Here is a 72,089-nt window from a genome sequence, read left to right as displayed (position 1 = left end):
GGCAGTGGTACTACAAGAGACTGCATCTTTTGCCAGACCAGGCTGAACCCAGGGCCATCACTCTCTGGTCTTCCTTAGATGCTTCCTTCCACGCTGTGGCTCTGGTGTTGGAGATGTGCCAGGAGGAGGAGTAGGACCTGGAGGAGTAGGACCTGGAGGAGGAGGACCTGGAGGAGGAGGAGGAGGACCATGTGTGAGGTCACAAATGTGGGTAGCAGATGTTATTTCGCCCCTCAACCCCTTATTGAGAGCTTCCAAAATTAGGAACTCACACAGTACTCGTTGGACCTCCTCTATCCGCATCATTTTGCAGGCAGTTATGCCAGCAAAGTCCTCCTTCACAGTGTGGGGGGGGGTCTCAGGGCCTTTGCAGCCTTCCAAAAGATACCTATGGCAGCCTCCTCCAGGTTAATCCTCTTCCTGGCACTTTGTATTTGCAGGTGTAGGGTAGGGACCTGGATATCAGGCAGCCTGCTTGGGCCGGCCACCTCCTGGCTGAGACTTCCCTGTGTATGAAAAAGGGACATGGTTTTAGTTTTTGCATCATCAATCACAATCATAAATTATTAGTACCCCAAACTAACATCTAGTTAAAATCATTGATTGGACAACCTGAAATATTTAGAAGAATGCTATACCTGGCTCAATCCGGGCTCCTCCACATGTTGCTGCCTGGAAGGCCCAGGTTGGGCATCAGAAGCCTCGGCTGGGGGGGAAGGAAGCATGGAAGGAAGAGTGGAGAGTGCTGGCCTGGGTTCAGTCTGACCTGCCAGAAAATGCAGCCTGTCATAGTACCACAGTACCATAGTACCACCATAGTAGCCTGGGGGCATAGATGTCATCTGCTGCTCCGGATCTCTGGGAATCCTGGACCTTCTTGCGTTCCCTTAGATAAGTGCTCCTCAGGTCACCAATTAGGATCTTCAAATAGGTGATGTCTGCCGTGGGGATCACCATCTTCTTAAATAGCAACAAACTATCCAGCGCTGCCTTCCTCTTTGTTTGATTCTTATATTCAGGGTGGTTTATCTGCCACAGACAAGGCAGCTCCCTGAACATATCAATGAATATGGCCATAAATTCATCCTCTCTAAAGATATCCATTTTCACTGCAAGACACAACACAAGACAAACCCTAATGTCAGCCTAAAGTCTACTAAACTTGTGCAAATACAGGCCTCAATCTAGAAGCAGTATAGGCCCAATGTAAATTCTTACCTTCGCTATCACGATCGGCGCCTCCGTTACTCCTTCCTCCGCTCATAGATCGTACGTACTACGCACGCGTGTTACGCTTTATAGACACTGCGCATGCGTGAAACTCCGCCCTCCCCTGACGTTCTTTCTAGTCTATTCCCCGCCCCTTCTCGTTCGGCGCAGTGGGGAAGAGCACATGGCGGAGACACAGCAGGTGTCAGATAATTACAGCAACGAGGAGGAGGAGGAGGAAAGCCCGGAGCCAGAAACGTCCCGATCCCGGAAGAGACGATTTAAGGCATCAAATATGTCCTTTGGGGAGATGTTGGAGATGGTGGACATCCTGAAGAAGGCCGACTATGATGGAAAGTATGGACCTTACCCCAACCCCAATGTCAGAAAGGCCAAGATCATGGCAAAAGTAGTCAAAAGTCTGCACCGGAATTTCAGGGTACGACGATCCAAGGATCAGCTCAGGAAGCGCTGGTCGGACCTGAAATTAAGAGAGCATGAGCAGTACAGAAAGATCCGGAGAGTGCTGCAAAAAAGTAAGTAGTTGTGCTGTGTTCCTATTCTTTTTATGTTTATTACGTTCGTGCTGCTACATGTGCTTTTCTTTACTGTTATACAGTTTAAAATGGCAACTTTCATGTTCATGGGCACATTATTCGTTCGTATCAAACATAGTTCGTTTGGCCATATGCAATTGCCATTATTTTTTGGGGCCTACTTGTGTGAAAAGAATTGGGTGGTGTAGATGTGTTTGTAACTAGAATGAAATGCCAACTAGATTCTGTGTAAGGAGAGGACACTCAGCAGCAGTTTACACATCTGGACGCTGGAGCACTAGTGTGGGACCCCAGAACACCCTTTTTATTAGGGGGCCCACACAGGTGCTCCAGTGTATACTATAGGGGTGTCTCCATCTGTGAAGCTTGTACAAGACAGGTAAAGTATTGAAGCTTGACAAAGGACAATAAAAATGCTACATCTTGGAACTCTGCCAAAACGGACTATTGTACCCCACTTTTAAGCAATGTTTTATATTTATAGTTCTGCTATCAAATATCTGTGTACTAAGTATACCTATTTATTTTTACATAGAGGATAAAAGACTTGGAGGACACCCCTCATCCGAGGAGACCAGAGACGCCCCACCTCTGGAAGAAGGGGAAATCCCCCAAAGCCAAGCAGAGCAGGAGGAGGAAGATGTGGTGGAAATTGTCACCACAACAGGTGAGTGTCTGCGACCACAGGCTCAGGAAAGAGATGGATGCCGGTATATTTATAATACCTGTTTTTTTTATTTGGTTTCTCTCTTTTTAGGTGATCGTGATGTTGTGGATCCAGATCCTTTCACCTCGGAAAGTGCCCAGATCCTGATTGGGGAGATTATGGGGTGTAATAGGGACTTGGAAAACATCAAGAAAAACATCAATGATGTTCTTCAAAAAAATAAGAACATCACTGATGTTTTAGGGAGAGTTTAAAAGCCCTCAAAATCCCTTTGTTTTTTGGTGTGCTACAATTTTTGACCATTTATTGACAAGTATTAGAAAAGCCAAATTTTAAAGAGGCACACAGTGTGTCAACATGTGCTATCTGCCATCACGGGAGATCAATGGACGTGTTTTGGGGGTGCAACCCCTTCCTCAATAATAAAGTAGCTGTGAGGAAGGGGTTGCACCCCCAAAACACGTCCCTTGATCCCCCGTGATGGCAGGTAGCACATGTTGACATTCGTAAATTTGTGTGCATCTTCAAAATTTGGCTTTTCCGGGTGTGACTTCACCCCATCTGAACGCTATATCAAACACAGTTTGTAAATACTCATGTCTGATATTGCCTTCAAGTTATACCAAATGTGAACTTTGTAAGTTCAAGATTTGTGTCTTTCTTGTTGCTTTTAAACATGCCTGTTTTATCTGAAATGTACATTTCTACTTTTTCTAATGTGACCCCAAAAATTGTTATACAACAAACATGTTGGTTTGTTTTAAAAACCTTTTCTAAATGCACATGTGATTGTGCTGGAATTAAAAAGATTGTTAATCAAGAATGTGTGGATTATTGTCTCAACGCTCCAACACTTTTGTGGTGCTCTAATTTGGTTGTTTTCTGTGACAATGGGTGTAATTTTCTAAGGGCAAATCCACTTTGCACTACAAGTGCAGTTTCAGTGCAGTTTCAAGTGCACTTGTAGTGCAAAGTGTCTTTGCCTTTAGTAAATAACACCCAACAGTGCTTTGTAATGTTACACAATCACGCCATTTTCAGGACTCACCACATTTGTGTCAGGGTCAGCTAAAACAAACACAAGCAGTAAATGTCACCAAAGCTTTTTTTTTTTAAAGTGGAGTTCCACCCAAAAGTGGAACTTCCACTCATCAGATTCCTCCCCCCCTCCAGTGACACAATTGGCACCTTTCAGGGGGGAGGGGGGTACAGATACCTGTATATTACAGGTATCTGTACCCACTTCCGGCATAGATAGCCGCAGAATGTGCGGTTATTTACGCCACTTCCTGCTGCCTCCCCGCTGCCTGCTGAGAAACACACGGGTCCCAGAGACAGCAGGGACCATCCGTATTGCGCTGCGCGACTCGTGCATGCCCAGTAGGGAACCGGGAAGTGAAGCCGCACGGCTTCACTTCCTGATTCCCTTACCGAAGATGGAGGCGGCAGCACCCGAGGACGGAGAGACGGTTCGGCCTCGGGTGCCGACATCGCGGGCGCCCTGGACAGGTAAGTGTCCATGTTTTAAAAGTCAGCAGCTGCAGTATTTGTAGCTGCTGACTTTTAAAAAAAAAATTTTCGGCGGAGCTCTGCTTTAGGTTTTTTATTTTAAAAATGTTTTAGACATTGTCTGGCATATTGATGGCCCCCCTACCCGCTAAGAATTCAAGGTATCTTAGCCGGACATCACGGGCACTCAGGGGGGGGCAAGCCAGGACGGCCACTTTCAAGCGCCGTCAGGGTTGGTTCATTTAGAATTCCGGCCTCAGGCCCAACTGAGCCAGCATAGTTGGCAGAATGTTTGCGTAAAAAGTTGTGTAGAACACAGCACGCCAGGATAATGTGATTCAGTTTGTACTCCGCCATGTGTATGGGTGTAAGAAGTAGGCGGAACCAGCTGGCCATGATTCCAAACGTGTTCTCCACCACTCTTCTGGCTCTGGCCAGCCGGTAATTAAAAACCCTCTGGTCCGGGGTGAGGGTCCTCATCGGGAATGGCCGCATAAGATGGTCCCCCAGCGCAAAGGCTTCATCCGTAACGAAGACAAATGGGAGTCCTTCCACATTGTCTTCTGGAGGTGGCAAGTCCAAGCTGCCATTCTGGAGACGCCTGTAAAACTCCGTCTGGACATCCGGCCATTCTTCCCCACGTCCACATACAGGAACTCGTAAGTAGCCGACACCACCGCCAACATCACAATACTATTGAACCCCTTGTAAATGTAATAGTACGACCCCGAGTTGGGTGGTGGGACGATGTGGACGTGTTTCCCATCAATTGCCCCTCCGCAGTTAGGAAAGTCCCACCGCTGGGCAAAGTGGGAGGCCACAGTCTGCCATTCCTGTGGCGTGGAAAGAAAACTGTGGAGTCAAAACAAAATCACAAATTAGTCATTTTGCACATAAACAGGGAAAGCAGATTAGACACAAACATTCTTGGCCAACATCAAGATAACATTTTTTGTAGGTATTTTTTTAAAGACCAAAGTATAAGGTACACCTATCATACCCCCCCCCCCCCCATGGGCCATTTATAACATTATGGGGGGGGGAGCTCTTGGACAAGTAACCCTCTTGACTTCATTGAGAGATGAATGCCTAAATAATGGGTAAGACTTTGGCCAGCCCCTCCTTAGTTACACTATTGGCAGCCCACTGGACAGGTAAGAAGTGTCATAATACAAAGATATAAATACACATTGTACACATTTTAGCACATTTGGACATTCTGCTATTACCTATCAAGATAATAATAGAATACAAAAACCTTAAACAGTACCATTTGAAAGTATTCAGGCAGGCCCTTGCACTACATGCTTTGGGGAATTTATCCATACATCTGACCACAAAAGAGGTGGGTATAGTGTGTATGGGTTTGGCAAAGTCAGCAGATAGATGATTGAGGATAGATAGAGAATTGTTATCAGCTGACGTAGCAGTTGGGGGGAGGGAGGGTTAAAAATGATTTGGGGACCCCCCAAAAAAAGCCCCTGGATTTAAAGCACAAATCACATTTAAAAACATTTTAGGGGGTGTTGGGGGTAAAGCACTACTATGGAGCTGATAAAATACATTGTTAGGTGACTACATGAGGTGAATATAGGGCCAGGAGAGCATGCTGGGGAGGTAAGTGAAAGCAAATATGTATGAAGGACAAAAAAAATAATTACATAAAAATCCAGCATGCATGAGGACAAAGGGGACGTTCACAGCATATTACAATCATGGTAATTAGGGAATGAGGAAAGAAATACAATACATTAGCAAACATTATATACAATAAAATGTGATATAAAAGGATAAAAATCTTACCTTCATATACTCCTTCTGCAGGACCTGGATGATGGCAGAACAGGTCTCTGGGATAATGATACCCAGAGCCTGGGGGGAGATGCCTGTCGAGAACTTGAGGTCCTGCAGGCTTCTCCCTGTCACCAAGTACCACAGGGTGGCGACCAACCTCTGCTCCGTAGTGATGGCTTTCCTCATGCAGGTATCCTGCCTGCTGATATAGGGGGTCAGCGAAGCCAACAAACGGTGAAACACGGGGCCCGTCATCCGGAGAAAGTTCCTGAAATCATCAGGATTATTCTCACGGATCTCACGGAGCAAAGGCATATGACAGAACTGGTCACGTTGAAGCAACCAATTCTTGGTCCATGAACTCCTCCCCACCCTGTTCATGGACTGGACTTGTATCAAGGTAAGGACCCCAACACCAAGCCCCCGCACAGCACGAACTCGATGAGGAGTACGCATACGAAACATGGCTAGAAAACGGTCCGCTGCTCAGAACGAAGTAACAGAACGCACTGAAGAACAGCAAGTCCTGTGAAGAGCGACCTGAAAAACAGTAACGAACGCACAAGAACACAATAACAAAGTCACGCGGAACTTGCTTGCATGCACTGAAGAGCAGATACAAACCCACAAGAACAAACTGAACAGCAGAAAACGATCTGAAAGCCACGAGTCTGAAAAAGCGCGAATCGTCTCTCACCAAACTTTTACTAACACGAGATTAGCAAAAGGAGCCCAAAGGGTGCCGCGCTTGGTTCTGAACTGGCCTTTTCTAGTCTCATCGTACGTGGTGTACGTCACCGCGTTCTTGGCGATTGGAAATTCCGACAACTCTGTGCGACCGCGTGTACGCAAAACAAGTTTGAGCCAACATCCGTCGGAAAAAATCCTAGGATTTTGTTATCGGAATGTCCGATCAATGTCCGACCGTGTGTACGGGGCATTAGTCCGTAGGGTTCAATATTGAGTTGGCCCACCCTTTGCAGCTATAACAGCTTCAACTCTTCTGGGAAGGCTGTCCACAAGGTTTAGGAGTGTGTCTTTGGGAATGTTTGACCATTCTTCCAGAAGCGCATTTGTGAGGTCAGGCACTGATGTTGGATGAGAAGGTCTGGCTCACAGTCTCCGCTCTAATTCATCACAAAGGTGTGCTATCGGTGTTGAGGTCAGGACTCTGTGCAGGCCAGTCATGTTCCTCCACCCCAAACTCACTCATCCATGTCTTTATAGATGGTGGGATTATGGTGTGGGGTTGTTTTTCAGGGGTTGAGCTTGGCCCCTTAGTTCCAGTGAAGGAAACTCTTAAGGCGTCAGCATACCAAGACATTTTGGACAATTTCATGCTCCCAACATTGTGGGAACAGTTTGCGGATGGCCCCTTCCTGTTCCAACATGACTGTGCACCAGTGCACAAAGCAAGGTCCATATAGACATGGATGAGTGAGTTAGGGGTGGAGGAACTTGACTGGCCTGCACAGAGTCCTGACATCAACCCGATAGAAGGCCTTATCATCCAACATCAGTGCCTGACCTCACAAATGCGCTTCTGGAAGAATGATCAAACATTCCCATAGACACACTCCTAAACCTCATGGACAGCCTTCCCAGAAGAGTTGAATCTGTTATAGCTGCACTGGATGGGCCAACTCAATATTGATAAGACTGGGATGCCATTAAAGTTCATGTGCATGTAAAGGCAGGCGTCCCAATACTTTTGGTAATATAATGTATGTCTACACACACACAGACACACACTCTTATAAATAAATAATTGAATTTAAAAAAAAAACATTTTAAAATGTATTAAAACATTGATGGTGTCAGTAGGGCAGTGGGCAGTAGGGATGAGCTTCGTGTTCGAGTCGAACCCATGTTCGACTCGAACATCGGCTGTTCGATCGTTCGCCGAATTGCGAACGTTATGGGCCGTTCGCGCTAAATTCGTGTGGCGCGTCACGGCCCATAATTCACTGCGGCATCGCAGTGCATTGCTGGCTGATGATTGGCCAAGCATGCACTATGACCCGCATGCTTGGCCAATCACAGCGCCGTCAGTAGAGAGAGCTGTAATTGGCCAAAGCCAGGGTGGCTTTGGCCAATTATGGCTCAGGGGATTTAGTACACACCCCACACTATATAAGGCCGCCTGCACGGCGGCCCTGTGTAGTGTGTGTTCCGGTGTGCTGAGAGATAGAGAGAGAGAGAGACAGTGTCATTTGATTTGAGTTAGATAGATTAGGCAGAACAGTCAGTCAGTTAGCTGCACTTACAGTGTATTGTGTATATATATGCATCCCAGGTGTTGCATATATATATATACACTGTATTCAGTTTAGCTAGATCCGTTCCTGTTATCTTCTATCTAGACTATTTACATTTAATGCAGTGCGTCCTGCTCACAGTGTTCAGCTAGATCCGTTCCTGCTATTTACATTTAGTGCAGTGCGTCCTGCTCACAGTGTTCAGCTAGATCCGTTCCTGTTATCTTCTAGACTATTTACATTTAGTGCAGTGCGTCCTGCTCACAGTGTTCAGCTAGATCCGTTCCTGCAATTTACATTTAGTGCAGTGCGTCCTGCTCACAGTGTTCAGCTAGATCCGTTCCTGCTATTTACATTTAGTGCAGTGCGTCCTGCTCACAGTGTTCAGCTAGATCCGTTCCTGCTATTTACATTTAGTGCAGTGCGTCCTGCTCACAGTGTTCAGCTAGATCCGTTCCTGCTATTTACATTTAGTGCAGTGCGTCCTGCTCACAGTGTTCAGCTAGATCCGTTCCTGTTAAATTCCTACTGACCGGCAGGCTTGTCTGGTTACAGTATATAAAGCTACCTGAAGAAAATTACAGGTGTTCTATTTGATCCTATTAGTACCACGGTCAGGCAGCTAGACTATTTACATTTAGTACAGTGCGTCCTGCTCACAGTGTTCAGCTAGATCCGTTCCTGTTATCTTCCTACTGACAGGCAGGCTTGTCTGGTTACAGTATATAAAGCTACCTGAAGAAAATTACAGGTGTTCTATTTGATCCTATTAGTACCACGGTCAGGCAGCTAGACTATTTACATTTAGTACAGTGCGTCCTGCTCACAGTGTACAGCTAGATCCGTTCCTGTTATCTTCCTACTGACAGGCAGGCTTGTCTGGTTACAGTATATAAAGCTACCTGAAGAAAATTACAGGTGTTCTATTTGATCCTATTAGTACCACGGTCAGGCAGCTAGACTATTTACATTTAGTACAGTGCGTCCTGCTCACAGTGTTCAGCTAGATCCGTTCCTGTTATCTTCCTACTGACAGGCAGGCTTGTCTGGTTACAGTATATAAAGCTACTTGAAGAAAATTACAGGTGTTCTATCCCAGCTTAGTGCAGCTACAGGCCATTAGTATGTCTGGAAGGCCAAGAAGGAGAGGCAGACAGTCACAAGCCAATAAGAGAGGGCAAGCAGGCTCTGTGTCTAGTGCTGGTCGTGGAGACGGTGCATCCTCATCAGCACGTGGCCATGGGACACGCTTGGCCTTTTTTTCGGCAGCTGGCCATGTTGAGCCGCAACATGCGGAAGACTTGGTCGAGTGGATGACCAAGCCGTCCTCATCCTCCTCATCCTCTCTCACCCATGCCCAGGGTGCTTTGTCTGGCAAAGCAGCGGCCTCTTCCCTCAGCTCAATGTCATCAGTGACTCCTTCCCTAGCTCCACCATGTCCTCATGAGGATTCCCTCGAACTGTTTGACCACAGTGTTGGGTACATGCTCCAGGAGGATGCCCAGCGTTTGGAAGGCTCTGATGACGATACTGAGCTCGATGAAGGCAGTAACATGAGCGCGGACAGAGGGGGTGCCCAAGAAGGACAGCAATCTGGCAGTCATGCTCCCCCTGCTGCAGCATACTGCCAGGTTTGCTCCAGTGATGAGGAGGGAGGGGATGATGAGGTCACTGACTCAACGTGGGTGCCTGATAGGAGAGAGGAGGAGGAGGAGGAGGAGGAGGAGGAGGAGGAGGAGGAGGCGGCAGCACATCACCAACGAGGCAGGATGCCCTCCAGGGGCCAGCCTAAGGGCAGCACATTGACTGCATCACACCCCAAAGCTCCACATGTGCAGGGCGCTGCAGTCTCTGCGCGTTATTCAAAAAGTTCTTTGGTGTGGGCCTTTTTTGAGACGAGTGCATCAGATCGCACCGCTGCTATTTGCAACATATGTCTCAAGCGTATCTCGCGTGGCCAAAATATCTCCCGCTTGGGTACCACATGCTTGACCAGACATATGTTGACCTGCCATGCAGTTCGTTGGCAAGCGTATCTAAAAGACCCACACCAAAGAACAAAGAGGATCTCTCCTTGCTCCTCATCAGCTGAGATTTCCAACCCCACTAGACCTTCAGTCCTCTCTGAGACCTGCAGTGAGAGGAATGAAGGTGTAGAATTAGGTGTGTCACAGCCAAGTACTTGTGGGCAATCTGCTTTTGGTACACCGACGTCAGATTGTACCAGGCAAATTTCCCTGCCCCAGCTGCTGCACCGCCGAAAGAAGTTTGCTCCCAGCCATCCACATGCCCAGCGGTTGAATGCTAGCTTGGCAAAATTGCTAGCACTTCAACTGCTGCCTTTTCAGTTGGTAGACTCTGCCCCCTTCCGTGAGTTTGTGGAATGTGCGGTTCCTCAGTGGCAGGTACCCAAACGCCACTTTTTCTCACGGAAGGCGATTCCGGCTCTCTACCGGCATGTGGAAGGCAATGTCCATGCCTCGCTGGACAGGGCGGTCAGCGGTAAGGTGCATATTACCGCTGACTCATGGTCCAGCAGGCATGGACAGGGACGTTACCTAAGTTTCACGGCGCATTGGGTGACTCTGCTGGCAGCTGGGAAGGATGCAGGACAAGGTGCAGTAGTGTTGGAGGTTGTTCCGCCACCACGCCTCCAAAATGCTGATTGTGACACACCTCTCTCCTCCACCCCCTCCTCTTCTTCTTCCTCCATGGCCTCTTCCTCGGAACCAGCGGTGCTCCGTAGGCGTTCAAGGGGCTACGCAAGTACGCAGGCCAAAAGATGCCATGCGGTGCTTGAGCTGGTGTGCTTGGGGGACAGGAGCCACACTGGGGCAGAGGTTCTGTCAGCTCTGCAGGGGCAGGTTCAGAGGTGGTTGACGCCACGCCAACTTAAGGCAGGAATGGTGGTTTGCGACAATGGCACCAACCTCCTCTCTGCCCTCCGACAGGGACAAATGACCCATGTGCCCTGTTTGGCTCACGTCCTTAACTTGGTGGTGCAGCGGTTCTTGGGCAGGTACCCGGGCTTACAGGATGTCCTGAGGCAGGCCAGGAAAGTCTGTGTGCATTTCCGCCGGTCATATAATGCCAGTGCTCGTCTGACGGACCTCCAAAAGGAGTTTAACCTGCCCAAGAACCGCCTAATCTGTGACATGCCCACCAGGTGGAACTCAACGTTGGCCATGCTGCAGCGGCTGCACACGCAGCAGAGGGCCATCAATGAGTACCTGTGCGACTATGGCACCAGGACAGGGTCAGGGGAGCTTGGTTTTTTTTCCCCACGCCAGTGGGCCATGATCAGGGATGCATGCACTGTCCTGTCACCATTCGAGGAGGCCACGAGGATGGTGAGCAGTGACAGTGCATGCATCAGTGACACTGTCCCCCTTGTCCACCTGTTGGAGCACACGCTGCGTGGAATAATGGACAGGGCACTTGAGGCAGAACAGAGGCAGGAAGAGGAGGACTTCCTTAGCTCTCAAGGCCCCCTTTATCCAGACAGTGTTCCTGCGTGCCCGCCGATCACACAGGAAGAGGACGAGGAGGAAGAGGAGGAGGAGGAAGATTGTGTCAGTATGGAGGTGGAGCCTGGCACTCAGCATCAGCAGCAGTCTTTAAGGGATCAGTCCCAAGAAACACATGGACTTGTACGTGGCTGGGAGGAGGTGGCTGCGGACCATGTCGTTCTTAGTGACCCAGAGGACTCCGGACCGAATGCCTCAGCAAACCTACGCTGCATGGCCTCCCTGATCCTGCAAAGCCTGCGTAAGGATCCTCGTATTCGTGGTATCAAGGAGAAGGACCAATACTGGCTGGCAACCCTCCTTGATCCACGTTACAAGGGTAAGGTTGCGGACCTTATCTTGCCATCGCAGAGGGAGCAGAGGATGAAACATCTTCGGGAGGCCTTGCAGAAAGGTCTGTGCAACGCGTTCCCAGAGACTGGGAGGTTACAAACTCCTGTTTCTGGACAACGTGTTGCTGAGGCTTCGGTCAGTCAAAGAAGGAGCGGTGGAGAAGGTGGCCGTCTGACCGATGCGTTCAGACAATTTTTTGGTCCGCAGCCCCAAGGTATGATCGGTTCCAGCAACCATCGCCAGCGTCTGTTTTACATGGTGCAGGAATACCTAGGGGCAAGATCAGACTTGGACACCTTTCCCACCGAAAATCCTCTGGGTTACTGGGTCTTGAGGATGGATCACTGGCCAGAGCTTGCACAGTATGCAATTGAGCTACTGGCCTGTCCTGCATCCAGCGTTCTTTCGGAACGCACATTCAGTGCTGCTGGAGGCGTGGTAACCGATCACAGGGTGCGTCTGTCCACCGACTCGGTCGATCGGCTGACCTTCATAAAAATGAATGAGTCTTGGATCACCACCAGCTACCAAGCACCTGATGCTGATGTAACCGAATAATTTTTTTTGAAATCTCAGATCCCTTCAAAGACTGCCTATGCTGATGCTGAGTGACTATCCCTGAGTAATTATCCTCTTCCTCCTCAATCATCACGCTGATAGCTTGTAAGAACATTTTTGGTTCTGGGCGCCACCACCAGTGCCTAAGGCACAATTTTTCAGCCCCTGTTTAACAGGGGCGTGTAATTACAATTTTTGATGTAATACTTTGCAGCAGGGCTCGTTCCTGCATTCCAACTAGAGTGTCTGTGAGGGGTTGCAGTGTTGTGGCACCAGCACCAGTGCCTAGGGCCCAATTTTTCTGCCCCTGTCTAACAGGGGCGTGTAATTACAATTTTTGATGCAATACTTTGCAGCAGGGCTCGTTCCTGCGTTCCAACTAGAGTGTCTGTGAGGGGTTGCAGTGTTGTGGCACCAGCACCAGTGCCTAAGGCCCAATTTTTCTGCCCCTGTCTAACAGGGGCGTGTAATTACAATTTTTGAAGCAATAATTTGCAGCAGGGCTCGTTCCTGCGTTCCAACTAGAGTGTCTGTGAGGGGTTGCAGTGTTGTGGCACCAGCACCAGTGCCTAAGGCCTAATTTTTCAGCTCCTGTTCAACAGGGGCATGTAATTACAATTCTTGATCTAATATTTCACAGCAGGGCCCTGTGAGGGCTTACAGTGTTGTGGCCACAGCAACACCTAAGGCCCAAATTTCTGCTGAGTATATAGGGCAGGACCCTACTTTCAAACATCTAACTTACAAACGACTCCTACTTGCAAACGGAAGGAGACAACAGGAAGTGAGATGAAATCTACCCCTAGGAAGGGAAATTCTCTCCTGTAAGAGTTAATATGGGAAAACAATTTCTCCTTTCCACTGATGCTTTCCAATCCTTGTTCCACAAAAAAACCCAAATTTTCAAAAAACATTTTTCATTGGGACAAAAAAGTGAGGTGAAATCTTCTGAAGAGGAGGAAAGACAGCAAAACAAATGTCACAGGGGTGATAACCCTTCCCTATGTTTTCCAAAAAGCTTAGAAAAGATTTTTTGGCTGGAGCTAAACACGTTAAAAATGTTCAAAATTACAAACAGATTCTACTTAACAACAAACCTACAGTCCCTGTCTTGTTTGCACCGCCTGTATACTGCTGTTCAGAGTATATAGGGCCTGGTGGCCCCACACCTTTCCTTATTTTAATTTGGGTGCGGGGTTCCCCTTAATATCCATACAAGACCCAAAGGGCCTGGTAATGGACTGGGGGGTACCCATGCCGTTTGTCTCACTGATTTTCATCCATATTGCCATGACCCGACATGACATTAAACCCGCAAGCAGTTTTAAATGAGATTTTTTCCTTTAAAAATGACATTTGGTGCAGGGACTGTTCTAAACATGGGAAACACGCGTCACTTTACAGGCATACTATAGACACCCCCCAGGTACGATATTTAAAGGAATATTTCACTTTTTTTTTTTTACTTTAAGCATCATTAAAATCATTGCTCCCGAAAAAACGGCCGTTTTTAAAAGTTTTTTTTGCATTGATACATGTCCCCTGGGGTAGGACCCGGGTCCCCAAACCCTTTTTAGGACAATACCATGCAAATTAGCCTTTAAAATGAGCACTTTTGATTTCGAACGTTCGAGTCCCATAGACGTCAATGGGGTTCTAACGTTCGTGCGAACTTTCGGTCCGTTCGCGGGTTCTGGTGCGAACCGAACCGGGGGGTGTTCGGCTCATCCCTAGTGGGCAGTGTCAGCACAGCTGTGAATGTGTCAGTAGGGCAGAGGTTGGTGTCAGTAGTATAATGGATGGTGTCAGTCAGTAGGGCAGAAAACAGTGTCAATAGAGAAGAGGAAGGTGTCAGTAGGGCAGCAGATGCAGTTTATTTATTTTTATCTATTTTTTACAATTTAATTTTTTTAATTTGTTTTTACAACATTATTTTTTATTACTTTTTTATTTTTTTATTTTTTAGGAACCCAATTGAAGGGCTTTGGTGAAATATCAGGGGTCTACACAGACCCCTTATGTCTCACTTTTGAGACAGAGACAGGGACTGAGGACAGAGATTCTCCAGCTGCGCTGGACAGTGAATGAATGGAAGAGCTCTGTGCTGAGCAGCTTCCTGTTCATTCACAAACAGTTTACTATGCTTCAGTTATAAATGAACACAGTGGGTGATTGGTACTGATCACTCACTGTGTTCATTCAGAAAAGAAGGGGTCGGTAAATGACATTGGTGCCCAGGCAGCAGCGGGAATCTGGGCCACATGGGTGATTAGGTGTGTGCACGCCTATGATTAACTGCAGTTGTGGGGTGCTTACAGAGCAGCCCCTATTGAATTGATTGTGCTCGGTGGACGCTATGCCTGCCAAAAGCTACAGAGGGGTGTGATTCACGCTGTGGCATGTGTACACTCCCGCCCCCCGCTACCTCTGCAGCTAAAGGAGGAGCAGTTGGGGGCGATAATAACGCAGCTCAAATGCATGTTTTACCGCCCCTCAAGGGCTAGGGTGAATGAGCCCTTATGGCCCATACACACGATCCGAAAATCCGACAAAAAAATACCGCTTTTGACGCAATTGTACGGTAATCGGATCGTTAGTACAGAGCTTTCGAGAGCCGATCACGACAATTCATCCGATATTATTTGATTGGACAAGCACGAAAATTTTCCTAGTACGGTACCACATTGTACGATTTTCGTTTAGTCAGTACAGTTGTCGTCCGAAAATACAATACAAATTCATTACAATACATGACATCACTGATTTTTTTTTTTTGTCGTACGAGAATTTTCGTGACTTTAGTAACCTATTCAATCTGTACTTGCGACTATTAAGCGTAAAAAAGTCGTACGATATTTGGATCGTGTGTACGATAGTGCGAGTAATGTGAACAAGCTCTGACTGTTTGCTCCTCAGTTTAAAAATATCTACATTTAACCACTTGTGGACGGACCGCCTGCCGTCGTTATACGTCGGTACTTTGACGTTGAATACCGTTATTAAGGCAGCAGATAGCTGCCATAACCCTTGTATGTTTAAAAACAGGGGGCGGTCCTCTTTCAGACAAAAGTGGTCTCTGCGGCGGATTCGCCGCAAGATCACTTTTATCGGCGGCGGGAGAGGTAAACCGTGTCCTGGTCATCTCTGCCGTTTACCGGAGCCATTGGTAGCGGCGGAGACGATCCGATCCTTTTCCCTCGGACGCTGGAAGTCGAGTGAGGGAATGATGGCTCCCACTCCATACCATTGGATGATGGAATCGAAGTCAAACGTCGCTTCCTCCCAATGGTCTTAAAGGGGAATTTTTTTTTTTATTGAAAAAAAAAAATTTAATTTTTTTTTTTCTTTATTGCATTTAAGTGTAAATGTGAGATCTGAGATCTTTTTGACCCCAGATCTCACATTAAAGAGGTCCTGTCATGCTTTTTTTCTATTACAAGGGAGGTTTACATTAGAAATAAAAGTGATCCCAAATTTATTTATTTTTTTTAAAGGGACAGTGTAAAAATAAATAATAAAAAGTAAAATAAATACGATTTTTTTTTTTTTTTTAAACGTCCCAACCCACCGTGCTCACGCGCAGAATCAAACGCATGCGTAAGTCACGCCCGCATATGTAAGCGGTGTTAAAACCCCCACATGTGAGGTATCGCCGCGGTCATTAGATCCTCTGTACCTCTAAACCTGTGTTTCTCAACTCCAGTCCTCAAGGGGCCCCAACAGGTCATGTTTTCGGGCTTCTCCATTATTTTGCACAGGTGATTTGATCAGTTTCACTGCCTTAGTAATTACCCCAACCTTTTCATCTGAGGGAAATCCTGAAAACATGACCTGTTGGGGCGCCTTGAGGACTGGAGATGAGAAACACTGGTTTAGAAGTACAGAGGAGGTCTTTTGCTGGAATTATTGCTCTCGCTCTAACGAAACACTACTCTAAACAGGTAACCTGTAGACATTTTTTAACTTCACCTATGGAGATTTTTAAGTGTCACAGTTTGTCGCCATTCCACGAGCGGGCACATTATCTTTCACAATCTAAAAAAAAAAAAAAAGGGCTAACTTTACTGTTTTATTATTTTTAATTCAAAAAAGTGTATTTTTTCCCAAAAAATTGCATTTGTAAGACCTCTGCACAAATACAGTGTGACATAAAGTATTGCAACAACCGTCATTTTATTCTCTAGGGTGTCTGTAAAAAATATATAATTTTTGGGGTTTCTAAGTAATTTTCTAGCAAAAAAACAGATTTTAACTTGTAAACACCAAGTGTAAAAAATAGGCTTGGTCCCTAAGTGGTTAATACATACCTAACATAAGGAAGACACTAGCATATAAAAAGTGTGAAAGTATCACAAATTTAAAGGTTAACAAGGCAATAAAAACATAAAAAATGGACTTACTAAAAATACACCAAATGTAACCTTTCACCTTTGTTCTTCTATGTGTTATTACAAAGTTCCACCAAACTGAGAGTTTCACAAGAGATTTTTATATGATGATGCAACTGTTCTGATTTGCTTTCCTTTCATCATCAGATATAAAAATCTCACACAAAGCACTTTTTTAACACGTACTGTAGCTCTTACACCTCGCATTTTTGTTTTGGGGAATTACTACAGTACTTTAATATTTTACAGTGGTATATTTAAATTAATATAATCATTTTATAATCCAACACAGTAAACACACTATTGATTATCACACCTATATGAGCTTGTCAGACATTCCATTCCAAAAACCATAGGAATTAAAGTGGATGTAAAGGCTGAAGGTTTTATTTACCTTCATGCATTTAGTATGCAGGATTTGCACAGGGCAGCCTGGATCCTCCTCTTCTCGGGTCCCTCTTCAGCTCTCCTGGCCCCTCCCACCTGATGAGTGCCCCCACAGCAAACAGCTTGTTATGGGGCACCGGAGCTGAGCTGCAGCTCTGTGTATCCATTCAGACAGTTCTGGCTGATCTGATCAGCTATGAGTAAGCATTTTTGGATGTGAAACGCGTTAGCGATTTGATCCCCATTGTGTCCACTTCTGTTACCTGTCTGCGTTTTTGGATTTTATATACCCAATAAAGATGCTTTTTTGATGGAGTGCGGCAATCCAGGACTTTTCTATTTCCATTATCTTGTGCATAGCCAGCACCCAACTCTATTTAGTAGGATGGCAGCACCCTGAAAACATGGAGACTTATAGAGCAGCATTTCTTATCAGTTTCTCATCCCTCCAGGGATGGCTGGACTGCAGGAGTAGGCGGTCAGCGGCAGACAGCAGACTGAAGAGCTGATGGATGCAGGTGCAGTGGTCACTGGAACAGGAGCTGGACGTGCAGCAGCACATGGAGCAAGCAGTAGGCACAAAGAGGGTCAGACAGTCCGGGTCGGCAGGTAACAAGGCAGTTGAACACAGCAGGCAGAAGCAGGGTCAGTTAACAGGCAGAGGTCGGCAACAGATCACAGGCAGAGGTTGTAGCAGAGTCAGGCAAGCCGGGTCGGTTTGGAGAGAGCAGGGTAGTCAGACAGAGCCGGGTCAGTATAGCAGAACAATCAATCAGGTGCAGGTAACAGATCACAGAAGCTGAAGACAAAACAACAGCACGCCAGTGCAGCTTAGAGTGCTTTATGCGCTCAGTGGCACCAAACAACGTTAACGCGCACGCGCGTGCGCCCGCCACGCACACGCACGCGCCCGAGGGACACGCTGATGCACAACAGTAGATGGGCATTGTTGCACAGTTCAAGCAGGAGCATGCGTGCACGCATATGCCCCCGTCTGGTGCTGACAGGTCCCTGACACACACCTACCTCTCTCATAACACATCTCCACAGATTCCCCCACTGTGATTACAAGACACCCCCATCCTAATCACCCCCCTCCCCATACTCCCTGATCAAACCCCTCAGATCTCTTCACTCTGATCACTAACACACACTCGCACCAGATACCCCCCTCCCTCCACCATCACACACACTTGTCTTTACCAACCCCTCAGATCTCACCAGTCCCACAGTTCCTCCCAGTCCTGTGGCTCCTCCTCCAGATGATGCCAGTGGAGGAATCTGCAGCAATAAGGGTGGGTTAGCTGTTATTGGGGCAGGCATGACATGATCTCACCCGAATCATTGGCAGTGGTAGCAGCAGCAGAGCGGGGAGCCTCCTCCATCCCGAACTCCTCCTCCACCTGCCTGATTTCAATGTGCACAGCCAGCGCACACCTCCATGCTGCCTGGCAGCAGGTCCCCCGCCTCCTCCCTGCACACATGGGAATTCGCCCACAGCTCTGCCTCCCTCTGCCTCATTGGATCCACTCTGACAGCGGTACACACTCATCGCCCCGCCTGCCTTCTGCGCTCCGCCTCTTTCATGCTGACAGCAGCCTGCCTACTAAACAGCAGGCAAACTAAAGCTAGCTTCCATGCTGCGCCCTCTCTTCTATGGGGCGCAGGGTAGAAGTTTTAGTTTGCCTGCTGGAGGGACAGGTACTTTAAAAACCCAAACCCCCAGCGAGTGGCTGGGGATCTAGATTTTGCCGCCCCCTCCCCTACCCTGGTGCCCTAGGCAGCTGCCTGACCTGCCTATTACTGGCGCTGGCCCTGCCTGTGTGGTAAAAGGTTGAGATAGGATGGTCTACTAGGTGTGATTTTTGCTGCACAGGGAGAGAGAGCAGCAGTGACTGGTCTTTATTACAATAAAGTCTGCACAGAGGCAAAGTGATGGAGTTGTTTCTACATTATTAAATGAAAAAAGTACACAAAGGATACCAAGATTCCGATTTCGTGTATATAGACAAGATTTGTTTAGTCCAGAGTTTAGCTTTAACTTAAAAGTACCTGACATCATAATAAAACTTGAAAAAAATAGAACGTCCCTGGAATTTTTTTCTACTTTTCTTTTTATTTTCCAATATATTATTAATATTTGTGATGTTTCATAATCAGCCACACAACACAAACAGTGACGCTAAATTACCTTGAAAATATTAGGGGGTTTTTATAGAAAGCATGTGGAGAGTTGTTAAAATCCTGGAAAATTAGGTTTTGTTCTGCGGTTCATAGGTCACATTGTAAATGGATGTTTACAGCCAGAGAAACTGAAACAGAAACCAAGGACACAGATAACAGACTGAATTGGGGAAATTGTGGCTCACCTGTTTACTGAGCCCCGTTTACATCTTAAAATGTATCTTTTGCATTTTGCTGCCTCAAAAGCTACAGTAATGCCGCGTACACACGGTCGGACTTTACGGCACACTTTGCCCGGCGGACTTTTCAACGTACTTTACGACGGACTTTCTTAATGAACGGACTTGCCTACACACAATCCACCAAAGTCTGTTCAATTCGTACGCGATGACATACGACCGGACTAAAACAAGGAAGTTTATAGCCAGTAGCCAATAGCTGCCCTAGCGTGGCTTTTTGTCCATCGAACTAGCATACAGACGAGTGGACTTTTCGACCGGACTCGAGTTCGACGGATAGATTTAAAACATGTTTCAAGTCCGTCCAACTTTTGAGCAAACAAAGTCCGCTGGAGCCCACACGCGATCGAATTGTCCGACGAAATCCCGTCCGCCGGGCAAAGTCTGCCGTAAAGTCCACTCGTGTGTACGCGGCATAAATCTTTAAACCTCCTAGTACCCCAGGAACCCCTCCTATGTTATGGAGATGAGGAGAGGGGGAGGTGTCCTGCAGTTCTAACACACTTTCTGTCCTAAGGTGACAACGCTGCTCTTCTAAAAAAAAATTACAGCCGCCATATCCTAGGATTGATTATCTGCAGTATATTATATTTTTGTTTATGGGTTTAGATACACTTTAAGGATGCCTAACCTTGTTCTCTTTCTGATTTATACCCACTTGTAGTAACAGTGACTGTTTCATTCTCACTTGTACTGAAGAAACCATTACCCAAGGGTATGTATGCGTAGCCATTTTCTGCACTACCACGGTTAAGAGATAGAGATTTTGCGTTTATTCTGTTCCCCTTTTGCTGAGATACTGAAGTTATGCTGCACCACTCTCCTCTGGTCAGTAGAAGGAGACTAGGCCAAGCAAACCCATAGACTTCCATGTAGGGCACTGGGAATCTTGGGAGGTGTAGTCCAAAGCAACAGCCATGTAAAGGAACAACTGGGTTTCTGATGAATGGATTGGATAACTAGAATTGGCGCCCTATGAATGAGGGATATGCAAACGAAGCTGCCCCTTAAAGGTGAACAAGTCACAAAAAAGTTGGAAAAAATATATAAAAGGTGGCGCTAAGCATATACAAGTGAATATACAGTATATATCATGAACCAAAATCATGAACATATATCACTGCAAAAAAAACACATATATTGTTGAACATATAGCAAGCTAAAAAGTCCATTAGTTATAGTGTTCCTAACATCAAATAAAATGCTTTTAAATGAAGCTTCTAGTTCTTCCACCACAGGTGCTCAATGAAAAGGTGGCAACTCACCACAGGTGTTTGACCAATTTATTAAGGTAGGTCAAATTGCGCATTTGGAATAATGAGTGGGACGCGGAATGCACACTACTGCGTTGGGAACCAGCCAGATCCGCACACGCTGTTTTCCCTAGTGCCAGGCAGGCACTTTTACATGTGAATGTAACCTACTACTTTGTCATTGCTTTTAAATTTCATTAAATATACTGCACTGTGAGACTTTCTCTCTCGTCTCCCGTGGAGTCAATTTTTATGCCCTAGCTTCATCCGGAGGGTCCATTGGAGCGGAGTAGTGTTGGCAGTGGGAATCAATTTGTTATTCCAAATGCTCAATTTGACCTACCTTAAAAAGTGGTCAAACACCTGTGGTGAGTTGCCACCTTTCCATTGAGCACCTATGGTGGAAGAACTAGAAGCTTCATTTAAAAGCATTTTTTTTGTTGTTGGGAACACTATCACTAATGGACTTTTTAGCTTGCTATATGTTCAACAATATATGTGTTTTTTTTGCAGTGATATATGTTCATGATTTTGGTTCATGATATATACTGTATATTCACTTGCATATGCTTAGCGCCATTTTTTCCAACTGGGTTTCTGAACTACAGATTCATGTATCCTTCTGGGCACAGGAGGAGCCAAGGGGGTTCTCAAAGTGGACTTGCACCAAAGTTTTTAAAGGGCCCCAATGGTAGCCGGCTGAAATACCATATTAGAGACTGACCTTCCTGTTACTATTGCTACACCCCATTAGGTCCATTTTAATGGACCACTATATCTATATAATAATATTTAAAATTAAGATTTGACATCATATGAAAGAACAGCTAATATATAGAAGATGACCAGTAGATGTTTTGCATCTTTGTAGGGCGAGATAATCTTGATATCAAACAATATGTTTATAAACTAAAATGTGAACGTATAGCATTTTTTGTTTGCACTTTTTAACTCATTCATAGATAAGAATATCATATAAAAAGTAAGAAATTATTGAGATTTCAGTTAAAGGACATCTACTCTGGGGAACAATTAGATTGCCATTACTTGCCTATTCGTCTGAAATAACGCTCACTTACTGTATCGTATCAAGGAACCACGTTGTCACCCCGAGGCAGGCAGAGTTTTAGGACTACATAATACCCTCCCTCTCTTGGTGTTCTGTAACCCGCACAGATAGCTGTCAGAAATACTAAATTATAAAAGTCGGCAGAAGCACAGAGCACAGAAAGTTATCAGCTTACATGATTTTTGTCAGGATCAACAGGAATTTTTTTCACTTCTTTAGCAGATAAAACATAACACCCTTAGCTGTATATTTACCAGACTAAAAGGGAGCAAATAAGAGAAGTTCGTTGCTAGTAATGTAGCACTCTCCTCTAGTTAGGCTGGTAGAATAAATTTAGTTTTTTCGCTTCACTGCAGTCAGTGGGGCAGCAATCTATTTTTTTTTTTTTTTTGTCTGGTCAGGGTTTCCTAGGTGGGTGTTTGATTTCTCCCTCCTGCTTCTGTGAGAATCTTCCAGAATATAGGGCAGTGAGAGTCAAATGTCCAATATGAATATTTATCATGCCCCAGCCAATCCCTGGAAGGAGCCATCCAGAAGCTGACTGGAGAGGTGATAAATATTTGGGAGGCCTTTTCAGAGTGTTCTTTCCTCTTCAGGGAGGGTTCCAGTTCTGCTAGGGCTGCTGCCCCTGGGAGATAGCTATACTGAGACACAAATTGCAGTCTAGGCCTCAGCTGGAGCTGGGGGGCCCAGAGAAGATTGCTAATGGATTTTGCTGCAGAGCACTGTTCCGAGGTCCTGGTTTTGATCAGGATCTTTAATACCCCTCACTGAGGATCTAGCTGTGAAGGATGGGTGGCAGACAGCTCCTGTGGCATTGTGAGTAAGACCTGGTTGGGACCTTAACTACTTACGGACCGCTGCACGCCAATATGCTTCCTAACTTTGAAGAGGAATGTCGTTGTTATGGCAGCAGCTAGCTGCCATAACCCGGTATCCTCTTCTTTGGCCGGCGGTCCGCTTTCAGATAAAAGTGGCCTCTGCGGCAGATTCGCCGCAAGATCACTTTTATCGGTGGTGGGAGAGGGGCCTCCCGCCATGCTCCGATGCCCTCTGCCGCTTACTGGAGCTGTCGGCAGCGGCGGAGGCGATCGGCTATTGCTCCTTCCTTGGCATGGAGACGAGTGAGGGAAAGATGGCCCCCACCTGTCTCCATACCATTGCGGAGCGGAAGCGACATCAAAACATCACTTCCGCCCATAGCTCTTAAAGGGCCATTTTTTTAAAATTATTTTTTTTAAATGACATTTTTTTATTTTTTTATTTTGAGTCTTTTTGACCCCAGTTCTCATATTTAGGAGGTCCTGTCATGCTTTTTTTCTATTACAAGGGATGTTTACATTCCTTGTAATAGGAGTAAAAGTGACAGAATTTGTTTTTTAAAATAACAGTGTAAAAGAAATAAATAAAAGGTAAAAAAAAAATAAGAAAAAAGCCGAGCTCGCGTGCAGAATCGAACACATACGTGAGTAGCGCCCGCATATGAAAACGGTGTTCAAACCACACATGTGAGTTATCGCCACGATTGGTAGAGCGAGAGCAATAATTCTAGCCCTAGACTTTCTCTGTAACTCAAAACATGCAAACTGTAGAATTTTTTAAATGTCGCCTATGGAGATTTTTAAGGGTAAAAGTTTGTCGCCATTCCACGAGTGGGTGAATTTGAAAGCGTGACATGTTGGGTATCAATTTACTCGGCGTAACATTATCTTTCACAATATAAAAAAAAATTTTGCTAACTTTACTGCTGTCTTATTTTTTCATTCAAAAAAGTGTATTTTTTCCAGTGCGCTTGTAAGACCGCTGCGCAACTACGGTGTGACAGAAAGTATTGCAACAACCGCCATTTTATTCTCTAGGGTGTTAGAAAATAAAATTATAATGTTTGCGGGTTCTAAGTAATTTTCTAGCAAATAAAACTGTTTTAAACTTGTCAACAATAAATCTCACAAAGAGGCTCGGTTCATAAGTGGTTAATGTGTGCCTGCAGCTATAAAACATTTCTGCTGAGAAGTTTATCCTCCAAGTGATTGCAATTATTGTTTTGGAGTATCCTGAAACCCCTGAACCCCTCTTCTGTATCAAAGTTATTCCGCAATAAATTAAAAAAAGACATCTCCTAGACTGAGCCTGTGTTGTCAGTGTGTATGGAACTGTGCTTGTGACTGGCAGCCTCTGTACTTGCAAGGGTGACCTTGGTCTCAGTGGCCCCTCTGGGGGGTGAGTGCTACATGGGTTACATACACTTTAAAGTCATCCTGTTGCTATAGGGTCAATACTATGTAAAAAATTATGCTGTATACAATTCCAGCAGCCGTTTGTAAAAACTCTGGCTGGTTGCTGATCTAGGGCCCTGCGGGTATTGGACTCTTCAGTTGTGTGTCCCATCATTTCTACCCGCTGCATACTGGGATTCCTCCTCCTGGTTCTGTAGTGACATAGTAGCTTGTGGGAGGAACCACAGCATGCAGTGAGAGTAGCAGGTATTCTGGTATCTGTGGAGACTGGGGATCAGCAATGCAGAATCGTTTTTTACACATGGGCCATAGAAAAGGTAAGCATATAGCATCTTACAGACTGCCTTTATTTTAGTATCGACTATGCAGTGGCAGGTTCACTTTAAAGTGGAAATTCCACTTTAAGGACTCCTAACCCCCTGACATGCTACATTTGGCATGTCCTTTTTTTTGGGGGGGGGGGTACCTAGTTTTGACAGGTACCCAGCTCCCACTTCCGCTCGTGCTGCCTAGGCAACTCCTCCTCTCTCCCTCCCTCCCTCCCTGCAATCTTCTGGGACAGGTCACGGGTCCTGGAAGATTGCGCGGCCATTCAGGATGCACGGCGCGACTCGCCCACACTTGCAATGCCGGCGCCACGGAGAGGAGAGGGAGAGAAGTGAGGCTTTGGGCGGCTGCATCGCTGGACCGTGGGACAGATGAGTGTGTGTTTATTAAAAATAAATGAAAATAAGTGCGCTTACAATCAAAAATTCATGTGTTACTTATAAGTGAATATAAATAATGAATAATTAATAAGGTTAAATATCCTTAAATAAAATAAATAAATGGAATGAAAAACTGAGTAGATCAATGGTGAATGAATCAAGAGCTCAATGTGTAATCAAACATGTGAATGGAAAAACATGATCAGGAATCAAAACATATTATAAGTGAAGTCCATTTCAAAGAAAAAAGTTCAGTAGAAGTGCATCAGTCCCATGAAGGCAGGATTACAAATCCACAATTCACCAAAGACAGCCCATATGAGTGGAAGAAGAAGAAGATGTAAGGATGTATCCCATGGAAACAATGAATCCGGAGGACACTAAGGATGGACCCTTACCCGAAGTGGTGGACCTCCCTGTTAGCGAGGTCTTGTGCGCGTGCAGATACAGCCCTCTGCGGGGACAGTTGAATGGTGGCGTCCGACTCGGCTGATGAATGGAGCGTTCCCAAACAAGACTAGTCCAACCCGTCTGCCTGGAGGGGGACACCCACTCGACCCGAAGGTGGTAGGGGAAAAAAAGCAGAAGAGGGCTCCAATGGTGTAGTAAATTAAAAATAAATGACGTCTTCAAAGAGGCCCCTTTGAAGACGTCATTTATGATGAAACATGTAGGGCGTGGCTACGCACTGTACGCCATCACGCCGTTCGCCCCATGTTTTGCACGGGTGTTCGCTTCTTTATATGCCGGCTTTTTATAACGTTTTTAACATTGTAATACGGAGTTTGGTTCTCTGGCCTTGTTTTACCAATGAATATATTTTTAATTTACTACACCATTGGAGCCCTCTTCTGCTTTTTTTCACCTATCACCTTCGGGTCGAGTGGGTGTCCCCCTCCAGGCAGACGGGTTGGACTGGTCTCGTTTGGGAACGCTCCATTCATCAGCTGAGTCGGACGCCACCATTCAACTGTCCCCGCAGAGGGCTGTATCTGCACGCGCACAAGACCTCGCTAACAGGGAGGTCCACCACTTCGGGTAAGGGTCCATCCTTAGTGTCCTCCGGATTCATTGTTTCCATGGGATACATCCTTACATCTTCTCCTTCTTCCACTCATATGGGCTGTCTTTGGTGAATTGTGGATTTGTAATCCTGCCTTCATGGGACTGATGCACTTCTACTGAACTTTTTTCTTTGAAATGGACTTCACTTATAATCATAATATGTTTTGATTCCTGATCATGTTTTTCCATTCACATGTTTGATTACACATTGAGCAATTGATTCATTCACCATTGATCTACTCAGTTTTTCATTGCATCTATTTATTTTATTTAAGGATATTTAACCTTATTAATTATTCATTATTTATATTCACTTATAAGTAACACGTGAATTTTTTATTGTAAGCGCACTTATTTTCATTTATTTATTGCAGTTTATTACACAGATATTGGTGTTTTTTAGTGCAGCTGCAGTCTTGTAATCCTTTTTGCTCTGTAGCGCAGGTTTTTCTTTTCTTTTTATTTTTGTTTATTAAAAGTCAGCAGCTACACTTTTAGCTGCTGACTTTTAATAAACAGAAAAATGAGTGGAACTCTGCTTTAAAATTGATGTGAACCCTAAGGCTCAGTTCACACTAGGGGCGGCACGACTCACGACATCCACGGCGACTTGCAAAACGACTTCTGTATAGAAGTCTATGCAAGTCGCCCCAAGTCGCCCCCAAAGTAGTACAGGAACCTTTTTCTAAGTCGGAGCGACTTGCGTCGCTCCAATTAGAACGGTTCCATTGTACGGGACGCTACTTGTCAGGCGACTAGGTCGCCTGACAAGTCATCCTAGTGTGAACCGAGCCTAACTGAGCTACATTTGGTGTTCAAAAGTACATAAACAATTGCCATTTCCTTTGTTATACAAGAATTGTTCCTTTAAAAGAATGGGCTGCCTCAGCACAATGTAATGCACATTAATGCACATTAATGCATGTTAACACACGGCAGAGATGTAAATGGGCAAACACTTGTCTTTTGATTGGGAGATAAAGTACAGTCACCATGAATTTAATAAATATCAGTCAGAGCTATTTAAAGTAGAACTATAGGCAAACATTTTTTTTTTTGTCTTGTAGGATTTTTTTCATTTTGGATAGAGCAAGGGAGGGTCATAACCCCTGTCAGATTTTTTTTTTTTACCATCTGTGTCCCATTACAGAGATTTCCCTTCACGTCTTGTCCCATAGCCAAACAGGAAGTGAGAGGAAATCCCTGAAAAATAAGGGAATTTCTTGGGGACCCCCAGGTCACCAGAATTAGTGCCCCCATTCGAAAGGTTTCCCCTCCATTACTTTTCTGGGGACAACCCAAAATGTGGGATTTTCTTTTACTTTCACTTTCAATGATAATAATGGTAAAGGATATATAGAGGGTGAATCTCCCTAATGGGGGCACAGACAGTAATAAAACCTGACAGGTGTTCCAATCCATCTCCACTCTATCCAAAACAAAAAAAAAATGCCTTAATCTGTGGGAAATAAACACACTCAGGTCAGAAAGCTTCTTTATTAAAAGTATAATAAATCAAAGAAGGAACTCTGTGCTAGTACAGACATGTCCTCAAAGGCAGACTTATGCAACAGCTCTGCAATCTTTGTTATCTCAACCAAACAATCAGATAATGAATTATACAAAGCAATGTAACACATATTTGTCATTTATGCTTTTATTGATTTGTGACGTTGATTTTTTTTACAGGTTGATTTTTTACAGATTCTTTTTTCTATTTTTATTTTTTAATTACTATCTTTATTATACTATATTTTAAAAAAATATCAGTCACACTAATGCCCTGTACACACGGTCAGACATTGATCGTACATTCCGACAACAAAATCCATCAGATTTTTTCCGACGGATGTTGGCTCAAACTTGTCTTGCATACACACGGTCGCACAAGGTTGTCGGAAAATCCGATTGTTCTGAACGCGGTGACGTAAAACACGTACATCGAGACTATAAACGGGGCAGTAGCCAATAGCTTTCGTCTCTTAATTTATACTGAGCATGCGTGGCACTTTGTGCGTCGGATTTGTCTACACACGATCGGAATTTAAAGGATAGGATTTTGTTGTCGGAAAATTTTATATCCTGCTCTCAAACTTTGTGTGTCGGAAATTCCGATGGAAAAAGTCAGATGGAGCCCACACACGATCGGAATTTCCGACAACAAGCTCCGATCACACATATGCCGTCGGAAAGTCCGACCTTGTGTACAGGGCATACATGTTACTGATTCCGGCGCTCAAAAAGATAGACAAAATTGATGCATTATAGCTGCTATTATATAGAGTAAAAGTGATAAAAATATGCAAAAATAAAAATAATCCCAGCATTAACAGCGCTTCCAGAATATCTAAGCGTATTCAGTGAAATTAAGGGCATTCAATGAACAATAAAATTGCACACAGACATTGGTCAGTGAGTGGAATTAAAGTCCAAAGAAAAGTCCTCATAATGTGTGTAGTGTTCCGTATCCCATCAGAACCATGGAAGAAGTCACTCAGTTCCTGAATACCGTCACCGATACACCACATACACATAAAATCCCCTTTGGTAATGCACTCACCACAAGTAAGGGACAAATAAGCCTGATATCTCCACACAATACTGGATGAACTCCTGTCCTTGGATCATAAAAGTTCCTTCATGGAACGGCTCAAAAGTGCATCATGCAAAAAACAAAGGGATACTCTGCATAGCGGAATACTGTAAATTTATTAGGAAATATCCCCTACAAACAATATATGCTTACAGGATAAACAAACAAAAACAGCGTATAATCATTAGCTCATGCAACACAGCGTATGCCCTCTCACACTTCCTGGGATGGCTGGCCACGATGAGACTCGGGATGACACACCGTGATTGACAAGAGAGCCACGTGGTCACGTCCTAACGCGTTTCGTCATGTCTTCTTTGGAGGGTGTGGCCACACGGCACGGCTCGCCTGTTAAATACTCAAGGAGGGTGGATAGTTAATCCTACACGTAATGAGGCACAATCAACATCACAAACATCACCACGGCTGGCAATGCCCAATAACAGGCTGCAGCATACACAATGTCATATATATGCAATAGCGTGTGAACTGAATGTAACATAATCACACCTCGTACCTCATATATCACCCACACTCAACAAAATTTTGGAGCGTATTCACAGCTGTACCTAACCTTATAAAAACAATTTACAAGCAATATAGTAAAAACTGTGAAAATGGTTGATGCCAACACGTCCTTACATGTGTAAAAAGCCATCACCCAGTGCATGGGAACAACAACATCCACGTACCGATGCAGTGACAACACCTGCATCGGCAGGGGGTGGCACCAATATTGTCACATAGTATACATTCTATAGTAAATCATCATGTATACATTAATGAAATAAAATATTAACATTACATATAAAATTATGACACAAAAATGCAGTCTCATAGATAACGGGACTGCAAATGAACCGCCAAAAGGGTATCATAACGGTAAAACCCTATACTAGAATACATAATTAAAATGAACTGCATATTAACCCAGATATTCAATCATTAAAAGCATAAAAACTATAAACTGATAATCAAAAAATGTATAAACTGATAATTCAAATATGTAAAGCAGGTCCTAAAACAGAGGGACTAGTAGTCGCTAATAAAGCAATTTAAGTCCAAACCAATGTTCATTCAGTTCAGACTGAGTGTATTGGTTAAAAAAAATCCATTGGGTTTCTCGTTTGGACAACTCGCGAACAAGGTTGGGGTGTATCTTTTCTATCCCCGGAAACTTCAGTCCAGCTGGATTTCTGCCATGTTTTTTGTCTAAAATGTAGTGAAACACTGTGATCCTTATAACCGATTAAAATGTTATATATATGCTCAGAGACCCTTTTGCCCAGTGTTCTTTTGGTCATGCCAATAGGGCGCCACAAGGGCACTCTAGAGCATACATATGAGTGGATAGACAGGAAATAAATTCCTTAACTTCAAACTTCATACCGTTGGCCGTAGATCTGAATGTACTTAGACCTCTGATATGGGTGTTAACTTGCTGGCACGCCTTACACTTCCTACAGGCATAAAAGCCAGCTCGGTCCCAAAACATTTGAGGTCTGGTGGGAGGATCCAAAACCTTTTTGACCACTCTGTCATCAAAAGAGGTGTCCTTCTATATATAAAGGGAGGAACCTCTGGAAGGACTTTACTCAAAGTCTTATCCATTCTCAAAATACTCCAGTGTCTCTTAAAAATTGATTCATTATCTCTAAATTGTTCATGGAAGTTACTAATAAAGCCCCATTCATGTTTATTATCTTTGAGCTTTGTCTTAAACTCCAGACAAGAATCCTGTGTGACAGCACCCACTTCATGGATAACCTTGTCCAGATGTTGAGGGTTGTATCCTTTTTCCACAAAAACGATTCCTTATCTGCTGTGCTTGTACAGCATAATCTACATCCAAAGAGCAATTCCTGCGAATCCGCATGAACTGACCCTTTGGAATGTTACGTAGCCATAGTAGATGGTGTCCACTGTTGATAGGAATATAACTATTGCAGTCAGTAGGTTTGAAATATGCTTTGGTGAGCAATAGGTTTTGACTTTTCATAATAGTTACATCAAAATAATTCATTTGTTTGTTACTCCAACTAAACTCCAATTTAATGTTGTTGGTATTAGTGTTCAACTATTCTGAAAACTCAATCAGTGAGGCCTCTGATCACTGCCAAATAAGGAACGGGTCGTCAATGTAGCGTTGGTAAAAAAAATAAGTTCTTTCCTCTTTCTGTCACTGCATCGGTACGGAGATGTTGTTGTGCCAATCCACTGGGTGACGGCTTTTTACACATGCATAGACGTGTTGGCATCAGCCTTTTTCCCAGTTTTTACTATATTGCTTGTAAATTGTTTTTATAAGGTTAGGTACAGCTGTGAATACGCTCCAACATTTTGTTGAGTGTGGGCGATATATGAGGTACGAGGTGTGATTATGTTACATTCAGTTCACACGCTGTTGCATATATATGACATTGTGTATGCTGCAGCTAGTTATCGGGCTTTGACAGCTGCTGTGATGTTTGTGATGTTGATTGTGCCTCATTACATGTAGGGTTAAATACCCACCCTCCTTGAGTATTTAACAGGTGAGCCGTGCCATGTGGTCACGCCCTCCGACGAAGACGTGATGACGAAACGCATTAGGGTGTGACCACGCGGCTCTCTTGTTAATCAGGGTGTGTGTCATCCTGGGTCTCATTGCAGCCAGCCAACCCAGGAAGCGTGAGAGGACATACGCTGTTTAGCACAGGCTAATGATTATACGCTGTTTTTGTTCTTTTATCCTGTAAGCATATATTGTTTGTAGGGGATATTTCCTAATAAAATTACAGTATTATGCTATGCAGGGTATCCCTTTGTTTTTTGCATGATGCACTTTTGAACCGTTTCATGAAGGAACTTTTATGATCCAAGGACAGGAGTTCATCCAGTATTGTGTGGAGATATCAGGCTTATTTGACCCTTACTTGTGGTGAGTGCATTACCAAAGGGGATTTTATGTGTATGTGGTGTATCGGTGACGGTATTCAGGAACTGAGTGATTTCTCCTATGGTTCTGATGGGATACGGAACACTACACACATTATGAGGACTTTTCTTTGGACTTTAATTCCACTCACTGACCAATGTTTGTGTGCAATTTTATTGTTCATTGAATGCCATTATTTCACTGAATACACTTAGATATTCGGGAGGCGCTTTTAATGCTGGGATTATTTTTATCTTTGCATATTTTTATCATTATATTATATTTGCTTCTTTTTATATATCTTTTCTTCTTTATTGTTTGGTCTATCTTTATTTTCTATGTATTTTTTTCTGACTTAGATTTATATGTATTTAGTGTTTTTTTTATGCTTTCCTTTACTTTTCTGATACTATAATTTGGTAAAATGGATTATTCATTTCACTTTATTTTTATTTTTTTGTTTAATTATTATTTTCACATAGATAGCCTCAAGTTAATTTACAGTAGGTGTTTTTGGATCATTACATAATTTAGTTGTCATATTTTGGTAAAACCACATAGATCGCAGAACAACTGTACAGTGACACTTGAAAACTTATATGAGTATTAAAGCGGACCTTTCCCTCCTTTTACTATTGGTTATGGGGTGAGAGGGAACTGGTGCCATAGATCTATTGCTGCTGGCAGAGACTGAGAAATTAGGGACTGGGCATCTAAACAGCAGACTTACTAAATGCATGCAGACTTTACCAAGACTGTACTTATTAGACTGTGCACCACTGTAAAGACTGGGCCCTGACACTAGCCGGCTGAAGAACTAGAGCTAAGGGCTGCTCACTACTTCACAGTAAATGTGCCTGTTGTCCATAGCAAGAGGTACCTCTTTAGGGAGCCTTATACTACACCATAGTGATTCGTATATAGAGTGCACTCTGAAGTTGTTACACCATACTATTTACAGAGGAGTTATTGCAGGATTGATTCTGCTTGCTGTTACTAATTACCAAATGCAACAGCTCATTTCTTATTGTGTGGGTTACTTGGTTCACTTTAGTCTAGTTTTGTAGAGCTCTATTCTAAGTTGCTAAAACATTACAGTGTCTAGTGAGTGTTGATGAACTAATTCTCTATTTGCTAATTATGCATACACTGCCGTTTATTTCAACCTGTGACAATATTAAGAATTCAATTACCACTAACCAGTCTTGCATTTGTTTTCTGATACTGATACATAGTTGTGTGCAGGATATTTATATTTGTGCTCCAAATAGTATTGTAGTAACTATTTGCTTAACCAGGTGTGTCAGAGGGGCCGAGGTTGTTCATAGAGTCAAGACAAAGAGCCCAATCTACCAAGTGGCTCCTACGGGGGTAGTGCTACAAACACGAAATATTAGTTTGTTTTTTGACCACAATGGGTAAGTTTGCCACCCATGCACATGGCCCTCATGTCTGGTAAGTCCTATACTTAGTACAACAAGCTTTTAATGAGTTACCTGAGCTTGGTCCCAGGCCCTTTCAGCTTACATATATTGTTTTAAAGATTATGTACAAAGTGATCGATTTTCCAATATTGTGTTGTGCAACAGGGCACACGCACTGGAATTCCCTTCTGAATTACAGACTTTCTGTCTATATTAAAATTTTCTTCTACGAGGAACTTAAAAAATTCCTTATCTTAGACTGTAGGCTCATCATTTGTAATTTCTGAGGGTTGTTTACGATATCAATGCATTACTGACAGAAAGTCCAGGAAGTTACGACGAGCCAACCTTGGGGAAACATGACAAGACAAAGACTTAGAAAACCGGTAATATCACTATAGGAAATATTCAGCAAAAGTCATGAAAGGAATTTCCATTGAGAGACTTACCAGAGTATATACAGAAATATGTAGCAGAAAACACTTATTTATAAAACCATGATACAATGAGCTATTTAAAATACATACTAACTTTGCATGGTTAGAAAGGAAGAAGGAAATTATAGAAAGGACTAAACATAAACTATAAGCATAAAAAGGGATTTTCTTTCATCATTTACTACAGCTGAGCTGTGTATAATTTCCTATAGGTCCCTTTGTAGTAAGGATATGGATCTTGTGATCTTGTTTTGTTTTCTACATTTCTGCTAATTTACAAAAGACTCTCTTGCCCAACTTTTTTTTCCATGGGCAACTCAAAACTTACAAACATATTGCTGTAACAGCATAGAAAAACCCTACTACCATGCCATTGGATACCCCCTTAAAATGATAGTAAACTCTATTATACCACTTATACCTACAGGTAAGCCTATATACTTTTTAAGGACATTTAATTTTCTTTCATAGACTTTACAGACAGCCGTAAATAGCTTGAACTTTTTTACAATCTGTCCATAAAATTGTGAACAGTTGGCAACCTTGACTTAAGTGTTCACCATTAACACTTTATACTTCTAAGTAACATTGCACAGGTCCACTATGGTTCACTTAGGAGAACTACACATCTCAGCCTTCTCAACAAGTCTTCATCATGAGATTATTGTTCTGTGAATTGAAAATGTGGTATAGGAGTCATGGATAGGATGCAATGTAGAACTACACTTTAGTCCTATATTCCACTCTTTTTACTTCACACTATGAGCTGATGATGGTGATCAGTATCTCTCCATAACCTTGGCTCTTCCCACCTAACCCTTCCTGCCTGCAGTGGTGGCGGATTGGTAGCTAGTTGGAAGGTGGTATGATCTGGAAGCAACAGACAAGCCAAGTAAAAAATGCCCCTTAGCTTATGCAGCTTGCTGTCAGCAATCCTTACTGCCAAAGCCAACCTAGATCTTAACAGGTCTTGTTAATAATGCATATAGATGCAGCATTCACAGCAGTGCTGCTGAGAAGAATGCTAATGATGCCTACAATGGTTATGATGAACACCTGCTCCCTCCAAGCAGAGAGTTTTCTTCTCATATTGCCACTGGACTCTGGAGGGACCAGACTGTTTGGTTGGGGGCTGAGGGGGGTTGGTCAAAGTTGTAAAAGGACACAAATATCAGGAATCTTCCCTTAGCCAGCATGTAGGCAGTTGCAGTCTACTTTCTCCACTGCAGGTGGCGCTCGACCGCAGCAGCAGAGGGAGAGGAAGTCAAGAGGAACATGGTTCACCTATGGTTTCCTGGGTCACTGGGGGAGCTATCCGATGTGACTCTGGCAGCCATCTTGGGGCGGGCATTTAAGACCCTGGCCCCAAGGCTTAGCGCACGTTTCGCTTGTGGGCAGCATAGGGACAGGTCACCAGTCTGTCAGGGACAGTAATTAGGAGCAGGGAGAGGTTCCAGATGAGTGGGGGAAGTGTAGGGACTTGCTAGAAGCTTCCCCATTTGGGTATGGACCGCCCATGCCGCATTCCACCCCTCAAGACAGATGCTGTTGGTGCACCTTCTGCTGTACTCTTTACTGCAACATTCTGTGAGTGTGCCCCGTTGGGTTGTCTTCCCACCAGGTAGACAACTACCGGGTTCCCGTGCTTTGTTGAACTCTATCTTCAATACAGTTCTGTTTCTGCAACTGCACTATGTGTGTTTACTGTGGCAGCAGGTACATACGCCTCTTATTATTTATATACTAGTTGCAGATCTTCTCTTGTCTTTGCTTTAAAGTTATAACCCAATAAACAGAGAAGGAAAATGTGATGTGTACACTGATCAGCTATAACATCATGATCACTGACAGGTAAAATGAAAAACATTGATTATCTTATGACAATGGCACCTTGCAGTGGGTGGGGTATATTAGGCAGCAAATGAACATGTCAAGAGAGTGCTCCAAGAAAGGAAAACTGGTGACATGGTCATGGGCAGCCATTGCTCATTGATGCACGTGGGGATCAAAGGCTGACCCATGCAGTCCGATCCAATAGAAGAACCGTTGTAACTCAAATTGCTGAAAAAGTTAATGCTGATTCCTATAGAAAGGTGACACACAGTACCTCACAGTTTAACCACTTCAGCTCCGGAAGCTTCACCCCCTTTCTGACCAGGCCATTTTTTGTGACACGGCACTGCGTTGCTTTAATTGACAATTGCGCGGTTGTGCAACGCTGTATCCATATAAAATTTATGTCCTTTTTTTCCCACAAATAGAGCTTTCTTTTGGTGGTATTTGATCACCTCTGTGGTTTTTATTTATAGAAACAAAGAACGACCAACAATTTTGAAACAAAACAATAATTTTTACTTTCTGCTCTGAAACATTTCCAGTACAAAAATGTAAAAAAAAAATCTAATTTCTTCATCAATGTAGGCCAATATGTATTCTGCAAAATATTTTCGGTAAAAAAATCCCAATAAGCGTATATTGATTGGTTTGCGCAAAAGTTACAGCATCTACAAACCATGGGATATTTTTTATTTTATTTTTATTTTTTTTTACTAGTAAGTGATCAGTGACAGGGACTGTGATATTGCAGCGGACAAATTGGATACTTTTGACACTTTTTTGGAGACCAGTGATATTATTACAGTGATCAGTGCAAAAAATATGCACTGTCACTGTACTAATAACACTGGCAGGGAAGGGGTTAACGTAAGGGGCGATCAAAGGGTTAAATGTGTGCCTAGGGAGTGCTTGCTAACTGTGTGAGAGGTGCTTGTACTACTTGAAGAAATGGATCGGTGTTCCTGCTTCACAGAAACACAGGACCCATGTCTTCTGTACTCGCAGAATGACAGTCTGCCTTGTTTACATAGGCAGACTGCCATCCTGTCAGTGTACCGAACGATCGGCGGGCCCCGGCGGACATCGGGTCCATGGGACCCACTGATCAGTTCCCGCTGTGTAAAATCAAAGCGGGAGCGAGCCAGCGGCGGCGCGTGTTCGCGTCCAAAACCGTGGGAGTGCAAAATCACGTATATATACATGCTTCTGCACAGAGCGGCAGCCCTGTAACATTTAATCTGCTATGGGGCGGTCGTCAAACGGTTAAGTATGGGGCTGCTTAGCAGCAGACCAGTCAGGGTGCCAATGTTGGCTCATGCCTACAACCAAAAGCACCTACAATGGACATGTGAGCATCAAAACTGGACCATGTAGCAACGAAAGAAGGTGGCCTGGTCTGATGAATCACGTTTTTCTTTGACATCATGTGGATGGTCGGGTACCTGTGCTTTGCATATCTGGGTAAGAGATAGCAACAGGATACAGTATATGAAGATGGGAAGAAGGCAGCTGGCAGAGGCAGTGTAACGCTTTGTCTAGTGGAGTCCATGCCTCGATAGGTCAGGGCAGTGGTGTATTTAGGTTTTGTGCTGCCCTAGGTCTGACTAAACTCACGCACCCCTAATTTAAATATGACCCACCCCTTCCTGTCAAGACCACACCCCTTCCTGTTTAAGACCTGCCCTGCCATCTGCAACCCACACCCCTTCCTCAGTGCCCATATCAGTGCAGCCCCATCAGTGCAGCCTCATCAGGGGCCACTGTTGCAGCATATCAGTGCCCATCAGTGCCGCCTTATCAGGGCAGCTTAAGAGTGGTGCCTCAATAGTGGGCATCAGTGCCCATCAGTGCAGCCTATCAGGGGCCACCATTTCAGCCTATCAGTGCCCATCAGAGCTGCCTTATCAGTGCAGCTTAAGAGTGCCACCTTATTAGTGGGCATGAGCGCAGCCTATCAGTGCCAACCAGTGCAGCCTATCATTGCCCATCAGTGCAGCCCTATCAGTGCAGGTTAAGAGTGCCGCCTCATCAGTTTCAAATATCACAGCTTATTAGTGTGTGTGTGTGTGTATATATATATATATACACATATATATATTTTATAGCACAGAGCACTTTGCAGTACATGAATTTTCACTGAGCCTAGGTTCACACTAGTGTGATCATAGACATTGCACCACATGCGCTGTCTGTGAGATGCGAGTTCAGCCATACAGTTGTATGGCTGAACTTGCATTAGATTCGCAGGAAAAAAAAGCACAGCGACTTTTGTTCCCCGCACTGAAATCGGATCGCATGGTTGTTCTCACCTATGCGATCCGATTCCTGTGCGAGTTCACACTGCGATCTGTGAACCGATCTAGGGGTGTCATTAACATTGTAATGACACCCGCAGCGGTTCGCAGAGGGCAGTGTGAACTGCCTGCGGGAGAGATGCAATGCGGGAATCGGCGCTGGAATCACGCTGGTTCCCGCATCGTACAAGTGTTAAACCCAGGCTTAATGTGTACTGTTTAATGAGTTTGCATTGCTTTCACCATAAAGCACTTTGCACATGTACAAATCAATACAAACTCATTAAACAGTCCACATTCAGTGAAAATTCATATACTGCAGAGTTTGCAGCATGGAACACTGCAGTTCATGAACTTTCACTTAATGTGGACTGTTTAATGAGTTTGTAACAGGGAATGCTGTTTTGCAATATGATTTGTCAATGACAGATCATATTGAAATACAGTGATCTGTGCTACAAATTTAACAGACTGACATGACTTAAGTAGGGTATTCATTGTACTTGCTGTCCTGGCCACCGCCTGGGGGTTCCCCTCGTCATCCTCTCTCTCTCCCCTATCGTCACTAACAGGCCCCACCCTTGGCTGGAGAGAAGATGCAATGGCCGCGCGGAGGAGGGTAGGCGGAGCCTCCACCAGTGGAATAACGTGTAGCCAGTCACCGGCCGCATTATGGGGGCACCTGGCGCTCCCCCCCCTCGGCCAAGTAAGCTCCCATACCAAGAACAAGTGCCGACCGTCGGGGACAATATAAGTGCACGAGGTGGCTGTGGGAGCCGGAACTCAGGAGGACGTATAGGGGGGCTATTTTTCGTGCCACCCCCGCAAAGTGCTGCCCTAGGCCTGGGCCTTGTCGGCCTAGGCCATAACACAGCACTGGGCCAGGGCTGTTTTGGCAGCAAAAGGGGGACCTACTCAATATTATGTGCATTGTCATAATGTTATAGCTGATCTGTGTATATGAGCAGGATATTACATGACTCTTGAAATAAATATACAGACTTTCTTGCACTGTTGATGATACAAACAGAACAAGGGAAATTTGGATGATAGATGTTAGGAATACAGATTACACATACAGGAATTTTTGATGGCATCATGTATGATTTCAGAGAAAACTTATTTTGCTTGTTTTTCTTGTATGTGACATCTGTCTGTCATTCAGCATTCATTTTACTAACAATATTTTACAAACTGTGCCATGAGTTATTATACAGCCTTGCATCTCAAGCATCTCTAATCCATTTTAACCAACATGAAAGTCATGAAGGAATGAAGACGGATGGCGGGAGGAACCATTAAGAACAGCGGGGGATTAAGTAGACTGGCACTCCCAGAAGTGTTGGTTTCTCAAAAGACTTTAGTGGTTGCTTCCTCTTCAGCGCAGCGTCATTCACTGGTGCTTCTTTTAGGCTGGGTTCACACTGGTACAAACAAATGCTCTGACTTTGGGAGCACATGTGGCATGACGTGTATAAATCAATGCTTCCCTATGAGAGTCGTCTTAATTGGTCCGACACAAGTCGGTCCGACTTTGAAAAAGGTTCCTGCACTACTTTGGTCTGACTTTTTTTTATTTGCTTTTATTGAAAATCATTGAAGTCGAATCAAAGTCGGATCATCGTCTTAACCGAACCCCACGCCAAAATGTAAAAAAAAACGGCATAGAGTTCCCCCTCCAAGACCATACCAGACCCTCAGTCTGGTATGGATTTTAAGGGGAACCCTCACACCAAAAGAAAAAAAATGGCGTGGGCTCCCCCAAAATTCATACCAAACCCTTACCGGAGCGCGCAGTCCGGCAGGTCAGGAAAGGGGGTGGGGACGAGTGAGTGCCCCCCTCCTGGACCATACCAGGCCACATGCCCCAAAGCACCCAACCCCCCATGTTGAGGACATGTGGCATGGTATGGTCCAGGAGGGGGGGTGCTCGCTCGTCACCACCCCCTTTCCTGACCTGCCGGGCTTCGTGCTCAGATAAGGGTCTGGTATGAATTTTGGGGGGGGACACCACACCGTTTTTTTTGCTTTGGGGGTACCCCTTAAAATCCATACCCGAATGGAGGGTCTGGTATGGTCTTGAAGGGGGAATCCTATGCCGTTTTTTTTTTAAATTTTGGCGTGGAGTTTCTTCTCAAGATTCATACCAGACCTGTCATTGTCGGGATCAAAGTTGGATCCCGTTCATTGAAATCGGACATCCAGTCGCAGGGCAAAGTCGGATCCACAGCCGTATGACTGTTGTGTCATACCAGTGTGAACTCGGCCTTACAGGTAAAAGCTTTTTCCTATTTATTTTTTGTGATAGGGTCATTCTAAAACATCACCCTTGATAAATGAAAGCTTCAAATAGTTGATTAACTTGAATGCAAAAATGAATAAATATTTCAACACCTAAAAAATATTTATAAATGTGAATTTAAAATTTTGAGAAAAGTTACCATGAGCTAAATTACAGAACACTATTAAAATAACATGAAGAAATAAATTTTTTGAGTAACCAATAATATGCATTAAAGTAATGTATTGTTATACATTTTATTGAAATTAATAAAATACATTTTTATTATAAAAAACAAAAACAAACGATATTGTCCCTGATACATTTTTATTAAGATTACATAAATCCATAAAAAAAACAACTATAAAGCCATAAATAAAATTGAGTAATCAAATCAGGCTACTGCTATAGTCAAAAGAACCCGTACCAAGTCCATGCAAGTATCACAAAACCAGTATCAGAAGAATCATTGTTGTTGTCACTGGGAGAAACTGTGTTCCATTGTTGGTGTCGTTGGAAGGAAGTGTGCCCCATGGTTGGTGTTATTGGGAGGGATTGTGTCCCTATGTCGGTTTCATTGGGGGGGAATTATGCCCCAATGTTGGTGTCAAGAGGATGAAATACTGTGTGGCCCCAAGGGCCGGATAAAAGCAAGCAAAGGGAGACCCAGATATAAACGATGGGGCACCGTTGCTCCCACAGACACCAATAATAGGGCACTATTCCTCCCACTGATACCAACGATGGAGCACTTTTCTTCCCACTGATTCCATTACTAGGACACTATTCCTCTTTCTATTGACCACAGGTGTCACTGTCTGTAATTGCTTTACTCCCACTGACGCTGGGCATTTTCTACTCCCCCTGGCCATAGTCTGCCCCCCCCTAAAATCCGAAGAACAGTAAACTGGCCCATTGTTTAGAAAATTTGGAGACCCCTGTTATATCATAAATTGTTTGCATATCATAACTATCAAATCCCCACCACTCATCATGGTTCCTCTTTCTTATGAAAATCCTTTGATTTTTTTTTTTTTTTTTTTTCTGTATGTAAGTGGTTTTAACCACTCTAATCAACAAAACAGCAAAAACAGCAAAAACAATTTTCCAATTTCTTTTTTCCTTTTTCTTTCTCCTTTCTTATTTCTCTTCTACACCTCTCCTCCCATTCCTTTACCCTTCTCAATGTCCTCTTGTATAATGAGTTTTTTAATGGTTTGGTTTAGTGTATCAGGCAGCCCCTGAAGGGCCCTCTTTCTTGTATATAAATGCTACTGATGATTGTTACGCATTTTCCCCTCTTTTCCTTCTGTACCCGTATATGCTTTGATTCTTTATATGCAAAACTAATAATAAAAAATACATTCAACCAAGAATTGTTTGTATACCTCTAATGGGACTTTGTCGGCAACCAAATTTATATACAAAAATAATTATGTAAAAATATTTTTTTATTGATAACATCAGATAAAAATAGCCAATAACAATGGCATTATCTTAAAAACACAGGTGTTACAAAATACCTTTTCAAAGAGAAACAGGGAGATCAGCAATATCAAACTTAAAATCAAACAGACAGTGGTACAACCAGTTGTATTTTGCAAACTGGGAGGACATCCCTACAGCCCGCTTTAACTGGAGGAGTCCAATGCGTTTTGAACATGCATTACATATTGTTCTTCATCAGGGAAGTACCACTTTTCAGGGTGGATAAAAATCGATGATTTTTTTTTTTTTTTTAAATCTACTTTTTTTTTTTAAAATAGTTTTTTAAAAAAAATGTAACCACTTCAGCCCTGGAAGGATTTGCCCCTTTAAAGACCAGGCCATTTTTTGCGATACGGCATTGCGTCGCTTTAACTGACAATTGCACAGTCATGCAACACTGTACCCAAACAAAGTTGACATCCTTTTTTTCCTACAAATAGAGCTTTCTTTTGGTGGTATTTGATCACCTCTGCGTTTTTTATTTTTTGCGCTATAAGCAAAAAAAGACAATTTTGAAAAAAAAAAATATTTTTTTTATTTTTTGCATACATATCCAAAAAAAAAATGTATTCATCAGTATAGGCCGATATATATTCTAGATATTTTTGGTAAAAAAAATCGCAATAGGCGTATATTGATTGGCTTGCGCAAAAGTTATCGCGTCTACAATCTATGGGATAGATTTAGGGACTTTTTTTATTTTTAATGTTTTTACTGGTAATGGCAGCGATCTGCAATTTTTAGCAGGACTGCGACATTGCGGGAGACAAATCTGACCCCGAATGACACTTTTTAGGGACCAATGACATTATTACATTGATTAGTGCTATAAAGATGCACTGATTAATGTAAAAATGACACTGGCAGGGAAGGGGTTAACACTAGGGGGCGATCAAGTGGTTAATTTTGTTACCTCAGCGTGTTCTAACTGTAGGGGGGATGGGCTTACTGGGACATGACAGAGATCACTGTTCCCAATCACTGGGAACAGAAGATCTCTGACATGTCATTTGGCAGAATGGGGGGGGGGGGGGCTTTTTAAGCCCCCTGTTACCTCATGGGCTCACAGTATCAGCATTTTAGGAACACTTAGTAGGGTTTTTTAATGAGGTTTAGTTTGACTGGCCGGTTACGGTCAGGTGACATAGAAGGTTCTGGAAGTAGATTAGAGAGGGGTAGAGAAGGAAGCGCCACCTGAGTGTAGTATTAACAAATGATGTTGAATGACACCAGGTAAAAACACACTTACAGGATAAAAACATATAAAAGGCTCATCTGTATAGGTATGTGGTCCTCAGTGTTCCCTCTGATCCCGTGGTGGTGACGCTGCAGGGATGCTGGGCTGCAGAAGGTGGATTACCAGCCGGGTGCTCCTTCTGTGGCCATCAGGAAGAGACTAGGGGCCGGCGTGGAGCGTGCATGACATCACAGGTCGTCCGTCTGCTTCTGGGTTCGGTATCCAGGGGAGGGATCATCCAGGGAGGAGGGCTAGCAGGGAGGTTGAGAGAAGGCTACGCGCTCGGAGCCACTGCTCCTTCAATAGGCCTCTGAAGGAGCAGTGGCTCAGAGCGCGTAGCCTTCTCTCAACCTCCCTGCTAGCCCTCCTCCCTGGATGATCCCTCCCCTGGATACCGAACCCAGAAGCAGACGGACGACCTGTGACGTCATGCTCGCTCCACGCCGGCCCCTAGTCTCTTCCTGATGGCCACAGAAGGAGCTCCCGGCTGGTAATCCACCTTCTGCAGCCCAGCATCCCTGCAGCGTCACCACCACGGGACTGTCCATCCAGTCCTGAGACGTACACGGCTCTGCCATCCAACACAGCCCTGTCTGGCAGAGCAGGTGACCTGTTATATCTCTGCTTCAGTTAAGTAACACTTTACAGGTCTTGTCCCTCCCTCCAGACTGTGACCGGACATTGAAAGGAGAAGCAGCAGACCGATGATCTCATCTCTCTGCCCTCTTCTCTCTCCTCCCATCAGCACTCTCCTATGTTTGAGTACATGAACACAGCATGTTTCTTTGTGCTGTTTCTCCTTCTGCCCATCTGAGCTCTGCTTTACAAAGGACTGCAACAGGCTGATATCAAGGCCAAATTAAATTCCAAAGTAAAAAAAAAAAAAAAAAAACATAATAAAGTATTGTTAAATCGAGGGCTATATTTACATGTGTCTGAAAAGTTAGGAAAGATGTAGAGGTCAGTGAAAAAAAAACAGTGATGACTATCTGACCATTCATAGTCACATATTCTTTTTACTATATACACACAGTTTAAGATTTAAAATTAGTATAGGACTTCCTTCTTTTGAATACAGAAATAGCATGTCAGCATAAAATAACCTTTGTCTCCTTTAATTTAATGAAAAGATCGGTGTTTTCTCTGCCAGTAGGAACTAATGCTGGACAGCTCCACTTTAAATATATGTGATGATGTAAGTTCTTCCTCTTATGCTTTTCTATTATCATGTAAAATGAAGCAGTTGCTCAATCGCTCTTCTCCTATGATGCCACGCAGTGTGACAGTTCTTATGAAACATACAAAGTTATAATAAGCTGTGAAGCTGGATCATATAAAGGTAGATAGGGGCACTAATGTGCACTGATCATGTTAGTAGATGATGTAAGTTTCTGAGAAAAGACAGTGAAGTGAACTAGTGAGTCAATTACCAATAAGGGACTCTATGCTCAGCTATCCTCAGTGACCTCCTATGTGTGTGATGTCCCCATGGGGACACTCATCCAACCATCAACACTAACTACCATTCCTATACCATCACTCCCCCATTTTTTATTATCTCACACTCTATCCCTCTTCATCTCATCCCTTCCTTTTCTCTTTCACCATCCTATATGACCATTCTAATGCTCTGTACACACGACCGGTTTTCCCGTTGGAATAAACTCTGAAGGTTTTTCCGACGGAGTTCCGACGGAATTCCGCTCAAGCTGTCTTGTATACACACGGTCACACCAAATTCCGACCGTCCAGAACGCGGTGACATGCAACACTTTCGACGGGACTAGAAAACGGAAGTTCAATAGCCAGTAGCCAATAGCTTCCGTCGTCTTGTACTTGCTTCAGAGCATGCGTCGTTTTTGGTACGTCGGAACAGCATACAGACGAGCGGTTTTCGCGATAGGAATTGGTTCCGTCTGAAAAATTTAGAACATGTTCTCTTTCTAGGACGGAACATGTTCTCTTTCTAGGTCCGTCAAAATTTTCGACGTAAACAGTCCGATGGGGCATACACACGATCGGAATATACGATGAAAAGCTCTCATCGGACTTTTTCTGTCGGACATAATTCTTCCATAGATGTGAACCAGGATAGCAGGTTTTTTTTTTTGCAGATGCAAAAAACAAGAGAGGCAAAAAAAAAAGTCACCATTTCAATAAAAATACTTTTGTGTTAACCGCTTCCCGACCAGCCACCGTCATTATATTGCGGCAAGGTGGCTCGTTCCTGCGAATCGCCGTAGCTGTACGTCAGCTCAGGAACTCGCTTTTGTGGGCGCGCACGCGCTCTGATTGGTCAGCGGGGGGAGCCAATCAGTGGGTCAGATGTCCGCCGGCAACCCGCGATCGTTCCCCGCAGTGACAGAACAGGGATCTGCCCGTATAAACAAGGCAGATCTTTGTTCTGACAGGGGAGATCACACAGATCCTGTTGTTCTGCTATGCAGGAAGATGCAGTCACACAGTCCCTCATACAGTTAGAAAACACAAACAGGGAACACATTTAACCCCTTGATCGCCCCTGATGTTAACCCCTTCCCAGCCAGTGTCATTAGTACAATAAAAGTGCATATTTTTAGCACTGATCACTGTAATCATGTCATTGGTTCCCAAAAAAGTGTCAAAAATGTCAGTTAGGTGTCCGATCTGTCCGCCGCAATGTCGCAGTCCCACTAAAAAATCACTGATCGCTGCTATTACTAGTAAATTAAAAAAAATAATAAAAATGCCATAAATCTATCCCCTATTTTGTAGACGCGATAACTTTTGTGCAAACCAATCTATATACGCTTATTGCGATTTTTTTTAACCAACAATATGTAGAAGAAAACATATCGGCCTAAACTGATGAACAAATTGTTTTTTTACATTTTTTTTTTTTGGAAATGTTTTATAGCAGAAAGTAAAAAAAAATGTTTTTTTTTTCAAAATTGTCGCTTTTTTTGTTTATAGCGCAAAAAATAAAAACTCAGAGGTGATCAAATACCACCAAAAAAAAGCTCTATTTGTGGGACATTGAGGGGAAAACAACATCAATTTTGTTTGGGCACAGCATCGCATGACCGCGCAATTGTCAGTTAAATCGACGCAGTGCCATATCGCAAAAAATGGTCTGTAAGGGGGTAAATCCTTTCCGGGGCTGAAGTGGTTAAAGTGCATCTGAACTCAAAATGAAAAAAAAAAAAATCAAATGCTTTAAAATGTTTTATATATTAAAGCCAACCAGTCCTTAGAAGTGGTGACTGAATGAATTTCCTTTTAAAATGTATCTATACCCCAGAAAAGTAGAATATTGCAGGTTAGCAGTCCTTGGATGTGGTGGCTGAAATCATTAAAATCAAAAGATGTACTCAAGGCAGAATTAAACCCAAAACCAAAAACTGAATATACTGCAACTTATCAAACATTACATGTGATGGCTGCATTTGTTTTCTTTTATTTCCCCTCTGTCCCCTCACCTGGTTATGTAGCCAGTAACACACCTCCTGTATTTGCGCTCCCCCACTCTGGAGGAAGGAGCACAGGCGGCACCTTTATCAGTTTGGGGGATAGGGTAGTGTTAGATGAAGCCAAAGCCAAACTCCAGCTAATACTTTATAGGCAGTTACAGCAAACAGTTTCTTTCCTTTTGGGTTAAAGATTTTACAAAAATAAATAAAAACTGATCATTTCTAAGCACCCCTGCTACTGTTAAATGGTTTGTCTCTTTTCTGTAACTGATACATTCTGCTGTAGAAGCTGTTCTTTTTGAAAAACATCAGACTTGCTGATTGGATCACCAGGTGAAAATAGAAGAAAGACGAAAAATGTATACTCACCTTTTCGTAATTTTCATTTCCTGGTGTATCTTCATGGCGGCATCCAATGGGGTTGTGGCTCCGCCCCCATTGTATGCTGCCATGATGCACCAGGAAAAGAAAATTAATGCAGCCATCACATCTGAGAATTGATAAGCTTAAATATATACATGTTTGCTTTTGGGTTTAATACAGCTTGAAGCCCAGGTCATTAGAAGTGGCTGAATTGATTTTCTTTTTTTTTTAAATCTATTTATACCCAAAAACAAAATTGTATATATTGAAGCCCACTAGTCCTTAGATGTCGTGGCTGAATTCAAGCCGATTTTTAAAGCATATGTATACCCCAAAACAAAAATGTTTTATATATTGCTGCTAACCCATTCTTAGATGTGGTAGCTGCATTAGCTCTCATTTTTCAGACTAAAAACATTTTTTGGGAGCGCAGAAAAATAAAACTGTTGATCTTGCCAGAAAAGCAAACTAAGAATGTTATCTTTTCTGTGTAAATAAGTATTCCCATCCATTTAAAGCGGAGCGCCGCCGAAAAATTTTTTTTTAAAAGTCAGCAGCTACAAATACTGCAGCTGCTGACTTTTAAAACATGGACACTTACCTGTCCAGGGCGCCCGCGATGTCGGCACCCGAGGCCGAAGCGTCTCTCCATCCTCGGGTGCTGCCGCCTCCATCTTCGGTAAGGGAATCAGGAAGTGAAGCCGTGTGGCTTCACTTCCCGGTTCCCTACTGCGCATGCGCGAGTCGCGCCGCGCAATACGAATGCTCCCTGCTGCCTCTGGGACCCGTGTGTTTCCCAGCAGGCAGCGGGGAGGGAGCAGGAAGTGGCGTAAATAACCGCAGATTCTGCGGCTATCTACGCCGGAAGTGGGTACAGATACCTGTAATATACAGGTATCTGTACCCCCCTCCCCCCTGAAAGGTGCCAACTGTGTCACCGGAGGGGGGGAGGAACCTGATGAGTGGAAGTTCCACTTTTGGGTGGAACTCCACTTTAACATAATGCAGATAAACCACTTCAGCCCTGGAAGGATTTACCCCCTTCCTGACCAGAGCATTTTTTGCGATACGGCACTGCGTCGCTTTAACTGACAATTGCGCGGTCGTGTGACATTGTACCCAAACAAAATTGACATCCTTTTTTTTTGCGCTATAAACAAAAAAAAGAGCGACAATTTGGAAAAAAAAGCAATATTTTTTACTTTTTGCTATAATAAATATCCCCAAAAAATAATATATAAAAAACAAATTTCTTCCTCAGTTTAGGCCTATGTATATTCTTCTACATATTTTTGGTAAAAGAAATCGCAATAAGCGTATATTGATTGGTTTGCTCAAAAGTTATAACGTCTACAAAATAGGGGATAGATTTATGGCATTTTTATTATGAATTTTTAATTTTATTAGTAATGGCGACGATCTGCGATTTTTATCGTGACTGCGACATTGCGGCGGACACATCGGACACTTTTGACACTATTTTCGGACCATTGACATTTATACAGCGATCAGTGCTATAAAAATGCACTGATTACTGTGTAAACGCTGGCAGGGAAGGGGTTAAACACTAGGGGGTGATCAAGGGGTTAACTGTGTTCCCTCAATGTGTTCTAACTGTAGGGGGGATGGGCGCACTAGAACGTGACAGATCACTGGGAGCAGTAGATCCCTGTCATGTTGCTAGGCAGAACAGGGAAATGCCTTGTTTACATCTCCCCGTCCTGCCTCTCCGTTCGCAGGACCGCTCACGCGGCAGGCGCGCGTCCACTAGCCTGTGATTTAAAGGTACGCTCATTTGCGCAGCCGTGCCATTGTGCCGACGTATATCGTTGTGCGCTGGACGGCAAGCGGTTAACAAGGGCAAACATATTTGAAAACAAGGGCAAACATATTTGAAATCCAGACAGTCATATTTGAAGTATAGATACTACAGGGTCAGGAAGTATGTTATTTTCAGGATCATCAGGAGAAATGAATGGAATAAAGCCTGAAAATGGGAAACTAATGCAGCCACTTCATCTAAGGGCTGGTAAACTATAATATATTACATGTTTAATCTTGTGTTCAAAAAAACTTAAGAAAAAACTTATTTAAATAAGAACTTATTGAAATGAAAAAGAACACTTAAAAATAAAGTATATTTAAATCCCAATTTTTTTTTTTTTTTTTAGATTTTGAATGGTGAGGGGTGTAGAACCCCTGTCATATTTTTACTGCATTCTGTCCTCCAAGGAAGATACACCCTCTGTTTGTTCTGATTGCCATTATCACTTGGACTGAAAATAAAGAAAAATCCAAGATTTTGCATTGTCACTAAAATAGGGCTAGTAGGGAAATCTTCCAACGGGGGCACTTATTCCGGTGACACCTGTCTAAGAGTAAATTTCCTTTACTTTAGAGAGATTTCCTCCAGCTTCCTAATGTGTCTACAGAACAGAAAATAAAGGGCAAACCGTTTCTGACTCTATCCAAAATAAAGATAAAAAATTTGCTATACAAAAATTGCTTTGTAGCTGGTACACTGTTACACTACTGGTCCAATGTGAACACATTACTCAGAAGGCAGATATTGTGCTTGGTTTTACTTCCCACTGATAATGTTGGAACAATATGTATCGTTGCTTGTACTGCAGCTGATGGGAATTCCCCAACACATGACTTGTTGCATAATAAAGCATGAGTTTCATTTGTATTACTGACTGCATGCATGAGGTACTTGGTTTATTGCAGCATGACAGGTCATGTGACACACCTGACAACCTGAAGAAGAAAATAAGATTACAGCGCACACATAAAGTGGGGACGGAAAGTATTCAGACCCCCTTAAATTTTTCACTCTTTGTTATATTGCAGCCATTTGCTAAAATCATTTAAGTTCATTTTTTTCCTCATTAATGTACACACAGCACCCCATATTGACAGAAAAACACAGAATTGTTGACATTTTTGCAGATTTATTAAAAAAGAAAAACTGAAATATCTCATGGTCCTAAGTATTCAGACCCTTTGCTGTGACACTCATATATTTAACTCAGGTGCTGTCCATTTCTTCTGATCATCCTTGAGATGGTTCTACACCTTCATTTGAGTCCAGCTGTGTTTGATTATACTGATTGGACTTGATTAGGAAAGCCACACACCTGTCTATATAAGACCTTACAGCTCACAGTGCATGTCAGAGCAAATGAGAATCATCAGGTCAAAGGAACTGCCTATAGAGTTCAGAGACAGAATTGTGGCAAGGCACAGATCTGGCCAAGGTTACAAAAATTTCTGCTGCAGGTTCCTAAGAGCACAGCAGCCTCCATAATCCTTAAATGGAAGACGTTTGGGACGACCAGAACCCTTCCTAGAGCTGGCCGTCCGCCCAAACTGAGCTATCGAGGGAGAAGAGCCTTGGTAAGAGTGGTAAAGAAGAACCCAAAGATCACTGTGGCTGAGCTCCAGAGATGCAGTCGGGAGATGGGAGAAAGTTGTAGAAAGTCAACCATCACTGCAGCCCTCCACCAGTCGGGGCTTTATGGCAGAGTGGCCCGATGGAAGCCTCTCCTCAGTGCAAGATACATGAAAGCCCGCATGGAGTTTGCTAAAAAACACCTGAAGGACTCCAAGATGGTGAGAAATAAGATTCTTTGGTCTGATGAGACCAAGATAGAACTTTTTGGCCTTAATTCTAAGCGGTATGTGTGGAGAAAACCAGGCACTGCTCATCACCTGTTCAATACAGTCCCAACAGTGAAGCATGGTGGTGGCAGCATCATGCTGTGGGGGTGTTTTTCAGCTGCAGGGACAGGACGACTGGTTGCAATCGAGGGAAAGATGAATGCAGCCAAGTACAGGGATATCCTGAACGAAAACCTTCTGCAGAGTGCTGAGGACCTCAGACTGGGCCGAAGGTTTACCTTCCAACAAGACAATGACCCTAAGCACACAGCTAAAATAATGAAGGAGTGGCTTCACAACAACTCAGTGACTGTTCTTGAATGGCCCAGCCAGAGCCCTGACTTAAACCCAATTGAGCATCTCTGGAGAGACAAAAAATGTCTGTCCACCAACGTTTACCATCCAACCTGACAGAACTGGAGAGGATCTGCAAGGAGGAATGGCAGAGGATCCCCAAATCCAGGTGTGAAAGACTCATGGCTGTATTAGATCAAAAGGGGCTTCTACTAAATACTGAGCAAAGGGTCTGAATACTTAGGACCATGTGATATTTCAGTTTTTCTTTTTTAATAAATCTGCAAAAATGTCAACAATTCTGTGTTTTTCTGTCAATATGGGGTGCTGTGTGTACATTAATGAGGAAAAAAAATGAACTTAAATGATTTTAGCAAATGGCTGCAATATAACAAAGAGTGAAAAATTTAAGGGATTCTGAATACTTTCCATCCCCACTGTACAAAAATGACATTTAAATCATGCAAGGCTATTTAAAACACCTGAACATATTAAGCAACAAATTTTGTGATCTGGTCACACTATATATGGCCATACAGTACTTAAAGCGTTTCTTAATCCCCCCCCCCCCCCCCAAAAAAAATGGATCCTGCTCCTTTAACCACTTCAATACCAGGCACTTATGCACCTTCCCGCCCAGACCAATTTTCAGCTTTCAGCATTCTCACACTTTGAATGACTCAGTCATGCTACACTGTATCTAAACAAAATTTTTATCTTTTTTTTCTCACAAATAGAGCTTTCCTTTGGTGGTATTTAATCACCACTGTGTTTTTTTATTTTTTTTTGCGATAAAAGTGAAAAAACAGCGAACATTTTGAAAAAACACTTTTTTTTTCGTTTCTATTGTAAAATTTTGCAAATTAGTCATTTTTCTTCATAAATTTGGGCCAAAATGTATACTGCTACATATCTTTGGTAAAAATAAACCAAATTGGTGAATATTATTTAGTCTGTGTGAAAGTTATAGAGTCTACAAGCTATGGTGCCAATCACTGAAAATTGATCATATCTAATCACACCTGATGTATTGACAGCAGCTCATTTCTTGAGACACTAACAAGCCAGGAAAGTACAAATACCCCCCAAATTACCCCTTCTTGGAAAGTAGACAGTCCAGTTACTAAGAGGCATGGTGAGTTTTTTGAAGTTGTAATTTTTTCCCACAATTCTTGGGAATATGAAGAATTTTTTTTTTTTTTTTTACACTGGTCATATTAACAGGTTATCTCTCTCACACAGCATATGCATAATTGCAACTACACCCCAAAATACATTCTGCTACTCCTCCTGAGTATGGTGATACCACATGTGTGAGACTTGTACACAGCCTGGCCACATACAGAGGCCCAACATGGAAGTAGAACCTTCAGGCGTTCTATGAGCATAAATTGCACATCTCATTTCTCAACCACCTATTACACTTTTGAAGGCCCTGGAGCACCAGGACAATGGAATTGCCCACAAAATGACCCCATTTTGAAAAGCAAACACCCCAACGTATAATATATTAGGCATAATGAATCTTTTGAACGGTTCATTTTTTTCCAGAAGTTTTTGGAAAATGTGGGAAAAAAATGAAAATGCATTTTTTTACACAAAGTTGTCCATTTATAAGATATTTCTAACACATGGCATGTACATATCAAAAATGACACCCCAAAATACATTCTGCTACTCCTTCAGAGTATGGCGATACCACATGTGTGAGACTTTTACACAGCCTGGCCACATACAGAGGCCCAACATGGAAGTAGCACTTTCAGGCGTTCTATGAGCATAAATTGCACATCTAATTTCTCAACCACCTATTACACTTTTCAAGGCCCTGGAGCACCAGAACAATGGAATTGCCCACAAAATGACACCATTTCGGAAAGAAAAGACCCCAACATATAATCTATGAGGCATAACAGGTCTTTTTAATGGTTCATTTTTTTCCAGGAGTTTTTGGAAAATGTGGAAAAAAAATAAAAATGCATTTTTTTTACATAAAGTTGTCCATTTATAAGATATTTCTAACACATAGCATGTACATAGCAAAAATGACACTCCAAAATACATTCCACTCCTCCTCCTGAGTATGGCGATACCACATGTGTGAGACTTTTACACAGCCTGGCCACATACAGAGGCCTAACATGGAAGTAGGACCTTCAGGCGTTCTGCCAGCATAAATTGCACATCTCATTTCTTAACCACCGATTACACTTTTGAAGGCCCTGGAGCACCAGGACAATGCAATTGCCCACAAAATGACCCCATTTTGGAAAGCAAACTCCCAAACATATAATCTATGAGGCAGAACGAGTCTTTTGAATGGTTCATTTTTTTCTAGAAGTTTTTGGAAAATGTGGAAAAAATTGAAAATGCATTTTTTTTTACACAAAGTTGTCCATTTCTAAGATATTTCTAACACATAGCATGTACATAGCAAAGATTACGCCCCAAAATACATTCCGCTACTCCTCCTGAGTATGGCGATACCACATGTGTGAGACTTTTACACAGCCTGGCCACATAAAGAGGCCCAGCATCCAAGTAGCACCTCCAGGCATTCTAGCAGAAGAAATTACACATATAATTTTCTGACTAACGATCACATTTTTGAAGGCCCTTCATATTTCTAAACACATAGCAGGTACATACCAAAGAACAAAAGATTACCTGTGGTTTTAGAAGTGCAGTGATTTACTGAGGAGAGCATCGGTCCAGGCAGCAGCCAGGGATGAGGTCAGCGACAGCAAAAGCAATCATCCAGGCAGCAGGCAGGAATGCTGTCCATAGTTCGTACAGGCACAAATACTGTCAGCACAGCCAAAGCACAGCCAAAGCATTGGTCCAGGTAGCAAGCAGAGGTGTCCAGGCAGAAATACTGTCCAAAGTCAGTAGAGGCAGCAGGCAGATATATGGTCAACACAGCCAAAGTATTGGTCCAAGCAGCAGGAAGAAACATGGTCCATAATGTCCTGGGTCATTACAGGCAGCAATATGGTCAGCACAGCCAAAATATTGGTCCAGGCAGCAGGAAGGACCATCAAGCTTAGGGCCAGGGAGACGGGGTAGAGACTTCTCCCACCCAAATCTCTTTGAAGCCTCCGGCAACCAGACCCTGTTCTGAGAGCACAGAAAATGAAAAAACGTTTTTCTCTACTTAGAATGCTATTCTGAAGCCCCTCACATATGTGAGACCCTTGTGTACTAAATGTAGAAGGGCAAAAGATCAGTCCAAGTGGCAGGCAAAAACATTGTCGATTAACAGGCCAAGGTCGGTACATGTGGACATCAGAAACGTGGTTTAAAATAAATGGCAGGCAGAGGCATTGTCTGTAAACAGGCTGAGGTTGTTCCACGTGGAAGTCAGAAACATGGCTTAAATCGTCAGGCAAAGACATCATCGATAAACAGGCCAGAGTCAGTTAATTAACATGTAAGGTAGGAACATGGTAGCAGGCAAATGATCCACACAGGAATTTGAATTGGGAAAATGGCAGTCTGTTAATAATAAGGGGAACTAATATCTGATGGATGTGTGATAATTTTTGAAGCAATCTCTGATGCACAGGCCAGGTTGGGAGGGACATTGGGGACAATAATAGCTTGTATCTCTTCTTACTCCTCCTCTGCTGCATACAGGGCATTTCTTTTGGCGTCTTCTTCCAGATTTTGTGGGGGGAATGTTATAGGGAAAATGTTGCTCGTGAAGTCGACTCACACTATCAGAGCGAATGCTTCCTGGGGCGGGCCCTTGTTGGTAAGTTAGGGCAGTGAGGATTTCTTCAATATACTTGAGGTAGGCGATTTGTTGGTTTTGAATTTCTTTTGGTAGCAGACAAATTAATTAAACATGGCCATATGAAACAGGTGAAATGCAACTTTCTTATACCAATAACGGGACTTTCTGGTTGACAAATAGGGTTGTAGCATCTGATCGTTTAAATCCACCCCCCCCCATGTACATATTGTAGCCGTAGACACATTCAGGCTTTACAACAGGGCCGCGTCTTCTCTGGATCTCCACCACGGTGTCATTGTGGATGGTAGAGAAGATGTGGACAACTTTCTTGTCCCTCCACTTCATGGCCAACACCTCTTCATTTCTCATGAATGCCGATTCTCCGTTTTGCTATTTTTTTGTTAACAGATTTTGTGGCAAGCCCTTCCATTTTTTAAGTTACCGCAGGCCAGGGTTTGTTTACTGTAAAGGTGAGGAAAAAGAGGTAGGCTGGTATAATAGTTGTTGACATATAAGTGGTATCCTTTTTCAAACAGGGGGTATGCCAGCTCCCAGACAATTTTCCCACTGGTTCCAATATATGTGGGGCAATCACGGGGTTAGAGCTGGGAGTCTTTGCCTTCATAAATCCGGAATGTGAAGAGGTATCCAGTGGCTCAATCACTTAATTTATTTAATTTCAACCCATACCTGGCTCTCTTACTTGGGATATACTGCTTGAAGTGCAGTCGGCCAGCAAAATGTATAAGGGACTTGTCCACACAAATTTTTTGGTCTGGGATAAAAACTTCTGTAAATCGCTGGGAAAAGGAATTGATTAGGGGGCGTATCTTGTACAATTTTTCGTGGTTGGGATGATCTCATGGAGGGCACTGCGAATTATCATTGAAGTGTAGAAAACGCATAATCATGTTGTATCGTGTCCTGGACATGACAGCAGAATATATCGGCATGTGGTGGATGGGGTTGGTCGACCAATAGGCATGGAGTTTGTTCTTTTTTGTAAGCCCCATATTGAACGTAAGGCCCAAAAATAATTTAAACAAGTTAGACGTCGCCACTGGAACATGCAGGCGTAGGATGAATTGGGGTTGGCAGCAATAAATTTTGATGTATACAGGTTGGTTTGGTCCACCATATTCTGCAGCAAATCTTGTGGGAAAAATAAATATAAATAATCTAATTGGGAATTTTTTGTAGTGTTGGGCTGCAGACCTGGCTATGCAGTGAAAGGGGGGATGATAGCGGATACTGAGTTGGCAGGCAACCATAAGGGGTTTGCCAGGGCATCAGGAAGGTAGGACTGGGGCTAGATTCTTCGAGTTGGGCATGTAATTCCAGTACTTGTACTGGGCTCCTCTTCCTGGGGTCTGGCGCTGCTGGTGGTGGGCAGGTCTTCTGATCTTGATCTTGGTACTGATCTCCTTATTCTTTTGGGAGGGACAGTTTCCTCCACTGACTCGGACTCTGATCCACTATCCTCCACTGGCTCATATTGCGAACCAGAATCGGATGATGGAAGCTCCCCGCTGCTATCATCATCCGACATGGCAAGAATGGCATATGCCTCCTCAGGTGTGTAAACCCTTTGAGACTTTATGGCAGTACTTATTGGTGGGCCTGTGTAACGGTACTGCTGGTGGTAGTGGTGGTGGGCCTGTGTGGTGGTACCGATGGCAGTATTAGTGGTGGACCTGTGTGGTGGTATCGATGGCAGTATTAGTGGCAGGCCTGTGTGACGGTATGGGTGGCAGTACTGGTGGCGCCACAGGTGGTGGTACTGGTGGCGGTACCGATGGCGTTACTAGTAGCGGGCCTGATGGTGGTGCCGATGGCGGTACTGGTGGCAGGCCTGTGTGGCGGTACTGATGGCAGTATTACTGGTGGGCCTGTGTGGCGGTATGGGTGGCGGTACAGGTGGTGGTACTGGTGGTGGTACCGGTGGCACTACCGATTGCAGCACTAGTGGCGGGTCTGATGGCAGTACCGATGACGGTACTGGTGGCAGGCTTGATGACAGTACTGATGGCAGTGCTGGTGGCAGTACTGATGGTGGTACTGATGGCGGTACCGATGGCGATGGACCTGTGACAGATGGGCTGATTGACAGATGGGCTGTGTGACTGACAGATCCAGATGATGTTGTGACAGGTCCTCTTTATTGGGGGGGGGTGTTGTGCACAGTGCAGTACAGACAATGCACTACACTGATCTCACTTACTGATCCCTACTCTCTCCCCCCACAATCGGTGTGTGAGGAGAGAGCAGGGATCAGATACTAACTGCTCCTCAATGTTTACATTTGTGACCGGCTGTGATTGGACACATGCAGAATCTGTGTGATCGTACAGCAGACTTAGAGGGGAGAAAGAGCAATGTCAAGGATGAAGTGGCACCATTGCAAAGAGAACTACACCATGTGCAATCTCACACTGCAGGAATCACCGCTCGCATAGAAGATATGGAAAACAGACTCAGACGTAATAATGTGAGAGCAGTGGGCATTCCAGAGAAAGCGGAAGGAAAAAAATCTGGTTGCCTTCATAGAGAACTGGCTTACTAACACCTTTGACGAGTACTCCTTGTCAAAAATGTTTGCAGTTGAGAGGGCCAACAGGGTCCCTGCTAAACCGCCCAGACCAGGAGAACCTCCACGTCCATTTCTCTTTAAGTTACTGAACTTCAAAGATAGAGATGCTATATTGCACCAAGCCAGAACTAGGAGTAACCTTATGAAAATAGATAATGTCAGAATTTCCTTTTATCTGGACTTTTCTGCTGAGGTGATGTGAAAAAGCGCCTTAGGAAATATGCTGTTCACTATGCAATGTTCTACCCAGCAAAGCTTCGTATTGTGGCCAATGAGGAAACCCATTTTTTTGAAAACCCAATTGCTGCCTCTGCCTGGCTGGACAGAGAGGAACACACATTGAAAAGAGCAACTACCTCTGCAGTTGAAACCTTCACCGCAGAAGAAGTGATTTTGAGTGGATATTGGGTCTGCTGAATATTTGCTACAGATCGATCGACTCTCCTGCAAGGTGATAACACGAGCTAAGAGAAAAATAACGCTATATGGTGTCCTAAGTGGAATATAAAAGTTGTAAGCTCCTTCAAATCAAAGTTTGAGTTGTGACGTTGGGGCCCCCCCAAGCCCGTTTGTCCTGCGAGGATGTAATTTACCTCCATATGCATCACACGGTTGCAGAGATGTAGAGGAGGAATTCTGGTTATCTATTCCATTTTTTTTCATGCTACTTTTTGTTTTACCTAACCCTTGCCTGTTGCAGGGGGCACCATGTTGAGCTGCATACTTCTTCCCCTGAACCGCATCTTCACTGGAAACTCTTGCCTTATACATTTATATATGCAGAATGGCATATGTCACCAACCTCTGTGATTATATCTGATGCTGAGAGTCTTGAGAGGGTCTATAATTTTCTATTTTTTTGGGTTAAAAAAAAAGATGGTGCAGCTATAAGACCATACAAACAGAAAATCAGATTACAGCGCACACATACAAAAATGACATTTAAATCCTGCAAGGCTAATTAAAATACCTGAACATATTCAGCAAATAAGCATAAGCAAATATGGGGATTTGGCCTCACCATATGGCCATATAGTGCTTAAGCTCACTACTGCGTTAAAGTATCCACTTATCAGTGGGTCCTACACTATTCATAGAATGAAAGATCCTGCTTCTCATCCATGGGAGAAATACACTCCTCTATATGGAAGAACTAAAGTAACTGACAACCTGGCTTGTGTTATATCTTACAAAGACAGAAGAAATGACAGTTCAGGACAGCTTTTGATGTGACATAAATGTAGGTGTAGTGCTACCCCCGAAGAAGCTGCTTGGTAATTTGGGTTCTCTGTTCTGCACCACAGCTCCAAGAACACCCTCAGCCCTTCTAGTATATCTGGTTGAGTTAAAGTTCCTGCATGCACTAAAGCAGGGGTCTCCTAATTTTGTAAACAAGGGGCCAGTTTATTGTCCTTCATACTTTGGGGGGGAGGGGGGGCTGACTATGGTCAGTGGGAGTAAACAACACCACATTTGGTATTAGGGAGGAGCAGTGCCCCATCATTGGGAGGAATAGTGCCCCATCATTGGTCTTAGTGGGAGATATTGTGCTTCATTGTTGGTGTTGGTTGGCAGAATAGTGTCTCGTATCAGTGGGAGGAGTAAGGGGCCGGATAAAGGCAGGCAAAGGGTCGCGTTTGGCCCCAGAGCCGCAGTTTATAGAACACTGCACTATAGAAACACAAATTTGGATACCTTTTTTAAAAGAGAAGTATGGGTTTTTTTTTTTTTTTATTATTCATAATTACCTCGGTAGATGGAGCATCAGATGCTGCAGCTGTCCCCCACCGTCTCTGCACTGAGAAATGAGCTACCGAACACTGCCAATGGCTCAGTTCTCACAGATCCCCGAGAGGAAAGCGGCTGACTGTCTGTCAGCATCTCTCCTCTCTGATCCTCCATGCTCACTGGAGCACTGAGCTGTGGAGGGGCAGGGAGAGGCTGTCTCGCTGAGACCCTGAGACTGCCATCAATCAAGGCAGCTTGCGGATCCACACTTGGAAGTCGGGATGGCGCGCTGCCTCGACCGATGGCAGTGACCCCGGAGGGTATCCAGACAAGGGAATTACATAGAAAATACAGAAATACTTTGCATTTGAAATCTAGAAAGTAGTGAAGCTATATTGTCTGAGATGAACGCCTGGGGAGAAGCAGACATATTTATATTGTCCTTGACAGTAAACATTCTCTGTATTGCATTATTTGTTTTTTTTTTACTCGATTATTCCTCTTCAGGACTTACTTTGTTGGGATTAATGGCAATCAGTGCTTTATCATTGCATAATTGTTGATTTCTGACCTATGCCAATGTTGATCGATAAGATCGTTCATTGACATTTTTGTACACTGCTGGTCATATTTTGTTTATGTAACTGAAACTAAGACCCCTTTTACACTAGGGGCGCCCATGCATTAGTGGTAAAGCGATGCTTGTTTTAGTGGCGCTTTACCGCTGTTTAAGCAACTCTTTTTGGCCACTAGTGGGGCACTTAAAGAAAGAAGGGATTAAAAACAGCTGTGTTGCGGCACTTCCGAATCACTTTTCAGGAAGTTTATTGCAATGGGCAGGGGCATTTTGGGAGCGCTGTATACAGTGCTCCCAAACCGCCCCAAAGATGCTGCTTGCAGGACTTTTTCTAACGTCCCGCAAGCACACCAGCCTGCAGGCAGCAATAAGGCTAATAAATGGCTGTATGGTCAGTTCCTAAAGGGCTAAGTCTCTCTAGCAGCAGATAGTAAATTCCCACAGCAGCAGCTCACCATTCCCAGTATTATTAAAGCTCACCATCCAGTCACACACAATGATTAGCCCACTCTCTGCTCTGCACCCAGGCCACTCTGTCTGTCCTGTAAGTCATCTGTGTGTGTCAATATGTTTGGCAACATACAAATTTTTCAAGAAAATATCACTGAGGTCTGTTGCTTCACATGTTTCTAAACTCATCTTTCCTGATTCTGTATTCCAGGAATTCTAGAAATGATTACAGTTGACCTGTAACATGTATATTTTTAACACACATTCCTGGTTTCCAATATATGTATTTTATTTGGCACATTGTTTCAATAAATACTCTGTTTGGATCTTTTTAAGCTGATAAACGAACAATTATGCGATGGCCGGGGACAAGTAAGGTGGCAGCATTTCAACACACAAGGTATACCTTCTTTACAAGTGACCCTCTGTGACAATGTCACTTTAATATAGAGTTTGTGGGAAGGTTTTGATGTGCTGTATTATACCGTATTACACAATATATTGAAAAAAAACATTAGCAATAATTTACCTTTATAATTTTTATTTATGCAATTATAAAGTGAAAATACTAGTAAGATAATACGTGCGTTTTTGCCATTATTGCCTAACTGGGGTTTTGTAATCTGACAATATGTAGATATAATAAAATGAGGAAATGGCTGTAAATAAGTCACTGGCAGACTGCAGGTGCTCGAGTATTTTTTAAAAACTTTGCAAAGGAAAAACACGATGGGGACACAGAATTGTGCAGACCCTGTGACTATCATATGCATGTGCATTGCATTTTTTTTTTTTTTTTTAAACGTCACCATTTCTATAATCACAATTCATTGTGATTCATTTGAAATAATAATGGAAAATGTAACCTTTCGAGAATGTTCATAAAAATGTTAAAATAAAACATACCCTTTACTGGAAGATTTACACATTTATGGGAGCAAATGTTTTAGATATAAGAAACACACTCTTATACGTTTTTATACTAAAGGGTCTATCCATCCAAATTTCAGTTTTTGGTAAATTCAGATTCAGAATACTTTATTTATAATACTTTATTGATCCCAAAGGGAAATTATTGCAACACATGCCACACTCAACAAAGACAACAAAAGATCACAACAATGAACAGAACAAGACACAAAGATATAATAAAGTTTCCATACATTAAGATACAACATAGAATAAATAACACAGATTAAAAAATAACAGGGAATCAAACTACCAAAATGCAAATAATACACCACGTTCTCTAGCATTACCACAAATAATAATTAACAAAGTGCAAAGTCCTCTACTAGGAAATTCTAAAACTTCATGCTTCCCTCTGCTGACCAGCTTTATGAAGATGATGATTTCATTTTCCAGCAGGACTTGGCACCTGTCCACACTGCCAAAAGTACCAATACCTGGTCTAATGATCATGGTATCACTGTGCTTGATTGGCCAGCAAACTCGCCTGATCTAAACCCAGGGCTGGTGCAAGGATTTTTGACACCCTAGGCAAAACCTCATTTTGGCGCCCCCCCCCCCCCCCCCATTAGCTCTGCCCCTGACTCCACCTCTTTTCCCTGCCCATGTATATGCTGGAGGTGGTGGGGGGAGATTTTTGCAGCACCTCTCCACCTTTTTTTCAGCCGTGAAGCACAGGCCCACGCCTGCGCCTCTGGACCCTCCCTGAAGACAAATAGTGGCGGCACCAGCTCACTTCCTTGCGCCAGCTGTGGTACACAGGTATACGGACAGGCTAGGGTAGTATATGGACAAGCTAACTGTAACTGCCTGTCCGTACGAGCAGACAGATACACTGACAATGCCTAAAATAATAATAATAAATGCACATTTTTTTTTACCTTTTTGTAAAAAGATCTGCATTTATTATTTTTTTACAAAGGTGAACTTGAACCTCCACACCTCAAATCACCCCAATACCTGTATTTTCAGCACCTCAGATCACCTTCAGCACTCCCCTGAACGCCTGTTCCCCGCTGGACCCCCCCTCGCAACTCTGTGTATCTCTGTACCCTCCCGCACCTCTCTACACTTCCCGCACCTCTGTTTATCTCTGTACCCCCCCCCGCACCTCTGTACCCTCCCCGCACTTCTGTTTATCTCTGTACCCCCCCCGCACCTCTGTACCCTCCCCGCACTTCTGTTTATCTCTGTACCCCCCCCGCACCTCTGTACCCTCCCCGCACTTCTGTTTATCTCTGTACCCCCCCCCGCACCTCTTTTCCCCTCCCCGCACTTCTGTTTATCTCTGTACCCCCCCCCGCACCTCTGTACTCTCCCCGCACCTCTGTTTATCTCTGTACCCCCCCCGCACCTCTGTACCCTCCCCGCACTTTTGTTTATCTCTGTACCCCCCCCGCACCTCTGTACCCTCCCCGCACTTCTGTTTATCCCTGTACCCCCCCCCCGCACCTCTGTACCCTCCCCGCACTTTTGTTTATACCTGTACCCCCCCCGCACCTCAGTACCCTCCCCGCACTTCTGTTTATCTCTGTGCCCCCCCGCACCTCTGTACCCTCCCCGCAATTCTGTTTATCTCTTTACCCCCCCCCGCACCTCTGTACCCTCCCCGCAATTCTGTTTATCTCTGTACCCCCCCTGCACCTCTGTACCCTCCCCGCACTTCTGTTTATCTCTGTACCCCCCCCCCGCACCTCTGTACCCTCCCTGCACTTCTGTTTATCTCTGTACCCCCCCCGCACCTCTGTACCCTCCCCGCACTTCTGTTTATCTCTGTACCCCCCCCCCGCACCTCTGTACCCTCCCCGCACTTCTGTTTATCTCTGTACCCCCCCCGCACCTCTGTACCCTCCCTGCACTTCTGTTTATCTCTGTACCCCCCCGCACCTCTGTACCCTCCCCACACTTCTGTTTAGTTTATCCCTGTACCCCCCCCCCGCACCTCTGTACCCTCCCGCACTTCTGTTTATCTTTGTACTCTCCCCGCACTTCTGTTTATCTTTGTACCCTTACACCTCTGTTCCCCTCTGTACCCCCCCACCTCTTTTTCCCCCTGTAACCCCCTCCCCCACCTTTGTAACCCACTCCCCCACATATCTGTTCTCCTTTGCCCCCCCCAACATCAGTTCCTCTCTGCGCCCACCTCCCACATTTCTGTCCCCCTCTGTACATAATGCAATATAAACTTGACAGCAGAAAACGTTTTTTTGAATTCAGGTTACTGGGTGCAGCACTGAGTGTGCTGTTTTTCCACTACTTGTGCGAACGCCATGGTGGCCTCACTCCGAGCAGAGCGGAGCTGCTGCCTGTCCTCACAAACAATCCCGACAGTCCAGGAGGAGGAGGGCGGGGAAATCGTGCCAATTCTGAACTTACATGCAGCCAGGCTTCTGTCTCATCCACCCTGGCCGGTTCCATGTATCCTGCAGGCACTTCAGGGCCGGCCGGCACTGCTCCTTGGGTCTCTCCCCTCCTCTTCTCACTGCCGCTGCTAGGGCGGCACTGCAGGTTGGGAACATCACAGACTGTGACAACGTGCCCACGTGTGGTGGTACAGAGACAGGTCACACTCACTGGCAGTGGCACTGTGATCAGAGGCGCGCAGCGGCACAGGGGACGTTTCCTTCATAATGGATACAGTCCTCCGCCGCTGCTGCACCAGCGCCTCTGACACTGTATGGAGGGACTCAGGAGCAGAGCGGCTGCTTGTTAAGTTAGTTGCTGAGGGAGAGAGGGAGTAGGATCACCAGCCAGCGGGCGCCCTAGGCAACTGCCTAGTTTGCCTAGTGGTAGCACTGGCCCTGCCTAAACCCCATAGACAATCTGTGGGGTATTATCAAGAGGAAGATGAGAGACACCAGACCCAACAATGCAGACGAGCTGAAGGCCGCTATCAAAGTAACCTGGGCATCCATAACACCTCAGCAGTGCCACAGGCCACGTATGCCATGCCACAATAATACAATAATTCCTGTAAGAGGAGCCCCGAGCAAGTATTGAGTGCATACTATACTGTACATGGACATACTTTTTAGTAAGCCAACATTTCAGTATTAAAAATCCTTTTTTTTAATTGGTTTCATGTAATATTCAAATTTTCTGGGATACTGAATTTTGGGTTTTCACTGGCTGTAAGCCATAATCATCAAAATTAAAAGAAAGAAATGCTTGAAATATAGCACTCTGTGTCTCTCTCTCTCTCTCTCTCTCTATATATATAGAGATACACTATTTTGTCAAAAGTATTGGGATGTCTGCTTTTACATACACATGAACTTTAATGGCATCCCAGTCTTAGTCTGTAGGGTTCAATATTGAGTTGGCCCACCCTTTGCAGCTATAACAGCTTCAGCTCTTCTGGGAAGGCTGTCTATAGGAATGTTTGACCATTCTTCCAGAAGCGCATTTGTGAGATCAAGCACTGATGTTGGACGAGAAGGCCTGGCTCACAGTCTAAACTCTAATTCATCCCAAGGGTGTTCTATCAGGTTGAGGTCAGGACTCTTCCCTTCACTGGAACTAAGGTGCCAAGCCCAATCCCTGAAGAACAACCCTACACCATAATCTCCCCTCCACCAAATGTTTTGAACCAGATCAGAAACAAGGTCCATAAAGACAGTCCTGACCCAACACCTTTGGGATGAATCAGAGTGGAGACTTCGAACCAGGCCTTCTCATCCAATATCAGTGCCTGACTTCACAAATGGACTTCTGGAAGAATGGGAATTTTTGAACATAGACACACTCCTAAACTTTGTGGAGAGCCTTCCCAGAAGAGTTGAAGCTGTTATAGCAGCAAAGGGTGGGCCAACTCAATATTGAACCCTACAGAATAAGACTGGGATACCATTAAAATTCATGTAAAGGTAGGTGTCCCAAAACTTTTGACATGTGTATATAATTTTTTAATTAGGTCAGTACAGACAGTGCCGGGACAAGATCATCCAGTGCCCAGGGCAAAGATGCCAAACTGCGCCACCCCCCCTTCCCCACCATTCATGATGTGCAAGCTTAGGGGATCGTACGCCCAACAGTCTTTTGCTTGTCAAAATCACTGCCGCTGTCACTAATGCTGTCAGCCTTGTAACAGAAGAAAGGCACCCCTATCCCTACAGTAAACCATTGTGCCCGGGGCAGCCACTCCTTCCGCCCACCCCTTGTTCTGGCCCTGAGTACAGAACATAAGAGCTGGCAGGGAATATCACTGTGGGTATTTGATCCACCTAAAGCAGGGATCCTCAAACCACGGCCCTCCAGCTGTTGCAGAACTACACATCCCATGAGGCATTGTAAAACTCTGACATTCACAGACATGGCTAGGCATGATGGGAATTGTAGTTCTTGAACAACTGGAGGGCCATAGTTTGAAGACCCTTGACCTAAAGTGTTTAATATGTGCAGTGGCCGGGGACAAGTAAGGTGGCTACATTTCAACACACAAGGTATACCTTCACTACAAGTGACCCTCTGTGACAATGTCCCTTTAATATACAGATTGTGGGAAGGTTTTGGTGTCCTGGTTTATCCCATATTACACAATATATTGAAAAAAAAACATTAGTAATAATTTACCTTTAAAATGTTTATTTATGCAATTATAAAATAAAAATACTAGCGAGATAATAAGTGTGTTTTTTGCCATTATTGCCTAACTGGGGTTTTGTAATCTGACAATATGTAGATATAATAAAATGAGGAAATGGCTGTAAACAAGTCACTGGCAGACTGCAGGTGCTTGAGTGTTGTTTTTGAAAAACTTTGCAGAGGAAAAACAAGAAGGGGACACAGAAGTGTGCAGACCCTGTGACTATCATATGCTGCTGTGCTTGTGCATTGGAAACAATTTTTTTTTGTGGAAAATGTCACCATTTCTATGATGGAAATAAATATATTGTGATTCATTTTAAATATGAATGGAAAATATTTATATGTAACCTTTCAAGAATGTCTAAAAAAATATTAAAACACAAATACCCTTTACTGGGAGATTTACACATTTATGGGAGCAAAGGTTTTAGATATAAGGAACACGTTCTTATATTTTTTTTTATACTGTACTAAAGGTTCAGTCCGTCCAAATTTCTGTTTTTGGTAGATTCAGATTCAGAATACTTGAGCCCAAGGGGCAATTATTGCAACACATACCACACTCAACAAAGACAACAAAAGATCACAATGAACAGAACAAGACACAAAGGCATAACACAATTCCCAATAACAGCCATTAGCACTAAATAAAACAAATGAAAACTACACTCTAATAAACATGCATACATTAAAATACAACAGAGAATAAATAACACAGATTAAAAAATAACAGAAAACCAAACTACCAAAATGCAAATAATACACCACTTTCTCTAGCATTACCCCAAATAATAATTAACATAATACCAACACTACTAGAAAAACTACATAAAAATCATGATCATAAACCATATTTCTGGTGACATAAAGCATCGTCTGTAGAGAACTGCCAAGAAAAAATTCTCCTTACACTTATGTTTATATCCAGTAGTCTTCCGTCCTTCTGGCCTCCTCTCCCTGTGGGGGCTGCATACGGTCTTCAATGCTGTTATGACATGGTAACCCTCTCTGCAGTATTGTACCATAAGTCCAGACTGACATGACAGCCTGTGTCCACAGGTAGTGGGTTAAATAACGCTGGCCTTCATTCATCCCCAAAGGTTGCTGGACCTCTGAGTGGTATACCTATGGGGGACAGCACCGGAGAGGAGACAAGATATTATCAAGATAGGGCATGGAGAGCTTAGCATTGCCATGGTGGACAAAGCAAAAAAATATCATACAGGGAAAGAGCCCTTTTAATGTGACTCTATTGGCGACATCAGAAAAACACCATATCTTGTAAAAGATACTTGAGAGAATAGCCTTGGCTAAGATGACAGTCCTGCCTAGGCTGTTATACTATTTCAGAACTTTGCCTATCCAGGTCCCCGTTATTGAAATGCGGCAATTGCAATCAAAATGTTTCCAATTCATCTAGGGATCAAAGGGTCACAGGATAGCACGGGCTACAATGTACGTCCCCAGGGAAGTGGGAGGTTTGGGAGTACCAGCTTTTTGAAAATACTATGTAACGGTGCAGCTAGCACAAGTGTGCCAACTCCATAGTAAACACTATAGGCCAGACTGGGCAGCCCATGCCTGCTCCTCACTTGCAATGGACTTAATACTTTGGACTCCTCCAAAATATCACAAAGCAGTTTTGTGTCCTACGCTCTCCCACTCCTTACACTTCTGGCACATAAGTTGTAGGGGATGGCCCTTGTGCTCTACCCATACACCTGTGGCTCTTATCTTTGGGAACCCCTTATTCCCACCTGGAATGCAACCAGCAAGCTTTGGCTGGTGGTTGAATAATGCCGCGTACACACAACCGGACTTTCCGGCAGACTAGGTCCGACGGGATCAGTCCGTCGGACAATCCGATCGTATGTGGGCTAATCCATTCGTTTTTCAGGGGAAAAATCAGACAGACCTAGAAAAAGAACATGTTTCAAATCTATCCGACTGACTCAATTCCGATGGACTTAAATCAGGAAATACGTTTGTCTGTGTGCTGGTCCGATGGACCAAATACGACACAAGGGAAGCTATTGGCTACTGGCTATTAAACTTCCTTGTTTAATCCCGTTTACATCATCATGTTAAAAACGAACGGACTTACGAATAAACTTAGTCCGTTCGTTTGTGGGCAAGTCCGTTCGTTTTGAAAGTCCATCGGAATTCCGCAGATAGTCCGTCGGGAAGACCGTCGGACCTAGTTTGCAGGAAAGTCCGGTCGTGTGTACACGGCATTAGGGACTTTACCATATAGGGGACTATCTTGATCATAGAGGGATCCACTCACCATTCCACTTTATAGATAGCCTGGAGATGCCCCCCACAGGGAATTTTCACGTACAACAAATTCTCAATTTTCTTAAAACATTACAGAAAAACAGCTCCGACTTAGTAGTACGTATCATGTTTGAGAACAGGTGCATGCAGGGTGCCTCTCTTCGGGGTGGGGGGGGGGGGGAGTGGGGGCGTTTCCATGCTGTATAAACTATTTGCCAGCCCCTCGGGTAGTTTATCTACCCCTGAGGCAGAGGATTGGTGTAAATGGAGCACACGTATTCATAAAGGTATTCTTTTTTTAACAATAGATTTTTATTGAAGGGATTTTCTTAACAATACAGATTGACATTGTCACGATAATAATTGTGACTAACTTCTTTGCAATAGTCATAAAGGTATTCTAAACGTTGCTCTGATCAAGGCTGACTATAAAGTGCATGCCAGATGGTACTTGGTTCCAGAGCGTCTTTCGAAAATGTATCCAGGATTGTTGGCCACCTGCTTCAGAGGTTAATTTCTACACACATGGTGGACTTGTCCCAAAGCGCTGGATGAGGGATTAGGGTACATTCCTTTATCTTCTCACGATGGCTAATATTACTAAAAGGCAAGAATTTCCCTACTAAATAAACCAGTTGAAAATGCACCAAGACACACACAGACCCTAATATACTGTTTTTAGCAGCTAAAATCGCTATTACGACTGCTTGGAAAAGTCTAGACATAGCTTTAATGAAATGTAAACTCACATTGATCATGTTAAATGAAAAAATAGTGAGCGTCTTGCGAGACAAACAACCCCTCTTCGATAAAATATGGTCTCCCTGGCTCACCTATTTGCAGGTCCCAAACATACGGTGTGGACTCCAGGAACACTTAGTGGTAGATCTCCGGACAGACTCACCTTCTCTTTTTCTTCTTTCTTTACTCATTCTTTTCTGTCCTACTGTCACTGGTGGCCCGGTGAACGCCCCCCCCACCCTTGTTTTTTATCCTTTCTTACCTATGTTCAACAGATTGTCAGCAATGGGGAGTAGTATCCCCCTTAAATTACCATACATTTTGTGACAATGGAGAGATCATTTGAATTGTATAATATAAGCTAGCTGTCTTCATAGAGGTCACTCATTTTTGACATGTTATATTTCATAGTTTCGATGTATATCACAAGCGGACCTGACAAGCCGTCTCGGGGATGGCCTTTATTCATTCCTTAGGGGGCATTATGGGGATAAGTTAAAGTGATTGTAAGGTCTCTCGTTTTTTTTTTCCATAAAAATAACAAACATGTTATACTTACCTGCTCTGCGCAGTGGATTTGCACAGAACAGCCCGGATCCTCTTCTTCTCGGGTCCCTCTTCTGTAATCCTGGCCCCTCCCTCCTGTTCAGTGCCCCCACAGCAAGCAGCTTGCTATGGGGACACCTGAGCTGAGTCACAGCTCCCTGTGTCCATTCAGACACGGAAGCTCCGACCCGGCCCCACCCCCTCCTGATTGGCTAGCTGACTTTGACAGCAGCGACAGCCAATGGGGCCGCTGCTGTGTTTCAGCCAATCAGGAGGGAGAATCTCGGATGGCTAAAACACTCGTGGACATCGCTGGACAGAGATGGGTCTCAGGTAAGGGTTAGGAGGGCTGCTGCACACAGAAGGCTTTTTGCCTAGCTGCATAGAATGCATTAAGATAAAAAACCTTCTGCCTTTACAACCCCTTTAAAGCGGTGTTCCACCCGCAAAGTTTTTTTTTTAAAGTCAGCAACTACAAACACTGTAGTTGCTGACTTTTAATAAGGACACTTACCTGTCCAGGGAGCCCAGGATGTCGGCCCCCGAGGCCGATCCATCCATCGGATCGGATGTCGGCGCCGCCATTCCTTGCGGCTTCACTGCCCGTTTCCTACTGTGCGTGCGCGAGTCGCGCGGTGCTTTGTGAATGACCGGCTGTCTTCTGGGACACACACGTCCCAGAAGACATGGGGGGGGGCTCGCCGCAGAAGAGGATATGACGTTCTGTGCCACGGACTGAATGGATTGGAAGTACAGGCTTTACTTCATAAAAAGGTAAGTTAGAAGAAAACTTTTTTTTTTACCTAGCCAAAAAGGAGCGGTGGAGAGATGGTCTTTCATTTAAGACCACCTCTCAAAAGTGGGTGGAACTCTGCTTTAGGTAACTATTTTTCAAATAATGGTTCTTCCTCTTAGTGGGGGGTTATAGGGGAGTCCATGGTCAGTTCGACCTCTTTGCCATGGCTTTTCTACGTCCCCTCTTTTATCACTTTTATTCTTCTATTATATATTTGCAATTGTGCTCATAAGTTTACATACCCTGGCAGAATTTATGATTTCTTGGCCATTTTTCAGAGAATATGAATGATAACACAAAAACTTTTCTTTCATTAATGGTTAGTGTTTGGCTGATGCCATTTATTATCAATCAACTGTGTTTACTCTTTTTAAATCATAGAGACAACTGAAACTACCCAAATGACCCTGATTAAAAGTTTACATACCCGGTTCTTAATACCGTGTATTGCCCCCTTTAACGTCAATGACAGCTTGAAGTCTTTTATGGTATTTGTGGATGAGGCTCTTTATCTTCTCAGATGGTAAAGCTGCCCATTCCTCTAGGCAAAAGTTCCTGTAAATTCTTGGGCTGCCTTGCATGAACTGCACATTTGAGATCTCCCCAGAGTGGCTCAATGATATTGAGGTCAGGAGACCAAGTACAACCCATGCGCAGCTTCCTGGCCGATGAATGCAAATGTTCCTCCAGTACTTTTTGATAACAACCTGCATTCATCTTGCCAACAATTTTGACCACATTTTCTGTGCCTTTGTAGCTCACACATCCCCAAAACATCAGCGATTCACCTCCGTACCTTTCATCATAGGCCTTGTTGACTCCTTTCCAAATGTAGCGTTTATGGTTGTGGCCAAAAAGCTCAATTTTGGTCTAATCACTCAGAATGACTTTGTGCCAGAAGGTTTGAGGCTTGTGTCTGTGCTGTTTGGCATATTGTAAGTGGGATACTTTGTGGCATTTGCGTAGTAATGGCTGTCTTATGGCAACGCGACCAGGCAGCCCATCTTTCTTCAAGTGCCTCCTTATTGTGCATATTGAAACAGCCACACTACATGTTTATAGAGAGTACTGTATTTCACCTGAAGTTATTTGTGGGTTTTTCTTTGCATCCAGAACAATTTTCCTGGCAGTTGTGGCTGAAATTTTAGTTGGTCTACCTGACCGTGGTTTGGTTTCAACAGAACCCCTCATTTTCCACTTCTTGATTAGAGTTTGAACACTGCTGATTGGCATTCTCAATTCCTTGGATATTGTCACGTACCTGGTGGTGGAGCCCAGAATGCAAGGAGTAGCCTCTCATGTGCCTCTGGTTCGAGAGCCTCTGATAGAGAAGACAGAGACTCAAGAGCGCAGGGGGCCACAAGTGCTTGGCAAATGGCAGGTGTAGAGCTGATCCAGACCTCTGGTGCGGCAGCAGGAGGACTGACAGGAACACTGGATCCACCGATAGAGCAGAGAAGGACTGTAGCTAGCAGGAACCCAGGAACAAACAGGCAGCAGGGAGGTGTTCTGTAGTACAACTGGAGCACTGGAACAACTGGTAGCACTTAGCGAAGTCAGACAGGCCGGGTCAAACACAGGCAAGCAGAGCAGGTACCAAACGGAATTAGGAGAGTAATCAGGGCACGGACCGGATCGGCAACAGACAGGCAGGTAACAACCGAAGGATGAGGCAGGAGAATAGTCAGACAAGCTGAAGTCGGGGACTGGCAGCAAACAGGAGAAGTCAGGAACAAGCCGGGTAACAGGAATCAGGTAAGCAGGTAAACTGGATAGCTAAGGGTCACAGGGAACGCTGTAGACCGGACAGCAAGGAGGCATGCTGACAGGCTACTTTAAATAGGCCTAATGGCGACAAAAGCTGTCACACTGCACGTCTGCGCCCATCCGCGCGCACACGTGCACGCCCGAGTACCGATCGTACGTGCCCGTTCGTATCATCGTGTACCTGCGTACACCCGCTCGTATTAGCGCGCACCCGCAAGCGTCCGTTCGCGCCGACGCGCCTCCGCACGCCTCCTCTGGCTCTATTGACAGTAGTTCTATTAACCGATCTTCCGCCGACGGCTGAGCTGACAGGACGTCTTTCATGACAGATATCTTTTTATATCCCTTTCCTGTTTTATACAGTTCAACTACCTTTTCAAGCAGATCCTTTGACAATTCTTTTGCTTTCTCCCTGACTCAGAATCCAGAAAGTCAGTGCAGCACCTAATGAAAGATGCAAGGGTCTGTCAGGAGTCCAGAAACTCACTGACCTTTTATACACACACTAATTACAAGCAAACAGATCACAGGTGAGGATGGTTACCATTTAATAGCCATTCAAACCCCTTTATGTCAACTTGTGTGCATGTTATCAGGCCAAAATCACCAGGGTATGTAAACTTTTGATCAGGGTCATTTGGGTAGTTTCTGTTGCCATTATGATTTAAAAAGAGTATAAATGGCTTCAGCCAAACACTAACCATTAGTGAAAGAAATTTTTTGTGTTATCATTCATATTCTCTGAAAAATGGCCAAGAAAGCATAAATTCTGCCAGGGTATGTAAACTTATGAGCACAACTGTGTTTTTGAATGTACAGAGCTTAGCAAGGATTGTTCGCTGCTTTGCTTTGTAATGTTTATTCCTTACTCTTCAAAAAGTTCAATAAAAACAATTGAAATAATTGAGACAGAAAATTAGCCAGTGGAAAAACAGTTTAATAGTTTAGCTTGTGATTTTTTTTTTTTTGTAGTATAACACTGCATTGTCTTTAATGTCCCCTTATCCCCAATTGTTCCCAAAATATTCAACATTTTAATTTGAGGTATAAAACTGGCTAGCATCAGGACAGTATATGAGTACTTGAATAGGCAGCAAATAGAATGAGA

This window comes from Aquarana catesbeiana, linkage group LG04, assembly GCF_042186555.1.
Source record: "Aquarana catesbeiana isolate 2022-GZ linkage group LG04, ASM4218655v1, whole genome shotgun sequence".
NCBI classification, from domain to species: domain Eukaryota; kingdom Metazoa; phylum Chordata; class Amphibia; order Anura; family Ranidae; genus Aquarana; species Aquarana catesbeiana.
The sequence above is the reverse complement of the archived record's forward strand: the minus strand, read 5'-3'. Positions refer to the sequence as shown.